This window comes from Arachis ipaensis, chromosome B1, assembly GCF_059453495.1.
Source record: "Arachis ipaensis isolate K30076 ecotype BB chromosome B1, ASM5945349v1, whole genome shotgun sequence".
NCBI classification, from domain to species: Eukaryota; Viridiplantae; Streptophyta; class Magnoliopsida; order Fabales; family Fabaceae; genus Arachis; species Arachis ipaensis.
In genome coordinates, this window is record NC_142436.1 from 96,694,481 (window position 1) to 96,766,569 (window position 72,089).

The 72,089-nt window shown below is 38.7% G+C and overlaps 1 non-coding gene and 1 pseudogene across 1 annotated transcript; one reads left to right on the top strand and one right to left on the bottom strand.

Annotated features, from left to right (window-relative positions):
• The first annotated feature begins 12,526 nt into the window (after positions 1 to 12,526).
• On the top strand, positions 12,527 to 24,609 carry LOC148577570 (uncharacterized; annotated as a pseudogene).
• A 26,071-nt stretch (positions 24,610 to 50,680) lies between these two features.
• Positions 50,681 to 50,788, bottom strand: LOC148577571 (small nucleolar RNA R71). The gene has a single exon (XR_015903550.1). It is a non-coding gene; the product is annotated as a small nucleolar RNA R71 (small nucleolar RNA).
• Between the last annotated feature and the right edge of the window lie 21,301 nt (positions 50,789 to 72,089).

Consider the following 72,089-nt stretch of genomic DNA (forward strand, 5'->3'; position numbering starts at 1 on the left):
TCTTGTTGGTAACTTTGAGGCACAGGAGGAGGACGAGCCAAAGGATTGGCTTTCTCCTTTCCCTTGTGGGCCATACTAAAAAAGACAAAAATAGAATACAACTCAGGAGAAACAGAGAAAAATCACAGAAGGAAGAAGGAAACAGTTAAACAATTCAATTAAGAGCCAGTCAGATAAACAAACACTTAACCAGGGGAAAACATGTATAAAACAGTTGAATGCTCAAAAGAAAATGCACTTTCCCAAAATCAAGCAACCTAAGTTTCATATGCATGAGTGAACAAACAATGAAAGCATATATATATATATATATATATATATATATATGTATGTATGTATTAGGTGCATTATGTAAGTGAATTGAATTCGAAGAAATTGCTTATTGCAATTGTGCCTTGAAGATTGAAAGTGTTTGGAAAAATTGGCATACAGGGCTGACGTTAGGATTTTTGCCAGCAAAGAATGTCATAAAAATAGTCGCGTTGTAGATATAGTCTCTAAACCGACAAAAATCCCTTCGTACAAACGTTTTGGGTGTCATAAGTAACAAACCCCTTTTAAAATTGTTAACCGAGTATTCAAACCTCGGGTCGTCTTCTGAAGGAACTGCGAGGAAGTATGTTCTTATTATTGGTTATAAAGGTTGTAATTGGGGTTTAGAAGGTGAGAGGCAAGTAATTTAAATGACGAGTGAATTAAATGACAATTAAAAATAAATAATAACTATAAAACAACTTTTGGCAAGATAAGGGAAGTTAGAGGTCCAACTTAGTTATCTCTCTCAACTATAATGAAAGTTGAATCTAAACTCCACTTGGTCAACCTTTACTAGGGCAAAGGAAAGTCAATGGACTAATTAATCTGGCCTTTGAATCCTATTTATTTCCTAAGAAAAAGTTGGGATTACTTAAGTTCAGCTCAATTAGCAAGATAATGATTATCAATTATGTTGAGTTTAATAACTGTTGAGTTACTGAATCCTTAACCAGAACCAAAAGGGAAAAAAGTAAAATTGATAGAATAATAAAAATATCCTTGGATGGGAAGCAATGGTAACTTAAATCAAAGAGAACAATCATAAACTGAAAATACCTCAAATATCATTAATTCAAAGAACAATCTGTGACATGGAATAATTCATAAATCAAATTATAATAATCAATTCAAATGTTGGAATAAATAAAACTAAAAATAAAAGAACATTAAACATGGGATCCAGAGTTACTCTTAAAACAAGAAGAAATCCTAAATCGTAAAAGAGGGAGAGAGAAAATCTCCCTCTCAACTAAATCTAAATCATTGAAAACTAAAATATGCGAGCTCTTTTTTGAATGGATGTAAACCCACACTTTATAACCTCTGGTCTATGCTGTCTGTACTTGGATCTGGGCCAAAAAGGGCTTCAGAATTCGCTGGGGGCGTATTCTGTAAATTCTGATACGTGGCCCCTGTCACGCGTCCGTGTGGGTCACGCGGTCGGGTCATTTGGAGCTTTTCCTTATCACGTGGTCGCATCAGTCATGCAACCGCGTCATGTGCATTCTGCTTAAGGCGCGCGGTCGCGTCAGTCATGCGGCCGCGTCGCCGCTGATTCGTGCTTGGCACGCGATCGCGTCATCCATGCGATCGCGTGAATACCAGTTTCCTTCAAAGCTCCGTTTTGCTTTCCCCTTCCATTTTTGCATGTTTCCTTTTCCGTCCTTTAAGTCATGCTGCCTTAGAAAATCTGAAACTACTCAACACACTAATCACGGCATCGAATGGAAATAAAGGTAATTAAATTAATTGATTTTAAAGCTTAGGAAACATGTTTTTCACAATATGACATAATAAGGAAGGGAAAGTAAAACCATGCAATTAATGTGAATAAGTAGGTGAAGAGTTGAATAAATCACTCTAATTAGGCACAAAAGAACTCATGAAATATGGGTTTATCAAGGGCAAAAATCAAAGTCACAGTGAAAGTGTAACAACCCTGATTTTCGAGTACATAAGATCTTTTCTGAAAGTACGGATTTCTCCGGAAGATCAGTAAAGGGAACACCTTTGATATATCATCAAGCATCTCAATCCTCATTGTAATTATGTCATCCTTAATCTAGAACCTCTTCCGAGGCAAGCTCGATAATGCAATTGCGAAGAACCTAGTTTTTGAATAGTATCGGTTGGCAGTTTTGATTCCGATTTTCGTAAATAGTCTCTGTTTGATGAACCGGACTCGATTCATGAGAGGAGAGAGATAATAGTATAATATTATCATTATATTAGTATTATAAAATGCTTGAATGATATTATAAGGTTACCTGGTCTGTTTTAGTTAAAAATAGAAAATCGGTTTAACCGGGTTTACGGTTTACTGGTGCAGCTTAGCACCAGCACTCTCTGATGACTTTAGCAATGCTAAGGCCTCATCATACATGTTTTATTCTCACAATAAATATGTTACTAGTTTCATTTATGCTAGTAGCTCAGAAAATAATTTTTAGAGATGTTTTTATGAGTGTTCCGATACATTTAGTTTTAGTAGTTGTACACCAGAGATATTTTAATATTATTTTAATCCACCTCCAAGCCAACCAATCACAACTCACCTTACACCCCCATGACATCCAAGGCTGTCTCATTTCATCATTTTGGCCGAAAATAACAAGAGAGAAAAGAGAGAAACTTTCATGAACACTTAATCTTCAAAGCTTGATTTCTTCTGAACTAAAACTCAAATCAAAACTCCGATTTCACCAAAATGATCCTCTCTTCTTTCTCTACATAACCATGTAACTTATCAAGGATGGAAATAAGGTGAGATGGCTGTCTACCTCCCTCTTCAATTCGGTTTTCAAGGAAACATGCTTAAACAAGTGTTTTTTTGATGTTCTTCCTTAGATCTCTTGCTTAGATTGACTTGTGGGCCAAAAATATTTGATTTTCTGCACGTTTAAGGTGAGGATAACCTTCCTAAGATGCTGCTGAAGTTCGTTTAGTTGATGGTTTAGAGTTTTAAAGTTGTTCTTGATGTGTTTTAGAAGGAAAAAGTGCTTTAAGAACACCTCAAAGAGTAACCGTATTTGGAGCAGCAAATCAAGGTAGGGTTTGACGAATTTAATCTTGATTGATTGTGTTTGAGTTGTGTGATTACGATATGGTTTGGATGTGCTTGAAATTGATTGTTTGTATGAGTAATTCTTGTTGAAATTTTGGTGAAAATTTGATGAAATTTGATGAAATTCAAGCTATGAATGTGTGTTCTTGTGGCTGCTGGAAAATGAAACCCTAGAGCTTAAATTGAGGTTCAATTTGTGTTGAAATCATGTGGAAAAGATGGGGTTTTAGTGTCTGGGAATTTATTTTGAATTTTGGTAAAAATCGGTTGCTGAAAAGACTGAAAAACGGGTAAAAACAGAGAAAGAATCTGAAGAATATATGAAGAACACGAAGAACACCTTGAGTGTGGTGAAGAACATTGAAGAACACCCTTTAGATCTTAGAAAGGGCAAGGAAGTAAATATTTTGGTGTTTGAGGGATTATTTTGTAATTTCTGAAAGTTAGGGTGGTTAAAGTAGAAATATTAAAAGTTACGGGTGGTAAAAAGTGAATTTATAAAGTAAAAGGTTAAAGGAAGGTAATTTTAGAAAATATATTAATAAAATAATAAATAATAATAAAATATTAAATAATAATATTTAATTAAAAATAATATTTTAATAAAAATAATAAAATAATGCGAAAAAGGCAGTTTTCTGTAAAAGCTTTATAAAGACAACTTTAAGTGCAAAATCTCATAATTACCTTCATAAAACACTTAGGGAGTGGTAATAACATGTTAGTGAGGCAAAGATAAAGAAAAGATAAAAATTAAAAAAAAGATAAAAACCAAAGAAAAAGTCTGTAAAATTTTAACGACAGAAAAACAGACAGAGACTAGTGAACGAACTAGGGCAACTTAGTTAGTACTTGAGTTGCGACTAGGGTTAGGTATTATATGAAAAGTTAAACTGTTTTAGTATAGATTTAATGAACCTATACTTGGGACAAGCTAACTATTCATACCGAAATTTACATAAGCTTTAAATACTAACGTTAAACAGACAAATCAGAGCAGATGACCTATTGAGAGGTCATTTGTTGCCTTAAGGCAACTCTAGAATTATTTGTTTGATGATCTTCTGTGTGAAGGCATTCAGATAGATGGTGATACGACCACAGAACGTTTTCCAGTACTACACAGCTATTGAGAGCTATACCTACAACTGATAACTTGGGATCACTTGCAGAGGAAATTATTTCATACACGGCTGGAATGCCGTCACCTGTAAGGCAGAGTTTGCTTACAGAGGATATGACGCATACATCATTTGGTGAGAACTATACCTATGCTGACTGGAAAACCATACCCGTTTCAGCTGCTTCGGGTTACGTCGGGAGTGGGTAGAAACCGACAAATGAGCTCATTACCTGCGCTAGGGCTAGACATGCATCATACTTGGTTGTGCATTTTCTCTATTATGATTGTTGCATGAATGTATGCTTTCTTTATTTGTATTCTATTCCCTGTGTCTGTGTTCGTGTTATTTTCTTGTATTCTTTTGTTTGTATTCTGCTATATGTATCCTTTTTGTATTCTATTCTCTATTTACTGCGTTTCTGTATTCTGCTATTTATCTGCTAAATAACACAAAATTAATGAACTTAACTAATAACCCCGGCCCTACTAAGAACTCCCCAGTTCTTACCCCTTCTCTCTCCCTTCCCCCTTCAGATGGAAGCAAGAGTTCCTTTCCGTAGTTCACTGACGACCATTTGCAAAAAGGATTCCGCTCTAGGTAGTCTTCTGAGTATAGGGTGAATATCGTTCTCTGTTTATGTATATACTATGAGACCTGTAACGGCCCAACTTCCAGCATGTCATGATCATACTAAAAGTTGAACGTTACCAACTTGTTTCCCCAACTTAAGTAATATTTAATAAATATAAGCCTGTTCGTTGTTAACACCTCACGAGTTTCGAGTAATTTTTTTTAAAACAATAGTAGTTTAGAGTCGCATACATAGAGTATAACAACGAAACATGAGTACACACATTCAAGGAATTGTAGAAGGCAATACATAGAATATCACACAACAATATACATCATAATGCAGAAGCAGCTCAGTTATACTAGTAAGGAATTATAACATAGCATCCTTCAATTAGTGACTCATATAATATATACACATATATACATAAGACGTCCCGGGGCCTGGCCTATTCAAAAGCCTCTAAGCTGGCACCCAGGCTAGGCTAACTCTATGACATGCCTATTCCCTCTGAGCATGCTAGTACAAGTGAGGGAAACACTCAAAGGTAACGTGGTTAGAATGGACGCCTCAAAAGTCTCCTTGTCTCTGATCCAAAAGCGCCTCACAGAAAACCGTTGGGTAGGTGATGATGCCTGCTCGCTGGTGCCCCATCTGGCTCATTACTACTAGAAGAGATATCCTCGATCTCAGGGTCACGTACTATATAATTACGTACACAAGGTGCCGCACAATGGATGTAATACTCGTAGCTGCGCACTGGGTCATCGTGGATGTACGGATGATTAATCTCGTAGGGCAGGACTCCCGTGTCCATCTAAAGAGGTGTAAGGGGTAAGAACTGGGGAGTTCTTAGTAAGGTCGGGGTTCATAGTTAAGTCCATTTATAATGTCCTCTTGCAAGTTTCTAAATCCATTGAAAATTGATGGTTTAACAATCAAATATTCAAAACCTTTTCAAAAGAAATCAGTTAATTAACCATAAATCCAAACTTCTTTTCCAGATATAAGAATCTGAAAAGTTTCCTAATAGTATGAATGACCAACTTGTCCCAAGCATAGGTTCAATTAAGTCTATGCTGTAAGAGTTTGATTTTTCATACTTTACTAGACTATAAACATAAAAGAAGTTATCTACGTGGTATAAATGATCATCTTGTTCCAAGCATAGGTTCATTAAGTCTATGCTGAATCAGTCAGATACTTTATACAAAGCTAGACCTCAAAAAAACCAACCACAGCCTTAGGCCCAAACAACTCAATCAACATCCAATCACCATAATCCAAACAATCAGTTATAAACACAAGTAATGAGGTTCAAACACAATCAAGAGCAGTTACGTCAAGTATAGCAATTAGCAATTAAACAGAGTTGTTCACATAGGCAAACCAATTAAAATATGCACAAACAAGTATGATGCATGTCTGATCCTACTGCAGGTAATGAGCTCATTTTTCGGTTTCGACCCGCACCCGACGCAATCCGACCCTCCAAGTCTGATAAGGCCTTCCCAGAACTTAATCCCAGATTAAGTACCGCATACCCTCTACCAAGTACTCTCGACTTGTAGGGCTGGTATTTGCTCAAATCTCAATATACCGCAGGTATGCGAATCAGGCCTCTACCAAGCATTCAGCTTGCAGGGCTGGTACATCTCTACCGCAGCCTGTCTGGGAAGCAACATCACAATACGGGCGTCCCCGCATAATATTCACAAGCATCGCCCGAAGGCTCATAAGTCACATATAACCACACTTTTCATCACTTAGTAATCATCTTCATCATCTTTCCACAATCATAAATCAAGCATCACAACATCACAGTGAGCTCATTTTACAATTCTCTGCTTACTCTGTAAGGTCAAGCACAATGCTATATAGCTTTTAATTCCTTTTCTTTCCAACATGTATGAAAGTTTCTAAAACCTCTTTCATTATCATACATACCTCAATACTTTCTCTTGAACTCTTCCTTAGGTGTTTAATAAAGAGAATTAAGGAATTCTGGACTCAAAACTGCCTTCCTGAGGCTTTTAGGGAAAACTGTCTTTTTATCAATATTTTATTATTATTAATAAAATAATATTATTAATAAAATAATATTAACAATAAAATAATATTTAATATTTTAATATTAAAATAATAATATTTTATTCAACTTTCAAAAATTGCATTTTGACCCCTGAACTTTTTGGAAATTGCATTTTGACCCCTTAACTTTTAATATTTGCACTTTGGCCCCTTAACTTTTCTTTAATTAACTTTCAACCCCAAACTTTTTAATAATTATAATTTGACCCCAAAATCATCAAAACCAACGTTTTTCTTGTCCTTCAAAGACCAAAAATATTTTTCCAAAAGTTTATCAGATTTCAGCTTGATTTTCAACTAGTTTTTCAATCTTTTCGGTAACCGATTTTTACCTGATTTTGACCAAACCAAAGAGCAACTTTTCAGCCATCAAATACACATCCAAAACAGATCAAATATCATGAATTTCATGGCTGGAAAGCCACATTTTCTAGCAGCAACAACAACAACTTCAGAACCATCAAAAACTTGATTTTCAAGCATTAAACAACAAGATCTCATGATCAAACCATCACACAAACACTCAAAATCAAGCTTCAAGCAACAAGAGCTGATTTAACACTTCAAGAACCAAACCAATCATTGATTAATTTACCAAACCTTACCTCCTTTGCAGCTGCCAAGAATTGAACCAAGAACAAGCTTCCAAAAGCACTTTTACGCCTATTTTAACATCAAAAACAACTTTAGAATCATATGAACCATGAAGGCTGAAGCTTCATGATGGTGAAAAGTAGGTTTTCCTCACCTCAAGGCAGCTAGAAATCACGTTTTCTTACAGCCTGTGGTGATTGAACAAGAGATCTTAAGAGAAAACATGAAGAAAACATCATCAGCTTGAGTTCCCACCATGGATGAAACTTCAAGGAGGAGGAGCAGCCATCATGCCTTGATTTACTCCATAAAAATTGATATAGAAATGAAGAGGAGGAAGAGGTGATCATTTTGGTCGGATTAGATTTTTGATAGGGGTTTCGGTTTGAGAAAGAACGGAGAAAGAAGCTTAGGTGTTCATGGAAGTTTTCATGGAAGTTCTTCCATTTCTCTCTCAAGAATTTCGAATTCTAACTTGTTTAGAAAGTAAAAATGATAGTAATGATGATACATGGGAGAACATGGGATTTGGATAAGCATTATCCTAAATTTTGGTGTAAAAATATCTCAAGAAAGGATAATTACGGAAGCTAGATGTATTAGAACACAAGTATTTCTTACTTTCTCCTTAAGAAAGCTTTGCTTGGAGAGCAAGAAAGGAAACATGTGGTGGCTAACTCTGGGAGAGCCACGTGTCACTGGGTGCTGACTCATCAGAGTTTAATAATAAAATATCATTCTGAAGATAATTACGAAAATTAGATACATCAGATTATACTACTTAAGGATAAGCATGAGCTTTACTAGTATAAATAATACTAGTAACATAATAATCATGAGAATAAAAGATATATGATGAAGCATTAGCATTGCTAAGTTCATCTAAGAATGCCGGTATTATCCATTACCAGTAGATTTCTAGCTCAGTTATTATATTACCAAACATAGATCAACATTAACCACATTAGAGAAAATAATAATATAATATTCCAAATAAAATAATAATATATAAATATTATATTAATATAATTTTTCTCTCAAAATTCGAGACCAGCTCGTCACATAGAGACAAACTACGGAAATCAGAATTTTGAAATTCGGACCCGAAGTGGTTCAAAAACGCAACTTTTTGCGACGTGCCTGCTTAGATTAGGAGAGGTGTCTGGTGCAGTCAAGCTGCTGACTCAGCAGCTTGATGACATAGCACCTGTGTAGTGGAGGTGCTTATATGCACTAAAATTCCTAAAAATTCCATAAAAATTCCGGTTGATCCCGAAAAAACGCCGTTTCTTCGAGGCTAAAGGCTAGGCCGTTACATTCTACCTTCCTAAAAGAAAATTTTGCCCTCAAAATTTTAATTACCTCTAAAGAGAAACAGATATTCTTTCCTCATTTTGTCTTCTAGTTCCCATTTGTAATCTTCAATACTAGTTTGTTCCCACACCACCTTAACCAATGGTACTGTTTTCCTTTTCAGTTGTTTATCATTTCGTTCCACAATTCTGGCTGGTAAAGTTTGATATGTTAAGTCGGCTCGTAGCTGAGCTATCTTTGGTTGTAAAATATGGCTTTTGTAGGGATTATATTTCTTGAATTGTGTAACAGGAAAAATATCGTGAAGGTTTGACAAATAAGAAAGGAGGGATATTTGGTATGCTACTGGATCGACTCTTTTAAGAACTTGAAAAGTACCTAAGTATCGTGGACTCGATTTCTTAGTTCTAAGAGCTCTACCTATCCCAATTGTAGGTGTAACTCTTAATAAAATATGGTCACCGTTACTAAACCCTAAGGGCCTATGCCTAATATCTGCATAGCTCTTCTGTCGACTTTGAGCAGTTTGATTCTCTTCTCGAATGTGCTTAATCCATTCAGCAGTCTCTTGTACTAATTCTGGCCCCAAAATCCTACCTTCATCCTTGTCATATCACCATAATGGTGACTGACACTTTCTTTCATAGAAGGTTTCATACGGTGCCATTTTGATGCTTTGTTGATAACTATTATAATAAGCAAACTCAACCAACAGCAAATATTTGTCCCTGTTACCTTATTGATCTTTCACCCAAGATTTCAACATATCTTCCAAAGTACGACTCGTTCGTTCTATCTACTCATCAGTCTGTATGTGATATGTTGTACTAAAATGCAGCTTTGTCTCTCTTATTCCTAATTTTAAGCTTTCAAAGACTGAGATCATCTCTTCTTCCTTGATCATCATCAGGGATATGCCCAAACTCTTTTGACTCAAAGCATCTGCGGCTACATTTGCCTTTCCAGGATGATAGCTTAACTTAAAGTCATAATCTTTTAGGAATTCGATCCATCGTCTCTGCCTCATGTTAAGGTCTTTATGATCAAAGATATACTTCAAACTCTTATGATCAGAGAAAACTTTCAATTGAGCTCCATGCAAATAGTGTCTCCAGATCTTGAGTGCAAAAACCACTGCCACTAATTCTAGATTATGTGTCGGATAATTCTTTTCATGAGGTCTCAGCTGTCTCAAAGCATATGCCACTATATTCCTATGCTGCATCAATACGCATCCAAATCTCTTAAAAGAATCATTATACTACACCTCAAAAGGTTCCTGTGGATCTGGTAACACCAAAACTGATGCCATCGTCAACTTTTCCTTTAAAGTTTCAAAACTTTCTTCGCACTCTTTTGTCCATTCAAACGGAACTTCCTTCCTTGTGAGGTAAGTCAAGGATAAAGTTATCTGTGAAAAACCTTCAATAAACCACAAATAATATCCTGCTACCCCAAGAAACTACGAACTTTTTTAACTGTTGTAGGTTGTTTCCATTGTATCATTGCATCATTTTTTGAAGGATCTACCATTATACCGTCTTGTGTGATCACATGTCCCATGAATGCCACTTTTTCCAAACAAAGCTCACACTTTAACAGTTTCATATACAGCTTCCATCCTCTTAGTATCTAGTTTGAAAGGCAGTCTTAACCATCCGAGTCCTTCACTCAAATTTGATGGTAACTCGACCGCAAAGAAATCTTAGAGAATACTGTCGCACCTCTCAGCTGGTCCATTAGATCATCTATCCTCAGTAGTGAATACTTATTCTTGATTGTAATCTTGTTCAGTTGTAGATAATCTACACACAATCTCGTCCCACTATCTTTCTTCTATACCAGTAACACTGGAGCTCCCCATAGTGATACACTCAGACGAATAAACTTCATTCTCAATAACTCATCTAACTATTTCTTCCACTCTGCCAGTTTCAATGATGATATCCAATACAATGCTATAAAAATTGGTCTGGTTCCAAGCACCAAGTCAATACTGAATTCTATCTCTCTCTGGGGTGGAAGTTCAGGTATATCATCAGGGAAAACATCAGGAAACTCCTTTACCACTCAAATTTGCTCCAAAGCTTGTTCATCACTCTTTGAGCTAGCAGATAATAAAAGATAACCCTCTAATCCACTACTACCAAAGGTAACTCTTAGGGAATTCGAATAGAACATACAAGACTCAACTCACTCAATATGCATGCCAAATGATTGGGAATATAGCATTTCGTTTAGAACAATCAAGGAAAACATGATGATTAGACAATCAATCTAGACCTAAGATAATATCTATACCACATAAAGGCAAGTCGACCAGGTCATGTATGAAAGTCCTAACCTCAATAACAAAAGGTACCTGTTGACACACTCGTCTAGTCAAGGCATTATGAAATATAGTTGTATGGACAATCAGATCATAATTTAACACAGTAGAATCTAATCCCTACTCATGCGCAACAGTCGCAGAAATAATAGAATGTGACGAACCAGAGTCATACAATACAGTTAAGAGTCGAGATTTGACATAACACTGACCTTGGATTAGGGAGTCTGATTTCATTGCATCATCAGCAATCATGGCAAACACACGTCTCTGCTGTCGCGGCCTATCTATTCCTTGTATTGGCTTCTTCGGACAGTCCTTAGCCATATGTCCAGGTTGACCACAAGAAAAACAGATAATGCCTGCAGGTTGACAAGGTCTACCTCCATGCTCCTTTCCACACTGTCTACACACTGGTCGTACTTGTGCCTGCTGAGATTGCTTACCCATATCCTATCTCATTCTTCCTCCATTACCACTATTACGCTTTCCCTAACGATCAACTGCTGAAGTAGTAGCAGTCGCTGTTTCACGCACAGCCTCAGCCATAGCGTGAATCGTAGAAAATAGGTTATCATCGTTTTGTATGGAATGTTAGCGGTAGTCTCTCCCCAAGCGCTGCGTCTCTGTGAACTCATCCTAATCTTGTTGACACCAAACAATCGATACCAAGGTGATCAGTCTCAATAGCTCAAGTTGGGCGTGAACATTCTCAGAATGAAGGCACAAAGACAATCATGCAACACATATCACATGGATATCCTATAAGCATGAGACGCACAACAGAGCATGCAATGAAACATGATCCAGTCCATTCCTCAGGCTCTAACAGGAAGGACAGCTCTGATACCAAATTGTAACGGCCCAACTTCCAGCATGTCATGATCATACTAAAAGTTGAACGTTACCAACTTGTTTCCCCAACTTAAGTAATATTTAATAAATATAAGCCTGTTTGTTGTTAACACCTCGCGAGTTTCGAGTAATTTTTTTTAAAACAATAGTAGTTTTAGGGTCGCATACATAGAGTATAACAACAAAACATGAGTACACACATTCAAGGAATTGTAGAAGGCAATACATAGAATATCACACCACAATATACATCATAATGCAGAAGCATCTCAGTTATACTAGTAAGGAATTATAACACAACATCCTTCAGTTAGTGACTCATATAATATATACACATATATACATAAGACGTCCCGGGGCCTGGCCTGTCCAAAAGCCCCTAAGCTGGCACCCAGGCTAGGCTAACTCTATGACCTGCCTATTCCCTTTGAGCATGCTAGTACAAGTGAGGGAAACACTCTAAGGTACCGTGGTTAGAATGGACGCCTCAAAAGTCTCCTCGTCTCTGATCCAAAAGCCCCTCACAGAAAACCGTTGGGTAGGTGATGATGCCTGCTCGCTGGTGCCCCATCTGGCTCATTGCTACCAGAAGAGATATCCTCGATCTCAGGGTCACGTACTATATAATTACGTACACAAGGTGCCGCACATCGGATGTAATACTCGTAGCTGTGCACTTGGTCGTCGTGGATGTACGGATGATTAATCTCGTAGGGCAGGACTCCCGTATCCATCTGAAGAGGTGTAAGGGGTAAGAACTGGGGAGTTCTTAGTAAGGTCGGTGTTCATAGTTAAGTCCATTTATAATGTCCGCTTGCAAGTTTCTAAATCCTTTGAAAATTGATGGTTTAACAATCAAATATTCAAAACCTTTTCAAAAGAAATCAGTTAATTAACCATAAATCCAAACTTCTTTTCCAGATATAAGAATCTGAAAAGTTTCCTAATGGTATGAATGACCAACTTGTCCCAAGCATAGGTTCAATTAAGTCTATGCTGTAAGAGTTTGATTTTTCATACTTTACTAGACTATAAACATAAAAGAAGTTACCTACGCGGTATAAATGATCATCTTGTTCCAAGCATTGGTTCATTAAGTCTATGCTGAATCAGTCAGATACTTTATACAAAGCTAGACCTCAAAAAAACCAACCACAGCCTTAGGCCCAAACAACTCAATCAACATCCAATCACCATAATCCAAACAATCAGTTATAAACACAAGTAATGAGGTTCAAACACAATCAAGAGCAGTTACGTCAAGTATAGCAATTAGCAATTAAACAGAGTTGTTCACATAGGCAAACCAATTAAAATATGCACAAACAAGTATGATGCATGTCTGATCCTACTGCAGGTAATGAGCTCATTTTTCGGTTTCGACCCGCACCCGACGCAATCCGACCCTCCAGGTCTGATAAGGCCTTCCCAGAACTTAATCCCAGATTAAGTACCGCATACCCTCTACCAAGTACTCTCGACTTGCAGGGCTGGTATTTGCTCAAATCTCAATATACCGCAGGTATGCGAATTAGGCCTCTACCAAGCATTCAGCTTGCAGGGCTGGTACATCTCTACCGCAGCCTGTCTGGGAAGCAACATCACAATACGGGCGTCCCCGCATAATATTCACAAGCATCGCCCGAAGGCTCATAAGTCACATATAACCACACTTTTCATCACTTAGTAATCATCTTCATCATCTTTCCACAATCATAAATCAAGCATCACAACATCACAGTGAGCTCATTTTACAATTCTCTGCTTACTCTGTAAGGTCAAGCACAATGCTATATAGCTTTTAATTCCTTTTCTTTCCAACATGTATGAAAGTTTCTAAAACCTCTTTCATTATCATACATACCTCAATACTTTCTCTTGAACTCTTCCTTAGGTGTTTAATAAAGAGAATTAAGGAATTCTGGACTCAAAACTGCCTTCCTGAGGCTTTTAGGGAAAACTGTCTTTTTATCAATATTTTATTATTATTAATAAAATAATATTATTAATAAAATAATATTAACAATAAAATAATATTTTAATATTTTAATATTAAAATAATAATATTTTATTCAACTTTCAAAAATTGCATTTTGACCCCTGAACTTTTTGGAAATTGCATTTTGACCCTTTAACTTTTAATATTTGCACTTTGGCCCCTTAACTTTTTTTAATTAACTTTCAACCCCAAACTTTTTAATAATTATAATTTGACCCCGAAATCATCAAAACCAACGTTTTTCTTGTCCTTCAAAGACCAAAAATATTTTTCCAAAAGTTCATCAGATTTCAGCTTGATTTTCAACTAGTTTTTCAATCTTTTCGGTAACCGATTTTTACCTGATTTTGACCAAACCAAAGAGCAACGTTTCAGCCATCAAATACACATCAAAAACACATCAAATTTCATGAATTTAATGGCTGGAAAGCCACATTTTCCAGCAGCAACAACAACAACTTCAGAACCATCAAAAACTTGATTTTCAAGCATTAAACAACAAGATCTCATGATCAAACCATCACACAAACACTCAAAATCAAGCTTCAAGCAACAAGAGCTGATTTAACACTTCAAGAACCAAACCAATCATTGATTAATTTACCAAATCTTACCTCCTTTGCCGCTGCCAAGAATTGAACCAAGAACAAGCTTCCAAAAGCACTTTTACGCCTATTTTCACATCAAAAACAACTTTAGAACCATATGAACCATGAAGGCTGAAGCTTCATGATGGTGAAAAGTAGGTTTTCCTCACCTCAAGGCAGCTAGAAATCACGTTTTCTTAGAGCCTGTGGTGATTGAACAAGAGATCTTAAGAGAAAACATGAAGAAAACATCATCAGCTTGAGTTCCCACCATGGATGAAACTTCAAGGAGGAGGAGCAGCCATCATGCCTTGATTTATTCCATAAAAATTGATATAGAAATGAAGAGGAGGAAGAGGTGATCATTTTGGTTGGATTAGATATTTGATAGGGGTTTCGGTTTGAGAAAGAACAGAGAAAGAAGCTTAGGTGTTCATGGAAGTTTTCATGGAAGTTCTTCCATTTCTCTCTCAAGAATTTCGAATTCTAACTTGTTTAGAAAGTAAAAATGATAGTAATGATGATACATGGGAGAACGTGGGGTTTGGATAAGCATTATCCTAAATTTTGGTGTAAAAATATCTCAAGAAAGGATAATTACGGAAGCTAGATGTATTAGAACACAAGTATTTCTTACTTTCTCCTTAAGAAAGCTTTTCTTGGAGAGCAAGAAAGGAAACATGTGGTGGCTAACTCTGGGAGAGCCACGTGTCACTGGGTGCTGACTCATCAGAGTTTAATAATAAAATATCATTCTGAAGATAATTACGAAAATTAGATACATCAGATTATACTACTTAAGGATAAGCATGAGCTTTACTAGTATAAATAATACTAGTAACATAATAATCATGAGAATAAAAGATATATGATGAAGCATTAGCATTGCTAAGTTCATCTAAGAATGCCGGTATTATCCATTACCGGTAGATTTCTAGCTCAGTTATTATATTACCAAACATAGATCAACATTAACCACATTAGAGAAAATAATAATATAATATTCCAAATAAAATAATAATATATGAATATTATATTATTATAATTTTTCACTCGAAATTCAAGACCGGCTCGTCACATAGAGACAAACTACGGAAATCAGAATTTTGAAATTCAGACCCGAAATGGTTAAAAAATGCAACTTTTTGCGACGTGCCTGCTTAGATTATGAGAGGTGTCTGGTGCAGTCAAGCTGCTGACTCAGCAGCTTGATGACATAGCACCTGTGTAGTGGAGGTGCTTATATGCACTAAAATTCCTAAAAATTCCATAAAAATTCCGGTTGATCCCGAAAAAGCGCCGTTTCTTCGAGGCTAAAGGCTAGGCCGTTACAAGACCAGCCAATGTCTACACCCCATTTGTACGTGAACTTTAATCTAAATCCTGTGTACGAGACTCCTATTGTGTGCCTACTTGATGAGGTACCAGAGAGACATCCTATGCTGAGGAGTAGTAGATGACGTTCTACCTTTTGATGACGTTCCACCTGACTTGAGTTTTGAAGACCTAGAACATACTTTCCCTCGCTTTAGTAGTTTAGAGGGACTAGGTGAGTATAGAGTCTAGGCTAGCCTAGGTGCCAGCTTAGGGACCTCTTGAATAGGTCAGGACCTGGGATGTTGTTTGTATGTATATGTATATAGTTATTATCTAGCTATATCTAGGGGTGTTCTAACTAATGGTCTATACTCTAATAAGGGCTGGATCACTGAATGTTGCTAGTTACTTGCGATGTATTTATGTGTGGTTGCTTATAACTGTTTTATCTGTTATCAGTTGTGAGTTGATTATGAATGATTCCGTCTATTAATCCAAACATTTTAAAAAAATACATCGCAAATTAACTACGCTTTTAACAACGAATCAGGCTCATATGATAAATAATAGATAATAATTAGGAAGACAAATTGGTAGCACTCAGTTTCCGATATGATCTATACATATTGAAAATTGGGTCGTTACAGAAAGCATACGCATATTCATGTTTAGAAGATAAGAAATGATCACATGTACGTAGCTTCTTGCCCAAAGCAATATCCGATTGAGAAACAGATTGCATTGCTCAAAAACATAAAGGAACAAGTTGCTATGTATATGATCATTAATGTTAAAGATACATGAATAAGCATTTGATCAATTCACATAGAGAGCAATATATATGTACTGCTGCCAATGTCACCAAACAGGTTTCAAAATTTTAAGTTTAATTTTAGTTCGGTGTTGGCAGAAAAATCAGTGGGCAGTTCAGCATGCTATGCACTTAAAAGTACCAAATAGAATGATGAGAGCTGTAAATTTCAATCCAATTTGGTTTCAAGAACAAAATCAGCAATGAAGTGCATAGTTGGCAGGTTAATTATCAAAGGATGATATGCACATCAAAAATTGACATCAAACAAGATAATCACAAAGGCAAATTCAAGTTCAGTTTGATGTTTCAACATGAACACAGAGTGCATTAACCAAATCATCCCGGGCAACATTCACATTTAACAGAAAATTGGCACAAGTTCGAAACTGACGATGCAGAATGGAAGGAAAATCAAAAGCTATGATGATCAGACATAGAAGTTAAATAAAAAATTCCTATTCAGGCAACTCATCAGGCAGGTTATGTGCATCAGTGGAATAGCACTCACAGTTCATATATAGCAGCACTCATAGCCCAAACATTGCATCAATTAGTCCAGAAAATAACCTAAAACACTCAACTAGTATCAACATCTACATTAAATCTACTAAAATAGAAATCAACTAACCTATAACCACCTAATGACTAAAACAAAATTAAAAAGTAGAATTGAAAACATGTAAAATAAAATAGTGGAAATGGAACTGGAGCAGGGAAACAGGGGTTGAAACCTGTTATGCGGAAGGAAGAAAGGAAGCAGATGGAGAAGGGGAGGCGGTAAACGTCGTGGCGGCACAAAAGCTCGCTGCCGTTGGTGAGGTTGCCGGACTGAAGGTGCGGCCTAGGGCTGTGACGCGGAAGCAGTGTGCAGGTGGCACAGGGACGAGAGAGAGAGAAAAGGGGAAATGTGGAAGAGAGAGAAGAAGGAAAAAAGGAAGAGAGAGAGAGAGGGGTGACGGCGGCGCGGGGGTCCACTGGCGGTGGTTGGTCGCGGTGGCGGGAGGTGATGGTGTGAAGAGGAGGGGTTGGTTTCTGAGAGAAGAAGAAGAAAGGTTTGGGGTGTTTAGGGAAACTGAGGTGCGACACCCTCTCCTTTCGAATTAACGTTCGAAAAGTGTCCTGTACGCACAAGGCCGTGTGCGAGCGCAGACAGGGAAAAGGAAATAGGGTATGTGATAAACCCCTATTTTATGATTCATCTTGTGCTCAATTGAGTGTTTTTATCAATTCTTCACCCACTTATTCATAATATTTGAAGGAACGCACAAAATGGAAGGAACGCACAAAATGGAGTTTTGAAGAAAATGACAGTGACGCGCACGCATGGACGACGCGTACGCGCGGCAAGGAAAATCTCTAATGACGCGCATGCGTGACCCACGTGCAGGCGTGACGGACGCCACGTCCAGAAAATTACAGAAGTCGCCCCCAGCGATTTCTGGGCACTTTTTCGGCCTGAATCCAAGCCCAGAAACACAGAATAGAGGCTGGAGAATGAAGGAATCAAAGAACAACATTCATAGTTCACAATTTGAGGTTTTAGATGTAGTTTTCTAGAGAGAGAGAGGCTCTCTCCTCTCTTTTAGGATTTTAGAATTAGGATTTCTCTTAGAGTATAGTTATTTCTTCAATCCAGGTTCAATGTTCCTTTAATTTAATTTCTCCTCTACTTTTATTCATTTTATTACTTTAGTTGATTACTTGATGTTGCCAATTTGGTTTATGGATTCCTATGTTTAATTTTATTTTCTATTTAATACAATTCGAGGTATTTCAGATTTATGATATTGTTAGCTTTAATTGATGAAAAGGTATTTTTATTCGAGTAGATTTTTCCTCTTTGCTTTGGTTGAGTAATTGGTGACACTTGAGTTGTCAAACTCAGCTGTTAATTGAAAATTAAAATTTGCTGATTAATTTGGATCCCTCTAAAGCTAGTCTTTCCATAGGAGTTGACTAGGACTTGAGGAATCAAGTTGATTAGTCCACTTGACTTTCCTTTATTTAGTAGGGTTAACTAAGTGGGAGCAATAAACAATTCTCATCACACCTGATAAGGATAACTAGGATGGAATTTCCAATTCTCATACCTTGCCAAGAGTTTTTCTAATTTTTAATTTATTTTTCTTGCCATTTAAATTACTTGTTCCCTATTTCAAAAACCCAAAAAATATATCTTTTTCATAACCAATAATAAATCATACTTCCCTGCAATTCCTTGAGAGACGACCCAAAGTTTAAATACTTCGGTTATAAATTTTATTGGGTTTTGTTACTTGTACGAAGGGATTCTCTGTTGGTTTAGAAACTATACTTACAACGCGATTATTTTTATAAAATTCTTTACTTGCAGAAGTCTTCTCGTCAGTATGCGTGCGCACAAGGTCGTGCGGACGCTGCGGACAGAAGGTGAATCGCAGCCTGTGTGGGTGCACAAGAAGGTGTGTGTTCGCACAGAAAGAGGAAAGAGGTTGGATTCACACGCACAGCCTGTGCGTGCACAGCAACCAGAGGGGTCGCCAAGGTCTATGCGGGTGCACTGAGCTATGCGCGTGCACAGGTGGCCTTCTTTTTTTTGTTTTTTTTTTTGAAAAAGTGAGGTGTGCGGGCGCACGCAGGATGTGCGGATGCACAGCAGGAGAGAAAGGGGTAGTGTTCCCACGCACAAGCTATGCGCGTGCTATGAATAGAGGGAGTGTTTAAGGGTGTGCGTACGCACGCAGCTGTGCGCATACACAGGAACTAAAAAACAGGGGAACTGTGCAGATGCAAAAGGCTATGCGTACACACATGTCTCTGTTCCTGCAACAAAAATTTTGCCTCTAAGGCATCAAACATGACATCCAAAACAGGTTTTCAAGTCCCAAATCATCATAAGACTCCCCAAAACACATTATTCTACTAAAATTACCTAACAAACATCAAAATAAAACCAACTAACCAAGTAAAATAGCCAATTATTTGTGAAACGAAAGGTAAAAGAGAGAAAGTTAGAAGGATATTACCATGATGGGTGATGACAAGTCATCTTAGCCTAGTTTCACTAGCCTTTTTGTTTTGTTTTCAATTGAATTATGCACTTTCTTGAGCCAAAAGCAAGCCAATTGGGTAGATTTTCATGTTTCCTTTGATTTAATCAACCATGTATGAATTCATGCTATTTCATGAGGTTTTATGCTATAATTGTCATATATTATGAAAGAATGAATATCTCATGATTTTGAGCATAGCTTTGATGTGTTTGGTTGATTAATGATAGGTGAAGAAAGCTTGGAGAAAGGTTGATGCAAGAAGGAATGGCTGGGAGGAATGACTTGAGTCTTGGATTAATTATGAACCAGGAAGCAAAAGCTGGAGCAAAAGTTAGCCCCTAACTTTTTGGCTAACTTTTGGGAAAAAGCTGGACCAAAAGTTAGCCCCTAACTTTTTGGCTAACTTTTGGCATGAAAAACACTCCCTGGATGCACCAAAAGTTTGCGCCAACGTTAGCCCCTAACTTTTTGGCTAACGTTGGCGCCTGAAAAACTCCCTGGGCTAGCAAAAGTTTGCGCCAACGTTAGCCCCTAACTTTCTGGCTAATGTTGGCGCCATGAATAACTAAGGGGAGGCCAACGTTGGAGCAAAAGTTAGACCCCTAACTTTCGCCCCAACGTTGGTATCAGCAAAACAAGGGTGCTGATGTGAAAAGTTGGAGCAAAAGTTAGACCCTAACTTTTACTCCAACTTTTACTCAAGCTTTCATGATTCCAACCAGGTTCAATTTGGTTCTTCTCCAAACTCCAAGAGCAATTAACCAAGGCCTCTCTCAACCCAATTCCATCAAGAGCAAAGGCCCAATTGAAGGCTTGAAGACCATTTGAAGAAAGTGTATAAATAGCATAGGATTTAAGTTTTTAGGGAGCTTCCCTTTTAGTTTTTCAGAATAGCTTTCTTTTCGGTTTTGCTTGGAGCTCACTTTTATTTTTCTTAGCATTGTTGTTTTAATTCAAGAGAATTTGGGAGGAGAATTGATCTCTCTTCTTCCTTGTTCTTGCCCAGCACTCTTTACTTTTCTTGTCTTGGATTTTGGGTGGAGAGTTGAAGAAATTCTGTTTCAATCTCACCTTGGGATCTTGTTTAATTTTCTGCTTAATTGAATTTCAGTTTCGGTTACTTGCTTCTTCATCTACTTTTTTTGCAATCTACATTTCCTTTGCAATTGTTCTTGTTGGATCTAGGAAGGCATTGAGATCTAGACTTGGTTTTCTAGTCTCTTGGGTCCTGAGATCCGGATTTCCCATTTCCCATTTCCCATTCCCTGTTTACTGTTTTTATGCTTATTTACATTTCTGTTTTAAGATCCGGTTTGATTCAAGACATCCTTTACTTCTCTGTTTGTTGCAATTTACTTTTCCTTGTTTAATTCCTGCAAATCCAACTCCCAATTCCCTTTACAATTCAAGCCATTTACATTTCTTGCACTTTAATATTCTGCAATTTACATTTCTTGCGTTCTAAGTTTCTGCCATTTAATTTCTTGCTCTTTAAGATTCAGCACTTTAAATTCCAGTTCTTTTTAATTTCATGCAATTCATCCATTTCCTTTACTTTCTATGCAATTTAAATTCTGCAAATCACAAATCTCTCAACCAAATCTTGATTCGCTTGACTAAATCAACCACTAAACTAAAATTGCTCAATCCTTCAATCCCTGTGGGATCGACCTCACTCCCGTGAGTTATTATTACTTGATGCGACCCAGTGCACTTGCCGGTTAAGTTTGGGTGTTTTGGAGAAATTCGTTTCTCCGCTAAAATATCCCATCAAGTTTTTGGCGCCGTTGCTGGGGATTGAATTAGATTGACAATGATTAAGTGAGGTGGTGATCTAGATCTAGCATTTTTATTTTCTGTTCCTTTAATTTTTAATTATCCCACTAACTATTTGAATTTTCGCTTAAGCTAACTAAAACTTCATTCTAGCAATAGATTGAAGTGTCACTGGTTTGTGTGTTTCTTATGTTCTGCTTGTATGTCAGGTACAAGAAGAAATACACCCATCTTTCATGAACAAGACGAAAGAACTCTTAGAAGGTTAAGAAGAGCTGAAATAGGGAAAACTATTATTGGAGAAGAGGAATCAGAAGAAGAATTCCAAGATATGGAGGAACATTCAACCAATCCACCAGGTGGAGCAGACAACAACAATAACAATCCACCCCAGAGGAGAGTTTTAGCTTCCTATACTTTTGCAAATCCTAGACATTGTGGAAGTAGCATCTTAACTCCAAATGTCAATGCAAACAATTTTGAACTAAAGCCACAACTCATCACTTTGGTTCAAAACAATTGCTCTTTTGGTGGAGGACCACTTGAAGATCCGAACCAACACCTATCCACCTTCTTGAGGATTTGTAACACTGTTAAAACTAATGGTGTGCCTCCTGACAGCTACAAGCTATTGCTATTCCCATTTTCTCTCAGAGACAAGGCCACTCAATGGTTGGAATCCTTTCCAAGAGACAACATCAACAATTGGGATGATTTGGTAACCAAGTTCCTTGCCAAATTTTACCCACCTCAAAGGATCATAAGGTTGAAGACTGAGGTACAAACATTTACACAAAAGGAGGCTGAACCCATCCATGAGGCATGGGAGAGATACAAGGCTCTAATCAGGAAATGTCCTCCTGAAATGTTCACTGAGTGGGATAAGCTGCAGAATTTCTATGAGGGCTTAACATTGAAATCTCAAGAAGCTTTGGATCATTCAGCTGGAGGTTCCTTGCAACTCATGAAAACTGCAGAGGAAGCTCAAAATCTCATTGATATGGTGGCTAACAACCAATATTTCTTTGCTCATCAAAGAAACCGCCAACCATCACAAAGAAGAGGAGTAATGGAGCTAGAAGGAGTGGACTCAATCTTGGCTCAAAACAAGATGATGCAGCAGCAAATTCAACAACAATTTGAGCAAATGGCCAAGAGGATTGATAGTCTCCAAGTTGCAGCAGTTAACACTAGCCAACCATCAACCACATGGGGACAGAATGAAGAAACTCAAGAAGAACAACAACAAGAGCAAGTACAGTATATGCACAACCAAGGACCAAATAAAGTGTATGGTGATACATACAATCCATCCTGGAAGAACCACCCAAACCTCAGATGGGGAGATAATCAAATCCAAAACCAACAACCATGGCAGATGAACTCAAACCAAAACAACCCAAGAAGCAACCAAAACCACAACCAGCAGCAGACTAACCAAAACCCATAAAGAAAACCTCAAAACAACTACCCCAACCCCAACCAGTACCAATCTAATAACCAACCCACCAACCAAAATAACTACCATCCACCACCCACATCTCATAACCCACCTCAAGTATCACCTGAAGCCCAAAGAATCACTAACTTGGAGGCCGTGATAGACAAAATGTTGAAACACCAGGAAATGACAACCAAGAATCATGAAGCATCCCTGAAGAGCCTAGAGAGACAGATGGGGCAAATCTCCAAGCAGATTTCTCTTGAGAGACCCTCAAGCTCTCTGTCGAGTGACACAATTCCAAATCCTAAGGAAGAATGCAAGGCGATACAATTAAGGAGTGGGAGAACATTGATGAGCAATAATGACACTACAAAGAAGCAAGCAAAGAGCAGCAAAAGTGCAATAGAAGATGAGGAGCAAACAAAGGCAGATGAAGCCAAGGATCAAGTTGTGATGCCAAACAAGAGAACTGAGAAACTCAAAGAGAAAGACAACCAGCCACACGGTTCAACAGAAGTGACTCAGGTACAGCAGCAAATAGGAAAGAGCATCACACCTCCACTGCCATATCCCCAGAGGCTCAACAAAGAAACCAAGGACCAAGAATTTCATAAGTTCCTTGAGACTTTCAAAAAGCTGGAAATCAATATTCCCTTGGTTGAAGCACTTGAGCAAATGCCTCTGTATGCCAAGTTTTTGAAGAAGCTTATCAACAAGAAAAGAAGTTGGGATGAGAAGGAAACCATACTGCTCACTGAGGAATGCAGGGCTTTGATTGAAAAAGGGTTTCCCCCTAAGCTTGAAGATCCAGGGAGCTTTTGGCTACCTTGCACCATTGGGGAATTAACCATCACTAAAGCAATGTGCGATCTAGGAGCAAGTATCAACTTAATACCATCCTCCTTGATAAAAAAGCTGCATATAGAGGAAGTTAAACCAGTACAGATATCTCTAGAGCTAGTAGATAAGTCAACAGTATACCCCAGGGGTATGATTGAAAACCTGCTGGTCAAGGTGGACAATTTCATATACCCTGCAGATTTTGTGGTTCTAGATTCAGAAGGGGATGATGGTGACTCTATTATTCTGGGAAGGCCATTCTTGGCCACTGCTAGAGCTATCATAGACATAGAGGAAGGAGAATTAACTCTCAGAATGCATGATAAGAGTGTCACTCTGAAGGTGTTACCAAAAGCACAGTTTGGTAATGAGAAGAAAAACTATATGGAACTTGACAAGGAAGGATCTCAGTTAAAGGAAGAAAGCAACAAGGCGATTCATAACAACATCCCAAGGCAAAAGATTGTGCAAACTGATGAAGAAGTCCAAGAGAATATGGGAGTATTAGCCACTGAAGGGATGAAAGATCCCCAAGGTAAGCCTACGGCCAGAAAAGAAAGGTCAATGAAAGAAAGGATGAAACGCAGAAACAAAACAAAAAGGGGTTGGAAGAACAGGAAGATTCCAACAGAGGGGCTTTCCAAAGGTGACAAAGTGCAATTGATATATCAACAACTGGGAGCAAGCCGACAGACTGATGACTATTACAATGTCAGCAACATACTCTCGTTGGAACATGCTGAAATTGAACACCAGAGAACAAAGAGGAGGATCACAGTCAGGGGAGACAAGTTGAGGCACTACAACCCTCAACCACCATAAAAGAAAGCTCCAATGTCAAGCTAGTGACAATAAAAGAGCGCTCCATGGGAGGCAACCCATGATTTAAGATTTATGTCATTTTAAATTCAATAAGCTATGATCATCTGAGCATGAAATTTATTTTCATAGACGTACTCAATGAATGCATGAAATTTTTTTTTTTTCATATGCTAAGACTTCTAAAGTTTGGTGTGCCTTCAAGCATACCAAACCAGTGTTACAAACATTTTCATACTATATGCCTAGCATATGACCAAACACTAAGTTTGGTGTTTCTCTTCTAATGAAAATTAAAAAAATCATGCATCAATGATCATACATTATCTCTTACTGAGACTTTTCAATTAAAAAGAAATCATACTCTGTGATGAAGGCATCAATTGTGATTTACTACTAGCATCTCACATCTACCCCTTAAGCAAGATACAAGTTTGGTGTTCACCAAACTTTGATGCACGGATTTAGGGACACAATTGATCCTTCATGAAAAAAAAAAGAGAGAGAAAAAAAGAAAATTATGATGAAAACATTTCTTATAAACATTTGACCAAGAATGACATTGGGGATTTCAATTTCACTAGTTGGAGGAAAAAACACATATTTTCTACTATATGACCAAACATTAAGTTTGGTGTCCTCCAAGAAAAGTAACGGTTCAAATGGATATAAGGAATGGTTATTCATATAGTGTTAATGAAAAGAAGCACTCTTGCCACAGTTTGATAAAACTAATGCTTGTTGTCTTGTTGTGATGACTAGGTGGTCAAAGGACACTCTATGAAAGAGACAAGACAAGGGAAAGCATAGCATGAGGACAAAATCTCATCACATGCTTCAAAAAGAGAATCTGCCACTCCTTGAGATGATCACGGCAAAGACAATTGAAGAAGCAAGCTTTGTCTTTATTCATCCTTACATGCACACCTTTGATTCACATAGTATCCAATTGCATCCTAGCCCTTCATTGTTCATTTAAATAACATACCACCTCCAAGCCATGCATGTGACCGAACCTTTGCACTCCAACCATTTAAACTTCCCTTCATCATTTCTCATCAAAACAAGCTCGGCCTCAAATTTCATCTTTCTCCAAGACACACATCAAAATCTCTAACAATCTTCACACTCCCTTTAACCTCAAGAGTCTCAAACAACCAAGTGATCATGGCCTCTTCCTCAAGAACCAAACGAAGAAGAGGGAAAGATCCCATGGTGGAGGAGAGCACCCCTGAATATGACCAATGGAGATTCAAATCTCGGTACCATCAGATGCAAATTGAATGGATGAATGAGAAGAAGATATATCCAGAAATTACACTCTTGCTGCCGGACGATGGATGCCAAGAAATGAAGGACAAAATTCGAAAGAGAAGGTGGGAGGAACTCATATCACCAATCACCCGAATCAATGCTAATATCATAAGAGAGTTCTATGCCAATGTCTCAAGGCTTGACATGAGTGAGGCCCCAACATACAAGAGCTATGTGCGGGGAGTGGAAGTAGATTTTAGCTCAGATGCAATCAAGAAAGTCTTGGGACCAAAATTAGTTCGCTTTAGTGAACCGGGATACCACCAAAGGGTAAATGGTGATCCGGATTATGATGGGATTGCTAGAGATATTTGTATGGAGAACTCAGAGTGGGAAGGAGATGACAAGAATAAATACAAGTATTTGAAGAGAGTTAACCTTACCCCGGAAGCAAAGGGATGGTATGAGTTGTTGAAAAGATCAATTCTGGGCACAGTAAACACCTCAGAAGTTAACAAGAATAGAGCTATTATGTTGCATTGCATAATTGTGGGAGGAGAGGTAAAAGTTCATGAAATTCTGGCAAAGGACATTCAAAAGCTTGCTGAGAAGAATTCGGCCGGATCTTGGTTGTACTATCCGAGTACCATTTGGAGGTTGTGTGCAAAGGCTAAAGTGCCAATGGAAGAGGAGAATCCAATGTGATTAAGCCAAGGCATGCCTATAACCATTGAAAGAATGATGATGGCCCCTAAAGCACATCAAGGCCGAAGACCACATGGAAGAAGGGAAAGAGAGGAACCAATGGAGGGAGAAGAATTACAAGAGGAAGAAGAGCCACAAGAGGAGGATGAACAGCAGCACATTCCTCTACATAACAATCTGGACATGACTCAAATGCAGGAAGCAATTGGAAGATTATCACAACAGTACATGAGAATTCAAGAAAGGCAAGAGGAATACCATTCACTATACATGAAAAACCAACAAGCATAAGAAGAACGGGAGCTAAGAATGATGAACAAACAAAGTGAATTCGAGTCAAGATTCCTTGTGATGCAAGAAGAACATGCTTTTCAATCTCATGAATCATTTGGAAAGTTGGAACAAATGCAGGCTGAAAATTTGAGGGCTCTCAAAGAGTTCACAACATTCCAAGATGCAAGATATGAAGTCCAAGCCGACTACAACATAAATAGTCAAATCAAGCTGAACTATATTGGAGAGCATCTGCACAACATAGATCCAGCTTTTCCAACTTTTGATGAATTCTTTAAAAGGAGAAGTGAGATAGAAGTAAGCAATGCAATGAAGCTTGATGATAGAGTAGAGGAAGCAATGAATAGAGCTGGTTTCTGGCGGGATCAACAGACAACAGACATGGACACAGGGAACACCAGCAACCAGGTGTATGAAAGAAGAAAGAAAAAGCATGACAAATAAAAGGTGGACTTGCTCCTTGTTCAGCACTAAGAAAGCATGCATTGTGTCTGTTTTAAGTGGTCCTTGCATCTTTAAGAAGTTGTCAAAATTAATAGTCTTTGCATCTTGTTTGTTTCTCTTAGAATAAGTAAGCTAGTCTATGTATGTGCTTGTGTGTTCACTTTCACTTAACAAAAAGCATGCTTTGTCCCCTGCATTTTCAATTCAATAAAAGAAATGTTTGAATGTGAAGTGAGATAGTTCTCTGTTAGATAGAAGTAAAATAAAAGTAAGTGGTGGTATGTGTGTGATTGTATAATAGCTCACCTTTAATGAATCAGAACACTAGGATTTCTCTTCTTAAGTAGAAAGTAGCTACTGTCTATGAATCTCAATCAAATAAAAATCCTTGGTTAGAAAGAAAAACAAAAAGAAAGAAAAAAAGGGGAGAAAAAGAAATAGCCAAGAAGTGGCAGAACAAAAGAAAAACAAAAAGAAACAAAGCTGGACACCAATAGCTTGAACCTTAGAATATATGCCTGTGGTGTCTTTGTATTAGGATCTGCTTGGATTATTAAGCTCTTTGGAGTGCATCAACACTTGATGACTTGGGTTAACTAACCCGGGATCATCAGCTGAAAGTCCACTATCAAGAGCAACCTAACTACAAGGCATTTAGTAGCCTAAAGAGGTGCTGGGCATCAATGTTCTAAGAAGGAATGTGAGCCAAGTGTCTATAGTGAATAATGTGTCAAGTATAAAGAAAAGGAAATGAACTTGCTACACATGACACTCAAATAAAGCTCATGAACAAGATAATAGCCAAGGATAAAGGAATAATGAGAGGTCATAGCAGTATGTTACTTGAAGCTTGAAAGAGGCTTTCTAGGCTTAAGAGTCAATAAGAGGTGAGTGTGTACATATCCACATAAAACCCCATGAACTATCAATAACACTCTACTAGCATGAACATCCTCTCCCATTTCATTATTTCTTCTCAATAAATCATTTCTTGCTTGGGGACAAGCAATCTTTAAGTTTGGTGTTGTGATGACAAGTCATCTTAGCGTAGTTTCACTAGCCTTTTTCTTTTGTTTTCAATTGAATTATGCACTTTCTTGAGCCAAAAGCAAGCCAATTGGGTAGATTTTCATGTTTCCTTTGATTTAATCAACCATGTATGAATTCATGCTATTTCATGAGGTTTTATGCTATAATTGTCATATATTATGAAAGAATGAATATCTCATGATTTTGAGCATAGCTTTGATGTGTTTGGTTGATTAATGATAGGTGAAGAAAGCTTGGAGAAAGGTTGATGCAAGAAGGAATGGCTAGGAGGAATGACTTGAGTCTTGGATTAATTATGAACCAGGAAGCAAAAGCTGGAGCAAAAGTTAGCCCCTAACTTTTTGGCTAACTTTTGGGCAAAAGCTGGAGCAAAAGTTAGCCCTTAACTTTTTGGCTAACTTTTGGGCAAAAGCTGGACAAAAAGTTAGCCCCTAACTTTTTGGCTAACTTTTGGCATGAAAAACACTCCCTGGATGCACCAAAAGTTTGCGCCAACGTTAGCCCCTAACTTTTTGGCTAACGTTGGCACCTGAAAAACTCCCTGGGCTAGCAAAAGTTTGCGCCAACGTTAGCCCCTAACTTTCTGGCTAACGTTGGCGCCATGAATAACTAAGGGGAGGCCAACGTTGGAGCAAAAGTTAGACCCCTAACTTTTGCCCCAATGTTGGTATCAGCAAAACAAGGGTGCTGATGTGAAAAGTTGGAGCAAAAGTTAGACCCTAACTTTTACTCCAACTTTTACTCAAGCTTTCATGATTCCAACCCGGTTCAATTCGGTTCTTCTCCAAACTCCAAGAGCAATTAACCAAGGCCTCTCTCAACCCAATTCCATCAAGAGCAAAGGCCCAATTGAAGGCTTGAAGACCATTTGAAGAAAGTGTATAAATAGCATAGGATTTAAGTTTTTAGGGAGCTTTCCTTTTAGTTTTTCAGAATAACTTTCTTTTCGGTTTTGCTTGGAGCTCACTTTTATTTTTCTTAGCTTTGTTGTTTTAATTCAAGGGAATTTGGGAGGAGAATTGATCTCTCTTCTTCCTTGTTCTTGCCCAGCACTCTTTACTTTTCTTGTCTTGGATTTTGGGTGGAGAGTTGAAGAAATTCTGTTTCAATCTCACCTTGGGATCTTGTTTAATTTTCTGCTTAATTGAATTTCAGTTTCGGTTACTTGCTTCTTCATCTACTTTCTTTGCAATCTACATTTCCTTTGCAATTGTTCTTGTTGGATCTAGGAAGGCATTGAGATCTAGACTTGGTTTTCTAGTCTCTTGGGTCCTGAGATCCGGATTTCCCATTTCCCATTCCCTGTTTACTGTTTTTATGCTTATTTACATTTCTGTTTTAAGATCCGGTTTGATTCAAGACATCCTTTACTTCTCTGTTTGTTGCAATTTACTTTTCCTTGTTTAACTCCTGCAAATCCAACTCCCAATTCCCTTTACAATTCAAGCCATTTACATTTCTTGCACTTTAAGATTCTGCAATTTACATTTTTTGCGTTCTAAGTTTCTGCCATTTAATTTCTTGCTCTTTAAGATTCAGCACTTTAAATTCCAGTTCTCTTTAATTTCATGCAATTCATCCATTTCCTTTACTTTCTATGCAATTTAAATTCTGCAAATCACAAATCTCTCAACCAAATCTTGATTCGCTTGACTAAATCAACCACTAAACTAAAATTGCTCAATCCTTCAATCCCTGTGGGATCGACCTCACTCCCGTGAGTTATTATTACTTGATGCGACCCGGTGCACTTGCCGGTTAAGTTTGAGTGTTTTGGAGAAATTCGTTTCTCCGCTAAAATATCCCATCAATGGGGTGTCTTCCACCTAGCACTTTGGTTTATAGTCTTAAGTTGGACTTGGCGAGGAGATCCTTGTTAGGGCAGCTTATGCTTCCATTCCTCCTTGAATCTCCAACCAAATTTGCTATTGATTCAACCTCTGGGTTCCCAAATGAATTGCATCAACCTCTTAAGAGACTTCAAACTAGCAACTAGGATCCTTAAGTGTTGATCCTTGAAATTAATGCCTGGCTCCCATACTTGAGTTCCTCTATCACTATTAACATGCTCGTGTACTCCCCAGAATCCAATACATTGACTCTTGCACCAAAATTGAGCTCCAAATGTTGGATTGGCTCCTTTGATGAACATTCTGTTTCCTTGCCAATTAACATTCTTCTCTTCACCATCCACTACTCCAAGAAAGGTTCGAAGTTGACCATCCATTTCTAAAACGGCATATTGATGTGGGCCTAGAAATCTTGTTAGAGAAATCTTCATCCGCTCAATTCGTTCTTGCACAACTATCTTCACTTCTTGGCAAACAGAATCTTTCTCAACCTCTTTTGAATATTCTTCATCATCACTCAAGTAAAAAATCGGAGGTTGTGTGAAGTCCACATCAACATCTCCTTCCAAATCTAATAATGGAGGTCCATGAAGGTCATAGAAGGAATTACCCAAGTTGGACAGAAAATCTTAAATGATGGAATCCTCTTGATCAATTCCTACCCACTCTTCATTTATCTCTCTTTGCACTTCATGTTGTGACTTGATGTCTTCTTTTTGATTTTGCAATTCTTCTTTCACTCCACACTTTTTACTTGGTCCCACACATTCATCCACTAGAATTTCTTGCTTGTGGCATGAACGCAATAAAGCTAAATGACCCAAAGCTTTTGCTACGGTAGACATGACTTGCTCTTGCTTCTTTCGGAACTCTTGTTATTCTTGAATGAGCATGAAAAGTACTTCTTGTGTGGCTTGATCCATATATGAAGATGAAAATTAAGGTGATGAAGGTTGACAATCAAACTCATGAGGGTAAGGGTTTTGGTTTTGTATGTAGTGAGGGGATGGTGTATAAGATTGGTGACTATAAAGGTAAGTGTTTGGGTTCCATTGGGGTGCATTGTGGTGATGGTACGAAAAAGTCATCAAGAGAATATAAACAAAATCCTACTAAGAAAAACAACCAAACAACCAAAAAGAGCTATTTACACTATTAACATATTGATGCCAGGGCATCTTGGCCAGTTTCACTGACCCTTTTCTTTATTATTTTAGGGTAGTTTCATGTATTTTCTTAGTAAATAAGCTAGTTTTGGGTGAATATACACTTACATCTTGATTTAAGCAACCATTGTGAACTTTACATGATTTTATGAGAATTATACATAAATAGAATGATAAAATGGATGATGCTTGATCTCATGACTTGAGACAAAGCTTTGGTTCACCTTGTTTGTTTGATTTCAGGACAAAGGAAGAAAAGAAGAGCCACGTTAGCAGCCATGTTAGTCTCACTAACGTGACCACTAACGTGGAAAGGGAGCAAGCTTGCAACGTTAGTGGTAAAGTTACCACTAATAACGCTTTCGAAAGCCATCATGACCCACGTTAGTTGCTATGTTAGTTACATTAGCGTGGGAACTAACGTGGAAGGAAAGAGAAGCTCCAACGTTAGTGGTAAAAATGAACACCACTAACGTTCCAAAAGGTCACACATAGCCACGTTAAGAGTCACGTTAATCCAATTAACATCAACTCTAACATGGAAAAAGAAAGAGATGGCCAACGTTAGTGACACTCACCTTTGTCACTAACGCTGGAGCAGGCCAAGATTGCCCATGTTAGTGGTCATGTTAAGACCACTAACGTGAAGGGTAACATGGAGCAAGGGATGATATGCCAACGTTAGTGACACTAACCTTTGTCACTAACGTTGGAGATGGCAAGCACACCCACGTTAGTGGTCACGTTAATGCCATTAACGTGAAGCACTAACGTAGAAGGAAGGGGCGTTTTGAAGCGTTAGTGACAAAAGTAAGTGTCACTAACGCTCTCGAGCCTTGGCATGCCAACGTTAAGGGCCACGTTAGTTACACTAACGTAGATCATTAACGTGGAAGAGAGGGACAAGGAGCAATGTTATTGGTAAAAGTAAGTGCTAATAACACTTGCGAAGGGCAAAGAGGCTACTTTAGTGGTCACGTTAGTACCACTAACGTTGAAGTTAACGTGGATCAACTAGTTTGGAACGTTAGTGACAAAGTTATCGTCACTTACGCTCTCAAACCCATGTTTACACTTAACGTTAACGCCACTAACGTCCTAACTAACTTCCCATCATGCCTAACTCACATTCTTTCTGCAAGCAAAGCTGAGCCCACAAAAGACTGTAACTGCTTCAACCAAAGATCAAGGGCCCATATCCAAGACTTGAAGATCTAACTAGAAGATCAGAGGAGTAGTATATATAGGGATAGTTTTGAATTAAAAAGGGATCTGGAACTTGAGAACTACACTTTGTATATTTTACTTTCTCTATAACTTCTAGTTTAATTTCAGAATGCACTATTCTCTATCATCTTCCATTTCCAGAGCTATGAACAACTAAACCCCTTTTCATTGGGTTAGGGAGCTCTGTTGCAATTTGATGGATCAATTATAGTTTTCATTCTTCTTCTTCTTTCTTTTCTCTTGATTTTACTAGAAAGCTTTCAATCTTAATCCAATTTATTAGTTGTCTTGGAAAAGAAACTCTCCATAATTGGATCTCTTCTGAGCCTTGGAAAAGGGATAAGGAGATCATGCTAGAATTGCTTTCTCATGTTGGACCAAATTGGGGTTTGGATGGATATAGTGACATATAATCCAACCAACACTTTGATTTGGAAATACGTGTGGTATAATCAGTGACCATACTTCATCTCTTCCCATAAGCAATTAAATCAAGGAATTGGGCAATTGTTCAAGCTTAGAGAGATTGGGTTGCCAAGGAATTGGGATCCAATCACTTAAGATTGCCAAGGAGATCAATGAATGCATTGATTGAGGAAGAGATGAGAATGAACTTGATCCGGAGAATGCAACATCTCCTAAGCCCAATGAATCCCCCATTTCTGATCTTACTCATTCTCTTTACCTTCTATCATTTACTTTTATGCTCATCTCCCCAAATCCCCATTTATGATTCTGCAATTTACTTTCTGCAATTTACATTCCGCCATTTAGTTCGGGCATTTACATTTTCTGTTATTTACTTTCCCGCCATTTAATTTTCTATAATTCCCCAACTCAATTTCTGCTTAGCTCAACTAGAACATTCCTCTAATTAAAGTTGCTTGACCAATCAATCCCTATGGGATTTGACCTCACTCTATTGTGAGTTTTTACTTGACGACAATTCGGTATACTTGCTGAGGGAAATTTGTTGAGAGATGATGGGATATTCTAGCGGAAAAACGAATTTCTCCAAAACACCCAAAACTAACCGGCAAGTGCACCGGGTCGCATCAAGTAATAATAACTCACGGGAGTGAGGTCGATCCCACAGGGATTGAAGGATTGAGCAATTTTAGTTTAGTGGTTGATTTAGTCAAGCGAATCAAGATTTGGTTGAGTGATTTGTGATTTGCAGAATTTAAATTGCATGGAAAGTAAAGGGAATGGGTAATTGACATGAAATTAAAGAGAACAGGAATTTAAATGCTGAATCTTAAAGAACAAGAAATTAAATGGCAGAAACTTAGAACGCAAGAAATGTAAATTGCAGAATCTTAAAGTGCAAGAAATGTAAATAGCTTGAATTGTAAAGGGAATTGGGAGTTGGATTTGTAGAAATTAAACGAGGGAAAGTAAATTGCAACCAACAGAGAAGTAAAAGAACACTTGGATTGAACCAGATCTAAAAACAGAATTGTAAATAAGCATGAAAACAATAAACAGGGAATGGGAAATGGGGAATCCGGATCTCAGGACCCAAGAGACCAGATAACCAAGTCTAGATCTCAATGCCTTCCTAGATCCAACAAGAACAATTGCAAAGGAATTGTAAATTGCAAAGAAAGTAGATGAAGAACAATTAACAGAAATTAAATTCCATAAGCAGTAGAAGAAACAGAGAGATCTTCGGATGAGATTGAAACAGAATTCCTTCAATTCTCCAACCCAAGATCCAAGACAATTGCAATTGAAATTGAAAGCAATAAAACTAAGAGGAAGAGAGTGGAATTCTCCTTCCCCGAAACTAAGAAATTAAAGATCACTCAATATCCAAAGCTCTCCGAAAACTATTATGAAAACTCAAAAGGAAAGCTCCCTTAAGAACTTGAATTCTATCCTATTTATACACTTTCTTCAAATGATCTTAAGCCTTGAGTTGGGCCTTTGCTCTTGGTGGAGTTGGGTTGAGAGAGGCCTTGGTTGATTGCTCTTGGAGTTTGGAGAGGAACCAAAGTGAACCAAGTGAACCGGGTTGGAGTTTTGCAAAAGTTTGAGTAAAAGTTTGAGTAAAAGTTTGAGGCAAACTTTTGGTCCAACTTTTCATATCAGCCCCCATGTTTTGCTGATACCCACGTTGGTGCAAAAGTTAGGGCTCTAACTTTTGCTCCAACGTTGGCCTTCTTTAGTGCACTTATGGCGCCAACGTTAGCCCAAAAGTTAGGGGCTAATGTTGGCGCAAACTTTTGCTCCCCCTTTGTGTTTTTCATGTGCCAACATTAGCCCAAAAGTTAGAGGCTAACGTTAGCGCAAACTTTTGGTGGCCAAGGGGTGTTTTTCTCATGCCAACGTTAGCCACAAAGTTAGGGGCTAACGTTGGCGCAAACTTTTGGTGCCCAGGGAGTGTTTTTCTCATGTCAACGTTAGCCACAAAGTTAGGGGCTAACATTGGCGCAAACTTTTGGTGCCCAGGGAGTGTTTTTCTCATGCCAACGTTAGCCACAAAGTTAGGGATTAACGTTGGCGCAAACTTTTGGTGCCCAGGGAGTAACTTTCATATGCCAACGTTAGCCCAAAAGTTAGGGGCTAACGTTGGGGCTAACTTTTCACCCAAAAGTTCGTGCAAAAGTTTGAGGCTAACTTTTGGTCCAGCTTTTTGCTTCCTGGTTCATTTTCACTTATTCCATTGTCCTCTCTTTACTCCTAGCCATTCCTTCTTGCTTCAACCTTTCTCCAACCTTTCTTCACCTATAATTAATCAACCAAACACATCAAAGCTATGCTTAAAATCATGAGATATTCATTTTATCATAATATGTGACAATTATAGCCTAAAACCTCATGAAATAGCATGAATTCATACATGGTTGATTCAATCAAAGGAAGCATGAAAATCTACCCAAATTAGCTTACTTGTAGCTCAAGAAAGTGCACAATTCAAGTGAAAACAAAAGAAAAAGACTAGTGAAACTAGGCTAAGATGACTTGTCATCACAACACCAAACTTAAAGCTTGCTTGTCCCCAAGCAAGAAAAAAAAATTTATTGAGAAGAAAGGATGAAATGGAAGAGGATGTTCATGCTAGCAGAGTATTATTGATAGTTCATGGGATTTTGTGTGGATATGTAAATACTCACTTCTTATTGACTCCTAGGCCTAGAAAGTCTCCTTCAAGCTTCAAGCAACATACTGCTATGACCTCTCATTATTCCTTTATCCTTGGCTATTACTTTGTTTATAAGCTTTAATTGAGTGTCATGTGTAGCAAGTTCATTTCCTTTTCTTTATACTTGACACATTATTCACTATAGACACTTGGCTCACTTTCCTTCTTAGAACATTGATGCCCAGCACCTCTTTGGGCTGCTAAATGCCTTATAGTTAGGTTGCTCTTGATAGTGGATTTTCAGCTGATGATCCCAGGTTAGTTAACCCAAGTCACCGAGTGTTGATGCACTCCAAAGAGCTTAATAATCCAAGCAGATCCTAATACAAAGACACCACAGGCATATATTCTAAGGTTCAAGCTATTGGTGTCCAGCTTTGTTTCTTTTTGTTTTTCTTTTGTTCTGCCACTTCTTTTTTTCTTTTTTTTTGTTTTTCTTTCTAACCAAGGATTTTTATTTGATTGAGATTCATAGACAGTAGGCCACTCTATACTTAGAAGGAGATATCCTGGCTCTTTATTCACTAAAAGTGAGCTATTGTACAATCACACACATACAACCACTTACTTTTATTCTACTTCTATCTAACAGAGACCATCTTACTTCACATTCAAATATTTCTTTTATTGAACTTAAAGATGCAGGGGACAAAACATGCTTTTTGCTAAGTGAAAGTAAACACACAAGCACACACATAGACTAGCTTACTTATTCTAAGATTGATTCTACTTGTATTAGATGAACACTTTAACAAAACACAAGTCAAAGCATTTTTCAACAGCAAGAGTTAAGTGTAAATACAACCTATTGGTTTGCAGTTCCTTTGTCCTTCCTTCTGTTGTGCCCTTTTGAGTTATGATGCATAGTGTCTTTAACTGGTGGTGAATTCCCTGCATAATTCTCAACAGTTGCTTGCTTCTCAAGCCCTTAGATGACCAGTTAGTATGCATGAGTTGAGTGTGGCTTGTGGATTTAATTTGGTGTGGGGACACCAAACTTAAGCTCTTGCCACTTCTCTGGATACAGCAGGTTAACTCTAGGCAAAATCTTGTATCCTTGCTAAAGGTAATGAAGTTAAGACTAAAAAGCAGTTAAGTGGTTGAATAATCTGTTCGATTGCTTGGAGCTAACAATGTGCAGGAGATTAGAATGTGCTTTTGAATGAGGTTTTGGTGGAACACCAAACTTAGAATCCTCCATTCTCCTTTAAGTTGTTTTTGGTGTGCAACACCGAACTTAGCTCCTTGCAATACATATCAATTATTCAACATTTTTATTGAAAAGGCTATGAAAAGGAAACTACCTCAGGTTGGGTTGCCTCCCAACAAGCGCTCTTTTATTGTCATTAGATTGACATCCTTCAATTCCTTTCAAGAAGGCTGTAGGTTCTGGACCTCTTTTTCCTTATCCCATTGTCCTCCCAAGTACAGCTTTGCTCTGTGACCATTTGCTGTGAATTGATTCTTTGTTGCTTCATCTAGCAGCTCAATGCTCCCATAAGGAAAAACCTTTGTCACCAAGTATGGACCAGTCCACTTTGACTTCAGTTTGCCAGGGAAAATATTAAGCCTTGAATTATACAGGAGCACTTGCTGTCCTGGCTTGAATTCCTTCTTTGTGATTTTTTTGTCATGCCACCTCTTAGCTCTTTCCTTGTATATCTTAGCGCTCTCATAAGCTTCTATCCTAAATTCATCTAACTCATTTAGTTGCAACAACCTTTTTTCTCCTGCAGCTTGGGAATCAAGGTTGAGGAGTTTAGTGGCCCAAAAAGCTCTGTGTTCAAGCTCTACAGGGAGGTGGCAAGATTTGCCATACAATAGCTGAAAGGGTGACTTGCCAATAGGAGTTTTGAAAGCTGTCCTGTATGCCCATAATGCTTCTTCTAGCTTCCTAGCCCAATCTTTTCTTGTGCTTCCCACTGTTTTCTCTAGGATCTTCTTTAACTCCCTATTTGCTAGTTCAGCCTGGCCATTAGTCTGAGGGTGGTAAGGTGTAGCCACTTTATGGATTACTCCATATTTGTGGAGGAGCTTCTCCATCTGTTTGTTGCAAAAGTGACTTCCACCATCACTGATAAGACTCTTGGGCACTCCATATCTTGTGAAAATGTGCTTTTTAAGGAATTGGAGGACAATCTGTGCATCACAAGTGGTCGTAGCTATGGCTTCCACCCACTTTGAGACATATTCCACTGCGACTAAGATATATCTGAAAGAATAGGAAGGGGGAAAGGGCCCCATGAAATCAATTCCCCATAGATCAAATAATTCCAGTTCCAAGATGAAATTTTGAGGCATCTCATTCCTTCTTGTTAATCCTCCTGTTTTCTGGCATTCATTACATTGGTGGACATATTCTCTGGCATCCTTGAAAATAGTTGGCCAATAGAAGCCGCTCTGCAATATCTTTGCAGCTGTCTTCTCTGGGCCAAAGTGTCCACCATAAGCTGAACCATGACAGTGCCACAGGATATCCCTCATTTCACTCTCAGGGACACACCTTCTAATTACTCCATCATAACATCTCTTGAACAGGAAGAGTTCATCCCATAAGAATTTCTTTCCCTCATTGATTAACTTCTTCACTTGTTGCTTAGAAAAGTCTTGAGGTATCTTTCTTCCCACTTTGTAGTTTGCTATGTCAGCAAACCAGGGTGCTTGCTGGATCTGCAAAAGGTGCTCATCTGGGAAGCTTTCGTTCATGGGCTGAGATGCTTGTTGAATTGTTTCATGTGGTAGCCTCGACAAATGGTCAGCAACCCGGTTTTTAGTGCCCTTCCTGTCTCTTACCTCAATGTCAAACTCTTGTAAGAGCAATATCCACCTGATAAATCTTGGTTTAGCATCCTGTTTTGACATCAAATACTTAAGTGCAGCATGGTCAGTATAAACCACAACTTTGGATCCTATTAAGTATGATCTAAACTTATCAAAAGCATAAACTACAGCTAGCAACTCCTTCTCCGTTGTGGTGTAATTTCTTTGGGCCTCATTCAACACTTTACTTGCATAATATATGACATGATGTAAGTTGCCCTTCTTTTGCCCAAGTACAGCACCAATTGCAAGGTCACTTGCATCACACATGAGTTCAAAGGGTAACTCCCAATCCGGAGGTGTGATGATTGGTGCTGTTGTGAGTTTGTTTTTTAAAGTTTCAAAGGCTTGCTGGCAGTTTTCATAAAAAATAAAAGGGTTATCAAGCATTAGTAGATTACTCAAAGGTTTAGCTATTTTTGAAAAATCCTTGATAAACCTTCTGTAGAATCCGGCATGCCCCAAGAAACTTCTAACAGATTTCACATTAATTGGTGGAGGGAGTTTTTCTATGACTTCAACCTTTGCCTTATCAACCTCTATCCCTTTTCTTGAAACTTTATGGCCAAGAACAATCCCTTCGGGTACCATGAAGTGGCATTTCTCCCAGTTCAAAACTAAATTAGTTTCTTGGCACCATTTTAGGACAAGGGTTAAATGGTTTAGGCAAGCATTGAAATTATCACCAAAAACAGAGAAGTCATCCATGAAGACTTCTAAAAACTTTTCGACCATATCAGAGAAAATGGAGAGCATACACCTTTGAAATGTGGCAGGGGCGTTGCAGAGCCCAAAGGGCATCCTCTGGTATGCAAAGACTCCGAATGGACATGTAAAGGCAGTTTTCTCTTGGTCCTTGGGGTCCACCACGATTTGATTATACCCAGAATATCCGTCCAAAAAGCAATAATAGGCATGGTCGGCCAACCTTTCCAGCATCTGATCAATGAATGGGAGAGGGAAATGATCCTTCCTGGTGGCATCATTCAATCTTCTATAGTCTATGCACATCCTCCACCCAGTCACTGTTCTAGTGGGGATCAACTCATTCTTCTCATTAGTGATGACCATCATTCCTCCTTTCTTTGGTACAACTTGAACCGGGCTTACCCATGGGCTATCAGATATTGGGAAGATTATCCCTGCATTCCACAACTTCATTACTTCCTTCTGGACAACTTCCTTCATTGTGGGATTTAGCCTTCTTTGTGGTTGAACCATTGGTTTGGAATTATCTTCCAAGAGGATCTTATGCATACATACTGCAGGGCTGATTCCCTTCAGGTCATCAATGGTCCATCCTAAAGCATCTTTGTGAGCTTTGAGTACATCAAGAAGTTCTCCTTCTTCCTTCTTTGTCAGGGATGAATTAATGATTACTGGGAAGCTCTCCGATGTACCAAGGAATGCATATTTGAGATGGGTGGGTAATGGTTTCAGTTCTTGTTTTCGTACTTCTTCCTTCTTGACTTGTTTTTCATCTTGCTCACTGGAAGTCTCAGCTACTTGTTCCTTTGTTGCCCCTTGATTTCCTTCTTGCTCTTGAGGACTTTCTTCCAACATTTCTTCCACCAAACTCTCTATCATGTCCACTCTCATATAATCCTCTTGCTCAGGAATGTGTTGCATTGACTTGAAGACGTTTATGACCATTTGTTCATTGTGGACCCTGAAGATCATTTCTCCTTTTTCTACATCAATAGTGGCTCTTGCTGTGGCTAGAAATGGCCTTCCTAAAATGATTGAATTGTTTCCTTCCTCTTCAGTATCCAAAATCACAAAATCTGCTGGGAAAATAAACTCCCCAACCTTTACCAACAGATTTTCCACAATTCCAGTGGGTGTTTTGATTGATCTGTCAGCCATGACCAATGACATCCTGGTGGGTTTAAGCTCTTCTATAGCAAGTTTTCTCATCATTGAGAGAGGCATTAAGTTGATGCTGGCACCAAGGTCACATAGAGCTTTGTTGAGAATTATTCTGCCAATGGTGCATGAGACTACAAAGCTTCCTGGATCCTTGAGTTTTGGTGGAATGCCCCTTTGAATCAAAGCACTGCATTCCTCGGTGAGTAACACGGTTTCCTTCTCAAGCCAACTTCTTTTCTTGTTGATAAGCTCCTTCAAAAACTTGGCATACAGAGGCATTTGCTCAAGTGCTTCAGCAAAAGGAATATTGATTTCCAGCTTTTTGAAGGTTTCAAGGAATTTGTGAAAATGCTGGTCCTTGGTTTCTTTGTTGAACCTCTGGGGATATGGCAGTGGAGGTACAAAGGTTTTCTCTACTTGTTGCTTTTGATTCTTGGTTGGCTTTTCAACTGCTTCATTCCCTTTTTTTGGAATTTTTGGTTGTTCCCCCTTTGCTTGAGTTTTCTTTGAGGCTTCCTTGCTTGCCATTGCATCATCATCATTGGCTTCCTCTGTGTGTGTTGGTTGTTCCTCTTCTATTGGTCTTTTGCTACTTTCTACTTGCTTCTTAGTAGTGGCATTGTTGCTCATCAATGTTCTCCCACTCCTTAATTGTATTGCCTTGCATTCTTCCTTAGGATTTGGGATTGTGTCACTCGGCAGTGAGCTTGAAGGTCTCTCAAGAGAAATCTGCTTGGAGATTTGCCCCATCTGTCTCTCTAGGCTTTTCAGGGATGCTTCCTGATTCTTGGTTATCATTTCCTGGTGTTTCAACATTTTGTCTATCACGGCCTCCAAGTTAGTGATTCTCTGGGCTTCAGGTGATACTTGAGGTGGGTTATGAGATGTGGGTGGTGGATGATAGGCATTTTGGTTGGTGGGTTGGTTATTGGATTGGTACTGGTTGGGGTTGGGGTAGTTGTTTTGAGGTTTTCTATAGGGGTTTTGGTTGGTCTGCTGCTGGTTGTGGTTTTGGTTGCTTCTTGGGTTATTTTGGTTTGAGTTCCTCTGCCATGGTTGTTGGTTTTGGGTATGATTATCTCCCCATCTGAGGTTTGGGTGGTTCTTCCAGGATGGATTGTATGTATCACCATATACTTCATTTGGTCCTTGGTTGTGCATATACTGTACTTGCTCTTGTTGTTGTTCTTCTTGAGTTTCTTCACTCTGTCCCCATGTGGTTGATGGTTGGCTAGTGTTAACTGCTGCAACTTGGAGACTATCAATCCTCTTGGCCATTTGCTCAAATTGTTGTTGAATTTGCTGCTGCATCATCTTGTTTTGAGCCAAGATTGAGTCCACTCCTTCTAGCTCCATTACTCCTCTTCTTTATGATGGTTGGCGGTTTCTTTGATGAGCAAAGAAATATTGGTTGTTAGCCACCATATCAATGAGATTTTGAGCTTCCTCTGCAGTTTTCATGAGTTGCAAGGAACCTCCAGCTGAGTGATCAAGTGATTCTTGAGCCTTTAGGGTGAGTCCTTCATAGAAGTTCTGTAGCTTGTCCCACTCAGTGAACATTTCTGGTGGACATTTCCTCAGCAGAGCCTTGTATCTCTCCCATGCTTCATACAGATTTTCAGCATCCGATTGTGTGAATGTTTGTACCTCGGTTTTCAGCCTGTTAACCCTTTGAGGTGGATAGAATTTGGCTAGAAATTTAGTCACCAAATCATCCCAGCTAGTGATGCTTCCTTGAGGAAAAGTTTCAAGCCATTGTGCGGCCTTGTCCCTTAATGAGAACGGGAACAGCAGAAGCTTGTAGGTCTCAGGATTCACGCCATTGGACTTGACAGTGTCACAAATCCTTAAGATGGTAGACAGATGTTGATTTGGATCCTCCAATGGTCCTCCCCCAAACGAGCAGTTGTTTTGGACCAATGTAATGAGTTGTGGCTTTAATTCAAAGTTATTTGCATTGACATTAGGGGTGAGAATGCTGCTTCCACAATGTCTAGCATTTGCAAAGGTATAGGAGGCCAGAACTCTCCTTTGGGGTAGATTGTTATTGTTGTTGTCTGCTCCACCTGGTGGATTGGTTGAATGTTCCTCCATATCTTGGAATTCTTCTTCTGATTCCTCTTCTCCAACAATATTTTTCCCTCTTTCCACTCTTCTTAACCTTCTAAGAGTTCGTTCGTCTTGTTCATGAAAGATGGGTGTATTTCTTCTTGTACCTGACATACAAGCAGAACATAAGAAACACACAAACCAGTGACACTTCAATCTATTGCTAGAATGAAGTTTTAGTTAGCTTAAGCAAAAATTCAAACAGTTAGTGGGTTAATTGAAAATTAAAAAAACAGAAAATAAAAAAAAATGCTAGATCTAGATCACCACCTCACTTAATCATTGTCAATCTAATCAATCCCCGGCAACGGCGCCAAAAACTTGATGGGATATTTTAGCGGAAAAACGAATTTCTCCAAAACACCCAAAACTAACCGGCAAGTGCACCGGGTCGCATCAAGTAATAATAACTCACGGGAGTGAGGTCGATCCCACAGGGATTGAAGGATTGAGCAATTTTAGTTTAGTGGTTGATTTAGTCAAGCGAATCAAGATTTGGTTGAGTGATTTGTGATTTGCAGAATTTAAATTGCATGGAAAGTAAAGGGAATGGGTAATTGACATGAAATTAAAGAGAACAGGAATTTAAATGCTGAATCTTAAAGAACAAGAAATTAAATGGCAGAAACTTAGAACGCAAGAAATGTAAATTGCAGAATCTTAAAGTGCAAGAAATGTAAATAGCTTGAATTGTAAAGGGAATCGGAAGTTGGATTTGCAGAAATTAAACGAGGGAAAGTAAATTGCAACCAACAGAGAAGTAAAAGAACACTTGGATTGAACCGGATCTAAAAACAGAATTGTAAATAAGCATGAAAACAGTAAACAGGGAATGGGAAATGGGGAATCCAGATCTCAGGACCCAAGAGACTAGATAACCAAGTCTAGATCTCAATGCCTTCCTAGATCCAACAAGAACAATTGCAAAGGAATTGTAAATTGCAAAGAAAGTAGATGAAGAACAATTAACAGAAATTAAATTCAATAAGAAGTAGAAGAAACAGAGAGATCTTCGGATGAGATTGAAACAGAATTCCTTCAATTCTCCAACCCAAGATCCAAGACAATTGCAATTGAAATTGAAAGCAATAAAACTAAGAGGAAGAGAGTGGAATTCTCCTTCCCCGAAACTAAGAAATTAAAGATCACTCAATATCCAAAGCTCTCCGAAAACTATTATGAAAACTCAAAAGGAAAGCTCCCTTAAGAACTTGAATTCTATCCTATTTATACACTTTCTTCAAATGATCTTAAGCCTTGAGTTGGGCCTTTGCTCTTGGTGGAGTTGGGTTGAGAGAGGCCTTGGTTGATTTCTCTTGGAGTTTGGAGAGGAACCAAAGTGAACCAAGTGAACCGGGGTGGAGTTTTGCAAAAGTTTGAGTAAAAGTTTGAGTAAAAGTTTGAGGCAAACTTTTAGTCCAACTTTTCATATCAGCCCCCATGTTTTGCTGATACCCACGTTGGTGCAAAAGTTAGGGGTCTAACTGTTGCTCCAACGTTGGCCTTCCTTAGTGCACTTATGGCGCCAACGTTAGCCCAAAAGTTAGGGGCTAACGTTGGCGCAAACTTTTGCTCCCCCTTTGTGTTTTTCATGTGCCAACGTTAGCCCAAAAGTTAGAGGCTAACGTTGGCGCAAACTTTTGGTGGCCAGGGGGTGTTTTTCTCATGCCAACGTTAGTCACAAAGTTAGGGGCTAACGTTGGCGCAAACTTTTGGTGCCCAGGGAGTGTTTTTCTCATGCCAACGTTAGCCACAAAGTTAGGGGCTAACGTTGGCGCAAACTTTTGGTGCCCAGGGAGTGTTTTTCTCATGCCAACGTTAGCCACAAAGTTAGGGGCTAACGTTGGCGCAAACTTTTGGTGCCCAGGGAGTAACTTTCATGTGCCAATGTTAGCCCAAAAGTTAGGGGCTAACGTTGGGGCTAACTTTTCACCCAAAAGTTTGTGCAAAAGTTTGAGGCTAACTTTTGGTCCAGCTTTTTGCTTCCTGGTTCATTTTCACTTATTCCATTGTCCTCTCTTTACTCCTAGCCATTCCTTCTTGCTTCAACCTTTCTCCAAGCTTTCTTCACCTATCATTAATCAACCAAACACATCAAAGCTATGCTTAAAATCATGAGATATTCATTTTATCATAATATGTGACAATTATAGCCTAAAACCTCATGAAATAGCATGAATTCATACATGGTTGATTCAATCAAAGGAAGCATGAAAATCTACCCAAATTAGCTTACTTGTAGCTCAAGAAAGTGCACAATTCAAGTGAAAACAAAAGAAAAAGACTAGTGAAACTAGGCTAAGATGACTTGTCATCAAGAGACAAGTTTCCGTGCATCAACTTTATGGCGCCGTTGCCGGGGATTGATTTTGTATCTACAATGATTATGTTGGAAGATAACTAGATTGAGCAATTTTTTTTTGTTTTGTTTAATTCCATCTGAGTGATTTACTTTCAGTTTTAGCTATTTTCTTCCCTTTTTCCCTTGCCCATTTGTTGTGTTTTCTTCATTGTTTACAATTTAGTTCACTAATCCACTAACTGTTTGATACATTGTACCACTCACACTAACAGCCATTCTAACAAGAGTAATTTCTACATTCATTTTCTTTCTTGCCTTTTTGCCTTGATTGTATGACAGGTAGAAGATGCTGGGCTTCAACTTCCTTTGATTCTGAACCTCAGAGGACCTTCTTTAGATTAAGGAGGGAAGCAAGAGGGAAGAGAGTCGTTGGTGTTGAGGAAGAGGAAGAGTATTTTAAAACAGACATGGAGATGAATATGGAGAATCACCATGAAGAAGAAGCTCACAACCATGCCAGAAAAGGCCCAGTAAATCATGCTGGGCAAGAAAGAAGAGTTCTAGGCTCTTGCATCAATCCAAACCCAGGAAATTGTGGAAGTAGCATCCAAAAGCCAACCATACATGCCAATAACTTTGAACTAAAGCCCTAGCTCATCACCCTTGTTCAGAACAACTGTGCATTCGAAGGAAGTGCCCAAGAAGACCCCAATCAACATCTAACCACCTTCCTAAGGATATGTGATACTGTGAAGTCTAATGGTGTTCATCCTGACACTTATAGACTGCTTCTGTTCCCCCTTTCACTCAAGGATAAAGCATCTAAATGGCTGGAATCCTTCCCAAAGGAGAGTTTAACAACGTAGGAAGATGTGGTGAACAAATTCTTGGCGAGATTATACCCTCCCAAAGAATCAACAGGTTGAGAGCTGAGGTACAAACCTTCAGGCAACAAGATAGTGAAACTCTCTATGAAGCATGGGAGAGGTTTAAGGACTTAACAAGAAGGTGTCCGCCAGACATGTTCAATGAATGGATGCAGTTACACATTTTCTATGAGGGTCTTTCTTATGAATCAAAGAAGGCAGTAGACCACTCATCTGGGGGATCTCTAAACAAGAAGAAGACTATTGAAAAAGCAATAGATGTCATCGAGACTGTAGCTGAGAATGACTACTTCTTTGCTTCTGAAAGGAGCAACACTCGAGGAGTGATGGAGCTAAATAACATGGACGCTCTGCTGGCTCAAAACAAGATGATCACCAAGCAGCTGGCCGACATTACTAAGAAGATGGAAAGAAACCAAGTTGCAGCAGTCACCACCTCATTAGCAGCTCAAGAAGGAGTAAATACAGAGGAAGAAGGTGACTGGGAACAAGCCAACTATATTGGGAACTCACCTAACCAAACCCATGATCCATACCCCAAAACTTATAATCCTGGTTGGAAGAACCACCCAAACTTTGGGTGGGGAAATCAACAAGATCAAGGCCAAGATTAGAGATGTCACAAGCCCAACAACAATGCAATTCACCAACATTCCACACAGAGATCATATCAACACCCACCCAACAATACCTCTTGATGAGCGGATAATTTATACGCTTTTTGACATTGTTTTTAGTATGTTTTTAGTAGGATCTAGTTACTTTTAGGGATGTTTTCATTAGTTTTTATGTTAAATTCACATTTCTGGACTTTACTATGAGTTTGTGTGTTTTTCTGTGATTTCAGGTATTTTCTGGCTGAAATTGAGGGACTTGAGCAAAAATCAGATTCAGAGGTTGAAGAAGGACTGCTGATGCTGTTGGATTCTGACCTCCCTGCACTCAAAGTGGATTTTCTGGATCTACAAAACTCTAAATGGCGCGCTTCCAATTGCGTTGGAAAGTAGACATCCAGGGCTTTCCAGAAATATATAATAGTCCATACTTTGGCCAAGTTTAGATGACGCAAACTGGCGTTCAACGCCAGTTCTCTGCCCAATTCTGGCGTCCAGCGCCAGAAAAGGATCCAAAACCAGAGTTGAACGCCCAAACTGGCACAAAAGCTGGCGTTCAACTCCAAGGAAGACCTCTACACGTGCAACACTCAAAGCTCAGCCCAAGCACACACCAAGTGGGTCCCGGAAGTGGATTTATGCATCAATTACTTACTTTTGTAAATCCTAGTAGCTAGTTTATTATAAATAGGACATTTCACTATTGTATTTGACATCTTTGGATTATCTTTTGATCCTTTGATCATCTTTGGACGCCTGGTTCTTAGATCAGAGGGGCTGGCCATTCGGCCATGCCTGGACCTTTCACTTATGTATTTTTAACGGTAGAGTTTCTACACTCCATAGATTAAGGTGTGGAGCTTTGTTGTTCCTCAAAGATTAATGCAAAGTACTACTATTTTCTATTCAATTCATCTTATTTCGCTTCTAAGATATTCATTCGCACTTCAACCTGAATGTGATGAACGTGACAATCGTCATCATTCCCTATGAACGCGTGCCTGACAACCACTTCCGTTCTACATCAGATTGAATGAGTATCTCTTAGATCTCTTAATCGGAATCTTCGTGGTGTAAGCTAGAATGATGGCGGCATTCAAGAGAATCCGGAAGGTCTAAACCTTGTCTGTGGTATTCCGAGTAGGATTCAATGATTGAATGACTGTGACGAGCTTCAAACTCACGATTGCCGGGCATAGTGACAGACGAAAAAGGATAGTAAATCCTATTCCAGCAGGATCGAGAACCGACAGATGAATAGCCGTGCCGTGACAGGGTGCGTTGACCATTTTCACTGAGAGGATAAGATGAAACCATTGACAAGGGTGATGCCTCCAGACGATTAGCCGTGCCGTGACAGGGCATTTGAATCATTTTCCCGAGAGAAGACCGAAAGTAGCCATTGACAATGGTGATGTATCACATAAAGCCAGCCATGGAAAGGAGTAAGACTGATTGGATGAAGATAGCAGGAAAGCAGAGGTTCAGAGGAACGAAAGCATCTCTATTCGCTTATCTGAAATTCTCACCAATGATTTACATAAGTATTTCTATCCCTATTTTATTAATTAATTTCGAAAACCCAATTATTATTTTATATCCACCTGACTGAGATTTAGAAGGTGACCATAGCTTGCTTCATACCAACAATCTCCGTGGGATTCGACCCTTACTCACGTAAGGTATTACTTGGACGACCCAGTGCACTTGCTGGTTAGTTGTGCGAAGTTGTGAACCATGGTATTGGCATCATGTTTTTGGCGCCATTACCAGGGAAAGAAAGAGCGATAAATTTTACATAATCAAAGTGTAATCACTATTTCTGCGCACCAAGTTTTTGGCGCCGTTGCCGGGGATTGTTTGAGTTTTCGGCAAGCTTTTGGTCCGGTAACATCAGTGCCAATTTTGGATCTGGCAACAACACCAAGTTTTTGGCGCCGTTGCCAGGGATTGTTCGAGTTTGAACAACTAACGGTTCATCTTGTTGCTCAGATTAGGTAATTTTCTTTTTGTTTTATTTTCAAAAATTTTTCAAAATTCTTTCAAAAATTTTTTCTTGTGTTTTCGAAAAAATTTTAGATTCAAAATTTTTAAGAATGAATTCTAGTGTTTCATGAAGCATGTGAAGCCTGGCTGGCTGTAAAGCCATGTCTAAATTCATTTGGACTGAGGCTTCCAAACCATCAGCATAAAGGCAAGTTACATATTTGATAAGTAATGAGCAGTATATTCTGATATCTTTCTGAAGCTTGGTTGGCCATTGGCCATGTCTAGTGTTTTGGACTGGAGCTTTCTTTGAAAGCTTGGCTGGCTAGTGAGCCATGTCTAATTCCTGGACTGAAACTTTGGACTAATATGGCAAGATTCCTGGAATTCACATTAAAAATTTTAGAATCCTTATTTTTCTTTTTCAATTAGTTTTTTGAAAAATCCAAAAAAAATTAGAAAATCATAAAAATCAAAAATATTTCTCTGTTTCTTGTTTGAGTCTTGAGTCATGTTATAAGTTTGGTGTCAATTGCATGTGCATCTTGCATTTTTCAAAAATTTTCATGCATTCATAGTGTTCTTCATGATCTTCAAGTTGTTCTTGGTAAGTCTTCTTATTTGATCTTTGCATTTGCATGTTTTGTGTCTTTTCTTGTTTTTCATATGCATTCTTGACTTCTTAGTGCCTAAGCATTAAAGAATTCTAAGTTTGGTGTCTTGCATGTTTTCTTTGCATTAAAAATTTTTTAAAAACATGTTCTTGGTGTTCATCTTGACATTCATAGCATTCTTGCATGCATTCATTGTTTTGATCTAAAAATTTCATGCATTGCATCATTTTACTTGTTTTTCTCTCTCATTATTAAAAATTTAAAAATAAAAAAAAATATCTTTCCCTTTTTCTCTCTTAAAATTTCGAAAATTAGATTTGACTTTTTCAAATATTTTTAAAAATCTAGTTGTTTTTATGAGTCAAATCAAATTTTCAATTTAAAAATCTCATCTTTTTCAAAATCTTTTTCAAAAATCAAATCTTTTTCAAATTTCTTAGTTATTTTCGAAAATTCCAAAAATCTTTTTCAAAAATCTTTTTCCTATTTTTATTTCAAATTTTCGAAAATAACAATAACAATTAATGTTTTGATTCAAAAATTTCAAGTTTGTTACTTACTTGTTAAGAAAGATGCAAACTTAAGTTCTAGAATCATATCTTGTGATTTCTTGTGAATCAAGTCATTAATTGTGATTTTAAAAATTCAAATCTTTTTCAAAAACTAATTTCTATCATATCTTTTCAAAAATATCTTCTTATCTTATCTTTTTCAAAAATATGATTTCAAAATATCTTTTCTAACTTCCTAACTTCTTATCTTTTCAAAATTTGTTTCAACTAACTAACTAACTTTTTGTTTGTTTCTTATCTTTTTCAAAACCACCTAACTAACTCTCTCTCTCTCATTTTCGAAAATATCTTCCCCCTTTTTCAAAATTTCTTTTTAATTTATTAATTATTTTAATTTTTAAATCTTAATTTTCGAAAATTTCTAACATTTTTCAAAAACTATTTTCAAAAATCACTAACTCTTTTCCAAAAATTATTTTCGAAATTTTCCCTCACCCATCTCATTCTATTTATTTATTCGTTTACTAACATCTCATCTCACATCTCTGCCCTCCTCACAGTTGTGTTTCTTTCTTTACATCACATTCTTTGTCTCCCTCTTTTCTTCCACTCACAAAAGGATCCCTATACTGTGGTATAAAGGATCCATATTATTATTATTATTTTCTCTGTACCCTCTTCTTTGTCATATGAGCAGGAGCAAGGACAAGAACATTCTTGTTGAAGCAGATCCAGAACCTGAAAGGACTCTGAAGAAAAAATTAAGAGAAGCTAAATTACAACAATCCAGAGATAACCTCTCAGAAATTTTCGAACAGGAAGATGAGATGGCAGCCGAAAATAATAATAATGCAAGGAGGATGCTTGGTGACTTTACTGCACCTAATTCCAATTTACATGGAAGAAGCATCTCCATTCCTGCCATTGGAGCAAACAACTTTGAGCTGAAACCTCAATTAGTTTCTCTGATGCAGCAGAACTGCAAGTTTCATGGACTTCCATCTGAAGATCCTTTTCAGTTCTTAACTGAATTCTTGTAGATATGTGATACTGTTAAGACTAATGGAGTAGATCCTGAAGTCCACAGGCTCATGCTTTTCCCTTTTGCTGTAAGAGACAGAGCTAAAATATGGTTGGACTCTCAACCCAAGGACAGCCTGAACTCTTGGGATAAGCTGGTCATGGCTTTCTTAGCCAAGTTTTTTCCTCCTCAAAAGCTGAGCAAGCTTAGAGTGGATGTTCAAACCTTCAAACAGAAGGAAGGTGAATCCCTCTATGAAGCTTGGGAAAGATACAAACAGCTGACCAAAAAATGTCCTTCTGACATGCTTTCAGAATGGACCATCCTGGATATATTCTATGATGGTTTATCTGAGTTATCAAAGATGTCATTAGATACTTCTGCAGGTGGATCCATTCACCTAAAGAAAATGCCTTCAGAAGCTCAAGAACTCATTGACATGGTTGCTAATAACCAGTTCATGTACACTTCTGAGAGGAATCCTGTGAGTAATGGGACGCCTATGAAGAAGGGAGTTCTTGAAGTTGATACTCTGAATGCCATATTGGCTCAGAACAAAATATTGACTCAGCAAGTCAATATGATCTCTCAGAGTCTGAATGGAATGCAAGCTGCATCCGACAGTACTCAAGAGGCTTCTTATGAAGAAGAAGCTTATGATCCTGAGAACACTGCAATAGCAGAGGTGAATTACTTAGGTGAACCTTATGGAAACACCTATAACTCATCATGGAGAAATCATCCAAATTTCTCATGGAAGGATCAAAAGCCTCAACAAGGCTTTAATAATGGTGGAAGAAACAGGTTTAACAATAATAAACCTTTTCCATCACCCACTCAGTAACAGATAGAGAACTCTGAACAAAATACTTCTAATTTGGCAAACTTAGTCTCTGATCTGTCCAAGGCCACTATGAGTTTCATGAATGAAACAAGGTCTTCCATTAGAAATTTGGAAACACAAGTGGGCCAGCTGAGTAAGAGGATCACTGAAATCCCTCCTAGTACTCTCCCAAGCAATACAGAAGAGAATCCAAAAGGAGAGTGCAAGGCCATTGACATAACCAAAATGGCCGAACCCAATGAAGGAGAGGAGGACGTGAATCCCAAGGAGGAAGACCTCCTGGGACGATCAGTGATCAATAAGGAGCTTCCCTCTGAGGAACCAAAGGACTCTGAGGCTCATCTAGAGACCATAGAGATCCCATTAAACCTCCTTATGCCATTCATGAGCTCTGATGAGTATTCGTCTTCTGAAGAGAATGAGGATGTTACTAAAGAACAAACAGCCAAGTTTCTTGGTGCAATCATGAAGCTGAATGCCAAATTATTTGGCATTGATACTTGGGAAGTTGAACCTCCCTTGTTCATCAATGAACTAAGTGATCTGGATCAACTGATATTGCCTCAGAAGAGACAGGATCCTGGAAAGTTCATAATACCTTGTACTATAGGCACCATAATTTTTAAGGCTCTGTGTGACCTTGGTTCAGGGATAAACCTCATGCCCCTCTCTGTAATAGAGAAACTGGGAATCTATGGGGTGCAAGCTGCTAAAATCTCATTAGAGATGGCAGACAATTCAAGAAAACAGGCATATGAACAAGTAGAGGACGTGTTAGTAAAGGTTGAAGGCCTTTACATCCCTGCTGATTTCATAGTCCTGGATACTGGAAAGGAAGAGGATGAATCCATCATCCTAGGAAGACCTTTCCTGGCCACAGCAAGAGCTGTGATTGATGTTAACAGAGGTGAACTAGTCTTTCAATGGAATGAGGACTCCCTTGTGTTTAAAACTCAAGGATCTCCCTCTGCAACCATGGAGAGGAAGCATGAAAAGCTTCTCTCAAAGAAGAGTCAACCCAAGCCCCCACAGTCAAACTCTAAGTTTGGTGTTGGGAGGCCACAACCAAAGTCTAAGCTTGGTGTTGAACTCCCATATCCAAACTCTAAGTTTGGTGTTGGAGAGTTTCAACAATGCTCTGAACATCTGTGAGGCTCCATGAGAGCCCACTGTCAAGCTATTGACATTAAAGAAGCGCTTGTTGGGAGGCAACCCAATGTTTATTTATCTAATTTTGTTTTTGTTTTTCATGTTTTATTAGGTTCATGATCATGTGGAGTCACAAAATAAATATAACAATTGAAAACAGAATCAAAAACAGCAGAAGAAAAATCACACCCTGGAGGAGCATCTGCCTGGCGTTCAACGCCAGAACAGAGCATGGTTCTGGCGCTGAACGCCCAAAATGGGCAGCATCCTGGTGCTGAACGCCCAGAACAAGCATGGTTCTGGCGTTCAACGCCAGAAATGGCTAGTAAATGGGCGTTGAACGCCCAAAATGGGCACCAACCTGGCGCTGAACGCCCAGAGTTGTGTGCAAGGGCATTTTACATGCCTAATGTGGTGCAAGGTTGTAAATCCTTAGACACCTCAGGATCTGTGGACCCTACAGGATCACCTCAGGATCTGTGGACCCCACAGGATCCCCACCTACCTCCACTCACTTCTTCTCACCCCTCTTTCACACAACCCTATAAACACTCTTCCCCAAAACTCTTCACCAATCACCTCAATCTCTCTTCCCCATCACCTCTTCACCACTCACATCCATCCACTCTTCCCCATAAACCTACCTCATAAACCCCACCTACCTTCAAAATTCAAAACCAATTTCCCACCCAAACCCACCCATATGGCCGAAACCTTACCCCCCTCCCTTCCCTATATAAATCCCTCCATTCTTCATCAAATTCACAAAACACACCCCTCTACACCCTTCTTGGCCGAAACACTTCCCACTCTCCCTCTCTTCCATTTCTTCTTCTTCTTCATCTATTCTTTCTTTTATTGCTCGAGGGCGAGCAAAATTCTAAGTTTGGTGTGGTAAAAGCATAAGCTTTTTGTTTTTCCATTACCATTGACGGCACCTAAGACCGGAGAATCCTCTAGAAAGGGGAAAGGGAAGACAAAAGCTTCCACATCCAAGTCATGGGAGATGGAAAAATTCATCTCCAAAGCCCATCAAGACCACTTCTATGATGTTCTGGCCGAGAAGAAAGTGATCCCTGAGGTCCCTTTTAAACTCAAAAGAAATGAGTATCCGGAGATCCGACATGAAATTCAAAGAAGAGGTTTGGAAGTTCTAACAAATCCTATCCAACAAGTCGGCATCCTAATGGTTCAAGAGTTCTATGCAAATGCATGGATCACCAAGAACCATGATCAAAGTAAGAACCCGGATCCAAAGAACTATGTTACAATGGTTCGGGGGAAATACTTGGATTTTAGTCCGGAAAATGTGAGGTTGGCGTTCAACTTGCCAAACATGAAAGAGAACGCACGCCCCTACACAAGGAGAGTCAACTTTGATCAAAGGTTGGACCAAGTCCTTATGGACATATGTGTAGAAGGAGCTCAATGGAAGATTGACTCCAAAGGCAAGCCGGTTCAACTAAGAAGATTGGACCTCAAGCTTGTAGCTAGAGGATGGTTGGAGTTCATTCAATGCTCAATCATTCCCACTAGCAACTGGTCTGAAGTTACTATAGACCGGGCCATCATGATCCATAGCATCATGATTGGAGAAGAGGTGGAAGTTCATGAGATTATACCTCAAGAACTCTACAAGGTGGCTGACAAGTCTTCCACTATGGCAAGGATAGCCTTTCCTCACCTCATTTGCCACCTATGCAATTCAGCTGGGATTGACATAGAGGGAGATATCCTCATTAAAGAGGACAAGCCCATCACTAAGAAAAAGATGGAGCAAGCAAGAGAGCCCATTCATAGAGCTCAAGAGGCGTATGAAGCTCATCACCATGAGATCCCGGAGATGCCTCAAATGCACTTTCCTCCACAAAACAATTGGGAGCAAATCAACACCTCCCTAGGAGAATTGAGTTCCAATATGGGACAACTAAGGGTGGAACATCAAGAGCACTCCATCATGCTTCATGAAATAAGAGAAGATCAAAAAGCAATGAGGGAGGAGCAACAAAGACAAGGAAGAGACATAGAAGAGCTCAAGGACATCATTGGTTCCTCAAGAAGGAAACGCCACCATCACTAAGGTGGATTCATTCCTTGTTCTTATTTCTTCTGTTTTTCGTTTTCTATGTTATGTGCTTATCTATGAATGTCCTATGAATCCATCACCTCTCTTAAATGAAAAATGTTTTAATTCAAAAGAACAAGAAGTACATGAGTTTCGAATTTATCCTTGAACTTAGTTTAATTATATTCATGTGGTGACAATGCTTCTTGTTTTCTGAATGTACGCTTGAACAGTGCATATGTCTTTTGAAGTTGTTGTTTAAGAATGTTAAATATGTTGGCTCTTGAAAGAATGATGACTAGGAGAAATGTTATTTGATAATCTGAAAAATCATAAAAATGATTTTTGAAGCAAGAAAAAGCAGCAAAGAACAAAGCTTGCAGAAAAAAAAATAGGTGAAAAAAAAATAGAAACAAAAATAGAAAGAAAAAGCAAGCAGAAAAAGCCAAAAGCTCTTAAAACCAAGAGGCAAGATCAAAAAGCCAATAACCCTTAAAACCAAAAGGCAAGGGCAAATAAAAAGGATCCCAAGGCTTTGAGCATCAGTGGATAGGAGGGCCTAAAGGAATAAAATCCTGGTCTAAGCGGCTAAACCAAGCTGTCCCTAACCATGTGTTTGTGGCGTGTAGGTGTCAAGTGAAAACTTGAGACTGAGCGGTTAAAGTCAAGGTCCAAAGCAAAAAAAGAGTGTGCTTAAGAACCCTGGACACCTCTAATTGGGGACTTTAGTAAAGCTGAGTCACAATCTGAAAAGGTTCACCCAATTATGTGTCTGTGGCATTTATGTATCCGGTGGTAATACTGGAAAACAAAATGCTTAGGGCCACGGCCAAGACTCATAAAATAGCTGTGTTCAAGAATCATCATACTGAACTAGGAGAGTCAATAACACTATCTAAACTCTGAGTTCCTATAGATGCCAATCATTCTGAACTTCAATGGATAAAGTGAGATGCCAAAACTATTCAAGAGGCAAAAAGCTATAAGTCCCGCTCATATGATTGAAGCTCTGTTTCATTGATAGTTTGGAATTTATAGTATATTCTCTTCTTTTTATCCTATTTGATTTTCAGTTGCTTGGGGACAAGCAACAATTTAAGTTTGGTGTTGTGATGAGCGGATAATTTATACGCTTTTTGGCATTATTTTTAGTATGTTTTTAGTAGGATCTAGTTACTTTTAGGGATATTTTCATTAGTTTTTATGTTAAATTCACATTTCTGGATTTTACTATGAGTTTGTATGTTTTTCTGTGATTTCAGGTATTTTCTGGCTGAAATTGAGGGACTTGAGCAAAATTCAGATTCAGAGGTTGAAGAAGGACTACTGATGCTGTTGGATTCTGACCTCCCTGCACTCAAAGTAGATTTTCTGGAGCTACAGAACTCGAAATGGTGCGCTTCCAATTGCGTTGGAAAGTCGACATCCAGGGCTTTCCAGCAATATATAATAGTCCATACTTTGGCCAAGTTTAAATGACGCAAACTGGCGTTCAACGCCAGTTCTCTGCCCAATTCTGGCGTCCAGCGCCAGAAAAGGATCCAAAACCAGAGTTGAACGCCCAAACTGGCACAAAATCTGGTGTTCAACTCCAAGGAGGACCTCTACACGTGCAACACTCAAAGCTCAGCCCAAGCACACACCAAGTGGGCCCCGGAAGTGGATTTATGCATCAATTACTTACTTCTGTAAACCCTAGTAGCTAGTTTATTATAAATAGGACATTTCACTATTGTATTTGACATCTTTGGATTATCTTTTGATCCTTTGATCATCTTTGGACGCCTGGTTCTTAGATCAGAGGAGCTGGCCATTCGGCCATGCCTGGACCTTTCACTTATGTATTTTTAACGGTAGAGTTTCTACACTCCATAGATTAAGGTATGGAGCTCTGTTGTTCCTCAAAGATTAATGCAAAGTAATACTATTTTCTATTCAATTCATCTTATTTCGCTTCTAAGATATTCATTCGCACTTTAACCTGAATGTGATGAACGTGACAATCATCATCATTCCTTATGAACCCATGCCTGACAACCACTTCCGTTCTACATCAGATTGAATGAGTATCTCTTAGATCTCTTAATCGGAATCTTCGTGGTGTAAGCTAGAATGATGGCGGCATTCAAGAGAATCCGGAAGGTCTAAACCTTGTCTGTGGTATTCCGAGTAGGATTCAATGATTGAATGACTGTGACGAGCTTCAAACTCGCGATTGCCGGGCGTAGTGACAGACGCAAAAGGATAGTAAATCCTATTCCAGCAGGATCGAGAACCGACAGATGAATAGCCGTGCTGTGACAGGGTGCGTTGACCATTTTCACTGAGAGAATAAGATGAAACCATTGACAAGGGTGATGCCTCCAGACGATTAGCCATGCCGTGACAGGGCATTTGGATCATTTTCCCGAGAGAAGACCAAAAGTAGCCATTGACAATGGTGATGTATCACATAAAGCCAGCCATGGAAAGGAGTAAGACTGATTGGATGAAAATAGCAGGAAAGCAGAGGTTCAGAGGAATGAAAGCATCTCTATTCGCTTATCTGAAATTCTCACCAATGATTTACATAAGTATTTCTATCCCTATTTTATTAATTAATTTCGAAAACCCCATTATTATTTTATATTGGCCTGACTGAGATTTACAAGGTGACCATAGCTTGCTTCATACCAACAATCTCCGTGGGATTCGACCCTTACTCACGTAAGGTATTACTTGGACGACCCAGTGCACTTGCTGGTTAGTTGTGCGAAGTTGTGAACCATGGTATTGGCATCATGTTTTTGGCGCCATTACCAGGGAAAGAAAGAGCGATAATTTTTACATAATCAAAGTGTAATCACAATTTCTGCGCCCCACCTCTCAACATCCATATCAAAACCAAAATAGGCCTTCTCACCCCTCCAACCTCAACCCACCATCACCATCCGAAGATAGGCTCTCCAGAATTGAGACTTTACTTGAAGGTATATGCAAGGAAGTCCAAGACAACAGAGTGTTCAAGGATGAAGTGCGAGCTAATATCAAAAACCAGGGAGACACCATCAAGAGGCTGGAGTCTCAAGTGGGATATCTCTCTCAGCATATTCCCAAGCCTACTGATAGCTTCCCAAGTAACATAGAGAAAAACCCGAGAGGTGAAGCAAGGAAAGTAAGATAGGAAGAATGCAAGATGGTCGCTATAAGTGATGAGGGGAGTGTGGAAGAACTGAACAAACCATTAGAACACTCTCGAGATATTCCATTAGAGAAGCAAGAAGAGAGTGACTAAGAAACCAAACCCACACAGAAGGAGGAGTTAAGGGAGAAGGAAATTCTAAACCCATATGCACCATTTCCCCAAAGACTCAAGGGGGGTGTAGAAAGGAAAGTATACTCAAAGTTCCTCGACATGTTTGCATCTCTCCATGTAAACATACTATTCATCAAAGCTCTCCAACAAATGCCCTCATATATTAAGTGTATGAAAGAGCTGCTGACCAAGAAAAATTCACTAAAGGGATGACAAATAATATTGATGAATAAGGAGTGCAGTGCTCTCATTCAAACAGAGTTGCCTACAAAAAGGAAAGATCCAGGGAGTTTTCACATCCCTTGTGCTATAGGAGAAACAGTGATTGATAAGGGACTCTGTTACCTGGGAGCAAGCATCAACTTAATGCCTTGGTCCCTCATGAAGAAGCTTCAAATCAATGAGCTAATGCCCACAGATGTAATCATCAAGTTGGCTGACAAAACTCAAAAACAAGCAATAGGAGTGGTTGAAAACGTGTTGGTTAAGGTTGGGAACTACTTCCTTCCCACAGACTTTGTTATCTTGGAGATGGAAGAGAGTCACCTCCATCCAATCATATTGGGAAGACCACTCCTAGCCACAGCCAGAGCACTTATAGATGTGGAGCGAGGAGAGATGATACTGAGGATACATGATGAACAACTTACCTTCAATGTCTTCAAACCCTCACAAGAAGCAGATCAAGAAAACAATGAATCACGGGAAGATCACAATAAGGTACTGGTGGAAGAAACAAGCACTGAAGCACAAACAATACACCTGGAAATCCCTTTGATTGACAAATAATATAGTCAGAAGACACAATAGCTAAAGGAAACCCAAGAGGATCTAAACCCACCAGAGTCATATGAGACCAGCAACAAAATTTCCCTGGAAAAAGAGGCCACAAGGAGCAGGATAGCATTAAAAGAAACAAGGAAGAAGGCGCCAAGGGGATGGAGGAACAAGAAGATCCCTACAGAGGATTTCTCTCCAGCAGATAAAGTAATCTCTGCTCATTTCCCAGCTATTCCACCTCATCTCCCCACCATTCCATCTCAGCTGCCTAAAGTTTACACCATCAGCAGAATTCTCTCCTTGGAACATGTGGAGATTCTTAATGAAGCCAACAGAGATAGATTCACTGCGAGAGGGGAAGATTTGAGGCATTACCAACCACCCTGACTAAGGCTAATTGTCGAGCTAGCGACGCTAAAAGAGCACTTCGTTGGGAGGCAACCCAACCAAAGGTAGTTTTCTTTTTATGATTATCTCAATAAAGGTTACAAGTAGTTTTCCATGTATTGTGAGGAGTTAAGTTTGGTGTTGCACACCAAAACAATCCAAGGGTGAATGTGTAATTCTAAGTTTGGTATTCCACCAAAGATTTCATTTAGAATCACACTACACCCCTTCAATGACAAGCTACTAGCTCCAACCAATCAGGGAAACTACTTAAGAATAGCTTAGTTTCTAGTTCATAGTCGTTTTCTTAATAAAAGCACATGAGGTTCTCTGCATGTATTCGATCTGTTGCATTAGGCAAGGAACTAAGTTTGGTGTTCACACACCAAATTAAGTTCAAAAATTCACAAGCATACATGCATGCTAACTATTTCTCAAGTGCTTTGGAAACAAGCAACTTCCAATAACTTTACAGGAATTCAATCAATCTCTTGGAAAAATGATGCACCATCATCCAAGGAGACGAAGAAGGATGCAAAGGCTATGGATGATGACAACAAAGGGAGAGCTAGAAGTCACCACCAAGAGGTTGTGTTGTTACTTAATTCCATCTGCTTTGGAATGTTTAAATTCGAAGTTTGAATGTGCCCCTATTGATTCTTTAGTTTAAGTCAATATAATTTAGTGTTTGTTTTCTTTGATTTTGTCATATGTGTACTGGTCTAAGTTCCCTGTTTTCATTTTCATCCTGCTTAAATGTATGCTTGTCCTTTAAGCTAAATAAAAGAAAATTTTATGAAAAACCAGAGTGGGGTTCATCTTGTAAAGTAAGTTCTCAATGTTTATGGTGTGCTGATTGGTTAGCTAAGTTGGTTCACCAACAAGGTATACAGGCAACTATATGTTCTGAATCATATGCTTGAAGCACATTCTATAAGAAAAAGGGAAAGAACAGTGAGAGTTTGAAAAAGAAAGAAGAAGAATAAGAAATAAGGCTAGGCACCAAGGGGTTTAAATCTTGAGGGATGTGTCTGTGGTGTTCCTGTGCAAAGGATCAGCTTGGATGAATAAGTTCTTAGGAGTGCCTCATCACTTGGTAACTTGGGTTAACTAACCCGGGATTATCCACTGAAAATCCACTATCAAGAGCAACCTTGCTACAGAACACTTAGTAACCCAAAGAGGTGCTGGACACCAAGGCCTCAAGGAAAGAAAATAACAAACCATATGCCTGTGGTGTGCATGTATGGGGGATAGAGACTTGAGGGAATAGGTCTTTAGGGGTGTTTCAACACCTAGCACCTTGAACCAACTGGTTCAGGAGTGTTGGCTGAAAGCTTATTTTAAAGAGTCGCCCCCTCACAAAGCACTTAGCCTAAGAATGCAATAAACCCTGAAAAGAAGGCGGAGATCAAGGAATAAGGATCTCATAGGATGCAATCAAGCAACTATTCAAGAGCATGATAAGGACCTGAAAACCAGTAAAGGAATGATCCTAAGTTGCTATGCATGAAACCCCATAGACCAAGAACTTGACTTCTATAATAAGAACTTATTCTCTTGTTCTTTCATTCATCATTCTTATGTTTCAGTACTTGCTTAGGGACAAGCAAGCTTTAAGTTTGGTGTTGTGATGCCAGGGCATCTTGGCCAGTTTCACTGACCTTTTCCTTTACTATTTTAGGGTAGTTTCATGCATTTTCTTAGCAAATAAGCAGGTTTTGGGTGAATATACACTTACATCTTGATTCAAGCAACCATTATGAACTTTACATAATTTCATGAGAATTATGCATGAATAGAATGATAAAATGGATGATGCATGATCTCATGAATTGAGACAAAGCTTTGATGCACCTTGTTTGTTTGATTTCAGGACAAAGGAAGCAAAGAGGAGCCACGTTTGCAGCCACGTTAGTCTCACTAATGTGACCACTAACGTGGAAAGGGAGTAAGCTTGCAATGTTAGTGGTAAAGTTACCACCAATAACGCTTTTGAAAGCCATCATGACCCACATTAGTTGCTATGTTAGTTACATTAACGTGGAAACTAACGTGGAAGGAAAGAGAAGCTCCAACGTTAGTGGTAAAAGTGAACACCACTAACGTTCCAAAAGGCCACACATAGCCACGTTAAGAGTCACGTTAATCCAATTAACGTGAACTCTAACGTGGAAAAAGAAAGAGATCGCCAACGTTAGTGACACTCACCTTTGTCACTAACGCTAGAGCAGGCCAAGATTGCCCACGTTAGTGGTCACGTTAAGACCACTAACGTGAAGGGTAACGTGGAGCAAGGGATGATATGCCAACATTAGTGACACTAACCTTTGTCACTAACATTGGAGATGGCAAGCACACCCACGTTAGTGGTCACGTTAATGGCATTAACGTGAAGCACTAACATGGAAGGAAGGGGCGTTTTGAAGCGTTAGTGACAAAGGTAAGTGTCACTAATGCTCTCGAGCCTTGGGATGCCCACGTTAAGGGCCACGTTATTTACACTAACGTGGATCATTAACGTGGAAGAGTGGGACAAGGAGCAACGTTATTGGTAAAAGTAAGTGCCAATAACACTTACGAAGGGCTAAGAGGCTACGTTAGTGGTCACGTTAGTACCACTAATGTTGAAGTTAACGTGGATCAACTAGTTTGGAACGTTAGTGATAAAGTTATCGTCACTAACGCTCTCGAACTTAAGTTTACACTTAACGTTAAAGCCACTAACGTCCTAACTAACTTTCCATCATGCCTAACTGATGAGTATTTTGGTGGAAAAATGAATTTCTCCCAAAACACACAAATCTAACCGGCAAGTGTACCGGGTCGCATCAAGTAATAAAAACTCACGGGAGTGAGGTCGATCCCACAGGGATTGAAGGATTGAGCAATTTTAGCTTAGTGGTTAATTTAGTCAAGCGAATCAGGATTTGGTTGAGTGTTTTGTGATTTTCAGAAATTAAATTGCATGGAATTAAAGAGAACAGGGAATTAAAGTGCTGAATCTTAAAGAACAAGAAATTAAATGGCAGAAACTTAGAATGCAAGAAATGTAAATTGCGGAATCTTAAAGTGCAAGAAATGTAAATGACTTGAATTGTAAAGGGGATTGGGACTTGGATTTGCAGAAAATAAACAAGGAAAAGTAAATTTGCATCAAGCAGAGAAGTAGAAGAAGGTTTGGGTTAGATCGGATATTGAAGCAGAAAAGCAAATGAACATGAAAACAGTAAACAGAGAAGTAGAAATTGAAAGTTTAGATCTCAGGACCCAGAGACTAGAAAACCGAGTCTAGATCTCAATGCCTTCCTAGATCCAACAAGAACAATTGCAAGGGAATTGTAAATTGCAAGGAAAGTAGATGAAGAGCAATTAACAGAAATTAAATTCAATCAAGCAGTAAATAAAACAGAGAGATCCAAGGATGAGATTGAAACAGAATTTCTTCAATTCTCCAACCCAAGATCCAAGACAATTGTAATTGAAACTGAAAGCAATAAAACTAAGAGGAAGAGAAGTGAATTCTCCTTCCCCAAGACTAAGAAATTAAAGATCACTCAATATCCAAAGCTCTCCGAAAACTATTATGAAAATTCCAATGGAAAGCTCCCCGAAGAACTTGAATTCTATCCTATTTATACACTTTCTTCAAATGATCTTCAAGCCTTGAGTTGGGCCTTTGCTCTTGGTGGAATTGGGTTGAAAGAGGCCTTGGTTGATTGCTCTTGAAGTTTGGAGAAGAACCAAAGTGAACCAATTGAACCGGGTTGGAGTTTTGCAAAAGTTGGACCAAAAGTTGGAGCAAAAGTTAGGGTCTAACTTTTGGTCCAACTTTTCATATCAGCCAACATAACTTGCTGATACTCACGTTGGTGCAAAAGTTAGGGGTCTAACTTTTGCACCAACGTTGGCCTTCCTTGGTGCACTTGAGGCGCCAACGTTAGCCCAAAAGTTAGGGGCTAACGTTGGCGCAAACTTTTGCTCCTCCCCTTGTAGTTTTCATGTGCCAACGTTAGCCTCAAAGTTAGGGGCTAACGTTGGCGCAAACTTTTGGTGCCCAGGGAGTGTTTTTCTCATGCCAACGTTAGCCTCAAATTTAGGGGCTAACGTTGGCGCAAACTTTTGGTACCCAGGGAGTGATTTTCAAGTTCCAACGTTAGCCCAAAAGTTAGGGGCTAACGTTGGGGCTAACTTTTCACCCAAAAGTTTGTGCAAAAGTTTGAGGCTAACTTTAGGTCCAGCTTTTTGCTTCCTGGTTCAATTTCACTTATTCCATTGTCTTCTCTTTACTCCTAGCTATTCCTTCTTGCTTCAACCTTTCTCCAAGCTTTCTTCACCTATCATTAATCAACCGAACACATCAAAGCTATGCTTAAAATCATGAGATATTCATTCTTTCATAATATGTGACAATTATAGTATAAAACCTCGTGAAATAGCATGAATTCATACATGGTTGATTAAATCAAAGGAAACATGAAAATCTACCTAATTGGCTTGCTTGTAGCTCAAGAAAGTGCATAATTCTAATGAAAACAAAAGAAAAAGACTAGTTAAAATAGGCTAAGATGACTTGTCATCACAACACCAAACTTAAAGCTTGCTTGTCCTCAAGCAAGAAATAAATTTATGCTCCAAGGTTCTTTCAATTGAGATGGATTGAAGAATAACTTGTAAAGTCCAGTGAGTGAAGTGATCAGGTACAGTGGGGTAAATTCTAAATCATATGCTCATGCAAGGGCTTCAGTGCTTACTAGTCCTCACATATTGGGAGTCTTAGGTCTTAGGATTTTCATCCAAATGGTGTCATGGAGATCTCTTTATATGTAGTCACCTTGAAGCAGCTTAGAGTTTCTTTGCTTTGGCCTTGACTCTAAGTGTCATGTCTCAAAGCGGCTCTTTAAATAAGCTTTCAATCAATACTCCTAAACCAGTTGGTTTTAAGGTATTAGGTGTTGAAGCACCCCTAAGGATTTACTTGCTCAAGCCTCTTTCCTTGACACAGCTCAACCACAAGCATTTACTAGGCTAACAACTCTTTGAGTTTTGTTTCTTCTTTCTTTTTCTACCTAGTAATTGATGCTCAGAGCCTTGGGCCATGTTCTTTTTGCTTTTGTTTTTTCTTTATTTTCTTTTGTTTTGTTTGCTGCTTCTTGGATCAATAGATTTTTGAGAATCTCCACAATACTTCTTTGAACTTCATGTCCTGCCTATGAGCTCCCATGCAAGTTTTCACAAGCATGCAACCTCAATACATAATCATACAACTAGAACCACCACTTCTCCCAATCTTTTGCTTGCCTCAAAACTGATTGATTCCTCAATCCTTCTTTTCAATGAACTTTCATGTGATGCATTTCTTGAAAATTGAGTGCAAACAAGTTTTGAAGATAAGAATGTTGTGAATGATCAAGCATCTTGCTTATTGAATTATAAAGAAAGACTATGCTATGCAGGCAGGCAGGGGTAAAAAAAACTATACTATGCAGACAAGCAGGGCAGACAAGGATACAATCCAACTTTCAATTACAGCAATATTTGATGTAAAACAATCTCTTGACAATACAACCTGTTGAAGTTTACTTGCTTTCCTTCTTCTCATCATCATCATTGCTGACCTTCATGTTCATCTTTCACTTCTTTGATTGATGATGCTAAACATCTCCAAAAGCTTGTATGATACTCTGCAGTGATATTGAAAGTTGCTTGTTCCCCAAGCACTTGGAAACAATGGTTAATTTTCATGATTTATTTGTGGGATTTTTGAACTTACTTTGGTGTGGGAACACCAAACTTAGTACCTTGCCAATGGTTAACCATTTGTGATAATTTCTTTTTCTTTTTCAAAAATGACAGAACTGAAAAATAAGAAAAACAGTAAAATGGCTAACTAGTTCATCCAGTATGCTTGAAGCCTACATTATGCAGAAAGTGAGAATGTGTGTTACAATGGGGTTTTGGTGGACACCAAACTTAGAATTCTTCATTCTCCTTTATATTGTTTTGGTTTGTACACCAAACTTAGCTTCTTGCAATCTAGATAAAACTAATTAACCTTTTTATTGAAATAGATATGAAAAGATAGTTACCTCCGGTTGGGTTGCCTCCCAACAAGCGCTCTTTTATTGTCACTAGCTTGACATCCTTCACTCTGTTCTCATGGAAGTTGAGGCTTCTGTTGCCTTAGGTTTCCTCCTCTTGCTATGGGCTTCCTTCCCTCTGTTTCTCTTTCCATAGCCCTCTTACTTTCCTCCATGACTCCCTTCTCTTTCAACACAGCATCCTTTTCATGGCTCTTTGGGTTCAGAGTCCCCTCCTTCTCACTTAATTCAGCAAGGTTTTGAACTAGTTGTTCCATTTGCCTTTCAAGTCTTCTGAGTGAAGCCTCCTGGTTCTTGCTTATCATCTCTTGATGTTTCTTTATTTCTTCCCGCTCTATTACCATCATTTCTTGAATTTTTATGGACCTCTCCATCAGCATTTCTAGAATATAGGTTCTTTGAAAGGTTGGAAGTGGTTGTGGCTGTGTCAATTGTGGTGGTTGATGAAGGTCATTTTGAGCGAATGGTGAGGTAGGACGGGGTTGGAAGTGTGTGTGATTGTTGTTGTGGGGGTGTGTTTTAAGATGGTTTTTGAACCTGGGATTGTTGCAGTTGACGTCCCTTGGTTTTTGGTTTTGGTTCTCAACCCCCCTCCCATTAGAATGAGTTCTCCAAGGTGGATTGTACACATCATTCTGAGGCCTGTGTTGGAGCATGCTAGAGTGATTGCTTGGAGATTGTAGTTGCTCATAATTCTGTTGCTCATGGTTAATGACCCCAAAACTGTGTTCAGCTTGATTACTCCCATATGAGCTTTGAGTTAGGTTGTATGTATGTATTACAGCATGTCTCAACTCAGTGATTTTCCTAGCCATCATGTCCAGTTGTTGTAGAGTCTGCTGATGTATCTGCTTGTTTTGGCTTATTACTGCACGAGCACCTTCAATTTCTTTCTCTTGTGTGAATGGATGCACTTCTGCCTCTGGCTTAACAATTCTCTGTGATGGGTTCAATTTGACTAGGAGTCCATTCATCAGTTCTTCCCATCCGATAATGCTTCCTTGTGGAAAAGCTTCAAACCATTGGGCAACATCATTCATGGCTATGGATAGTTGCTTCGAACTATGGGTTACATTATCATCCAAGGTGGGGATATTACTCTCATGATTGCTAGAATTTGTTGAGTTCCCCTCCATGATCTGCACAGTCACAAAAATTCAAGTGATGATTGAATATTTTCAAGCTCATAATGTGATTTAGAAGGTTAGCTGGCACAAAATATCAAACAGCTGATGGACTTGGGAGATTAGTGGCAGAAATTGCTTCTCTTGTGTAAGCAAGAGCATTGCATAGAGCCAGAAATTTCCAGGAAAACTTCACTTTGTTGCTAAAGCGAAGTTTCAGTTATCTCAGGCAAAAATTCAAACAGTTAGTGGGTTAATTGAAAATTAAAGGACAGAAAAGAAAAATTGCTTGATCTAGATCACCACCTCACTTAATTATTGTCAATCTAATCAATCCCCGGCAACAGCGCCAAAAACTTGATGAGTATTTTGGTGGAAAAATGAATTTCTCCCAAAACACACAAATCTAACCGGCAAGTGTACCGGGTCGCATCAAGTAATAAAAACTCACGGGAGTGAGGTCGATCCCACAGGGATTGAAGGATTGAGCAATTTTAGCTTAGTGGTTAATTTAGTCAAGCGAATCAGGATTTGGTTGAGTGTTTTGTGATTTTCAGAAATTAAATTGCATGGAATTAAAGAGAACAGGGAATTAAAGTGCTGAATCTTAAAGAACAAGAAATTAAATGGCAGAAACTTAGAATGCAAGAAATGTAAATTGCGGAATCTTAAAGTACAAGAAATGTAAATGACTTGAATTGTAAAGGGGATTGGGACTTGGATTTGCAGAAATTAAACAAGGAAAAGTAAATTTGCATCAAGCAGAGAAGTAGAAGAAGGTTTGGGTTAGATCGGATCTTGAAGCAGAAAAGCAAATGAACATGAAAACAGTAAACAGAGAAGTAGAAATTGAAAGTTTAGATCTCAGGACCCAGAGACTAGAAAACCGAGTCTAGATCTCAATGCCTTCCTAGATCCAACAAGAACAATTGCAAGGGAATTGTAAATTGCAAGGAAAGTAGATGAAGAGCAATTAACAGAAATTAAATTCAATCAAGCAGTAAATAAAACAGAGAGATCCAAGGATGAGATTGAAACAGAATTTCTTCAATTCTCCAACCCAAGATCCAAGACAATTGTAATTGAAATTGAATGCAATAAAACTAAGAGGAAGAGAAGTGAATTCTCTTTCCCCAAGACTAAGAAATTAAAGATCACTCAATATCCAAAGCTCTCCGAAAACTATTATGAAAATTCCAAAGGAAAGCTCCCCGAAGAACTTGAATTCTATCCTATTTATACACTTTCTTCAAATGATCTTCAAGCCTTGAGTTGGGCCTTTGCTCTTGGTGGAATTGGGTTGAAAGAGGCCTTGGTTGATTGCTCTTGAAGTTTGGAGAAGAACCAAAGTGAACCAATTGAACCGGGTTGGAGTTTTGCAAAAGTTGGACCAAAAGTTGGAGCAAAAGTTAGGGTCTAACTTTTGGTCCAACTTTTCATATCAGCCAACATAACTTGCTGATACTCACGTTGGTGCAAAAGTTAGGGGTCTAACTTTTGCACCAACGTTGGCCTTCCTTGGTGCACTTGAGGCAACGTTAGCCCAAAAGTTAGGGGCTAACGTTGGCGCAAACTTTTGCTCCTCCCCTTGTAGTTTTCATGTGCCAACGTTAGCCTCAAAGTTAGGGGCTAACGTTGGCGCAAACTTTTGGTGCCCAGGGAGTGTTTTTCTCATGCCAACGTTAGCCTCAAAGTTAGGGGCTAACGTTGGCGCAAACTTTTGGTACCCAGGGAGTGATTTTCAAGTTCCAACGTTAGCCCAAAAGTTAGGGGCTAACGTTGGGGCTAACTTTTCACCCAAAAGTTTATGCAAAAGTTTGAGGCTAACTTTAGGTCCAGCTTTTTGCTTCCTGGTTCAATTTCACTTATTCCATTGTCTTCTCTTTACTCCTAGCTATTCCTTCTTGCTTCAACCTTTCTCCAAGCTTTCTTCACCTATCATTAATCAACCGAACACATCAAAGCTATGCTTAAAATCATGAGATATTCATTCTTTCATAATATGTGACAATTATAGTATAAAACCTCATGAAATAGCATGAATTCATACATGGTTGATTAAATCAAAGGAAACATGAAAATCTACCTAATTGGCTTGCTTGTAGCTCAAGAAAGTGCATAATTCTAATGAAAACAAAAGAAAAAGACTAGTTAAAATAGGCTAAGATGACTTGTCATCACTAACTCACATTCTTTCTGCAAGCAAAGCTGAGCCCACTAAAGACTGTAACTGCTTCGACCAAAGATCAAGGGCCCATATCCAAGACTTGAAGAGCTAACTAGAAGATCAGAGGAGTAGTATATATAGGGATAGTTTTGAATTAAAAAGGGATCTGGAACTTGAGAACTACACTTTGTATATTTTACTTTCTCTGTAACTTCTAGTTTAATTTCAGAATGCACTCTTCTCTATCATCTTCCATTTCCAGAGCTATGAACAACTAAACCCCTTTTCATTGGGTTAGGAAGCTCTGTTGCAATTTGATGGATCAATTATAGTTTTCATTCTTCTTCGTCTTTCTTTTCTCTTGATTTTACTAGAAAGCTTTCGATCTTAATCCCATTGGTTAGTTGTCTTGGAAAAGAAACTCTCCATAATTGGATCTCCTCTGAGCCTTTGAAAAGGGATAAGGAGATCATGCTAGAATTGCTTTATCATATTGGACCAAATTGGGGTTTGGATGGATATAGTGACATATAATCCTACCAACACTTTGATTTGGAAATACATGTGGTATAATCAGTGACCATACTTCATCTTTTCCCATGAGCAATTAAATCAAGGAATTGGGCAATTGTTCAAGCTTAGAGAGATTGGGTTGCCAAGGAATTGGGATCCAATCACTTAAGATTGCCAAGGAGATCAATGAATGCGTTGATTGAGGAAGAGATGAGAATGAACTTGATCCGGAGAATGCAACATCTCCTAAGCCTAATGAATCCCCTATTTCTGATCTTACCCATTCTCTTTACCTTCTGTCATTTACTTTTATGCTCATCTCCCCAAATCCCCATTTAAGATTCTGAAATTTACTTTCTGCAATTTACATTCCGCCATTTAGTTCCGGCATTTACATTTTCTGTTATTTACTTTACCGCCATTTAATTTTCTGCAATTCCCCAACTCAACTTCTGCTTAGCTCAACTAGAATATTCCTCTAATTAAAGTTGCTTGACCAATCAATCCCTGTGGGATTCGACCTCACTCTATTGTGAGTTTTTACTTGACGACAATTCGGTATACTTACCGAGGAAAATTTGTTGAGAGACAAGTTTCCGTGCATCACATATTCACAACAACCAAAAGATATAACACCATTTGCATCCCCGGCAACGGCGCCAAAAACTTGATGCGAGCAAAACCGTCGGTTAAGAATTCCTTCTCGGTAAAGGAGAAACAACCTCGTTGCAAGTATAGTTCTCAACCAACAAGTAATGCTCGATCAAAGTTTACAATTTCTAATCCAATTTAACCAAGAGTAATGAAATCTCGGGTCGTTCTCCCTAGGAATGCAAATGAAATGTTACGCTTTCAGTTGTTAAGGGGACAAAAGGGGTTTTGCAATCAAAGAACAAAAGATTAAAAGAACTAAGCAATGAAACAACTAAGGAATGATCAAATTTGCAATTAATGCAAGTAAAGAGAAAATAAGATCAAAACTAGTGAAATTGCAAGGAATTCTATAAAGAGCCTTGACTTGGGAATGAGGATCCAAGGAATCCTATCATCGCCATAACCACAACTATGGTAATTATGATGAGTCAATCTTGCCTAGTCAACCCCAACCATCGAGGAGTAAGTCAAGCAAGCATAATTGACCTTAATCCATAAGTCCCAACCAACTTACCAAACTAGTTGATAAAAGCCTAGCGTCAATGGAAACAAGAGTCAACTAACTACCCAAGAATTACCACTAAATGTCAGACATTATGACTCTAGTATCTTAGGAACTCAAATCACAAGCCAAGGTGGGAAAATCTACTCAAAATCTAGAGTTAGCATTTTCACAAACACCTTCTGTGCATAAAAGTAAAACATGGAAAATTGCAAAGTAAAAGGGAAGACTATAACCAACTATTAATAAAACTAAACATAAACAAGCAATCAAACATAAAGAAAGCATGAAACATAAAATTCATTAATCAAAACTTCAAGAAACACAAAATTGCAATATGAACAAAGTAACTTGAACCAAAAGAAAATGAAAGTAAAAGTGCTTTAATTAAAGAGGAAATTGAGAGTACTTACAATTGAAGAAGTAAATATCCAAAATCAAAGCTGGCTATAAAATGCTACAATGGAAATTGATAAACCCTAGGAGAGCTCTCTACTCTACACTACTCCTACTCTTATTACTATAAAAAAACTATGTAAAATTGTGCTTCAATGCCCCCCTCTTGATAAGTGTTGAATTCTCCTTTATATAGCACTCCAAAACAACATTTCAGCCTTCCAAAAATGAGCCAAGGGCCTCCAAATTCGTGCAGCACGTGTTTCATTAATGCAATTATGTGCAGGGACCTGTGCGGATGCACAGACATGTGCGTCCGCACACTCGACTGAAAATTGACCTGTGCGTACGCGCAGGTGCTTGTGCGCACGCACACGTGGAAATCCTCACTTGTGCGCACGCACACTTCACTGTGTGTGCTTTTTCCTTGTTTTCTTCATGTTTTCTCCCTTGTACATGCTTTCTTCCACTTTTAGCCATCCATTCTTGCCTCTAAGGCTTGAAATCACTCATAAACCATATCACGGCATCGAATGACATAAAAGTGGAATTAAAAATCACTAATCTAAACATTAAAATGCATGTTTTCATATTTAGAATCAAATTAGGGATTAAACACAAAAGTATGCTATTTGGTGCTTAAGTGCGAGTTCATGTGCTAGAATCTATCCAAATTGAGTCAAAATATACCATCAAATATGGACTCATCAACCACCACTTACTGTTATTTCACTTCTTGCCATAAGGAACTATTCCACTCTTGTTAAATCATGTTTGGATAAGCCAACCTGGCTTCTTTAGAATTTTTGTTAGCAATTTTGTAGAGTTCAGCTGAGATCAGCTGATGAACTTCCACTTCTTTTCCCATCATGATGCAATGGATCATCACTGCTCTTTTAACTGTGACTTCAGAACGGTTGCTAGTAGGCAACAGAGAATGCCCAATGAAGTCCAGCCATCCTCTGGCGACTGGTTTGAGATCTTCTCTCTTGAGTTGATTTGGGACACCCTTTGTGTTGGTGGTCCACCTGGCTCCAGGGATACATATGTCCTCTAGAATCTTATCCAGGCCCTTGTCTGTTCTCATCATTCTCCTATTGAAGGAGTCTGGATCATCTTTCAGCTGAGCTAGCTTTAAGATCTCTCTGATCTTGTTAGGGGTGGTATGAACAATCTTTCCTCTGACCATGGTCCGATATTCATAGAAAGTAGTTCCAGATAGTTTTTGCTTGTCAGTCTGCCACATATTAGCATAGAACTCCTGGACCATATTCCTTCCCAGTTTCGTTTCAGGATTAGCTAGGACTTCCCAGTTCCTGATTCGAATTTGCTCCTGGATCTCCGGATATTCATCTTCTTTCAGATCGAATCTAACTTCCGGGATCACTGATCTCAGACCCATTATTTTGTTATAATGGTCTGAATGTTCTTTAGATAAGAACTTCCCTTGATTCCAAAGTGGTTTGGGAATGCTCTCTTTCTTGCCTCTTGGAGTGGGTTGTTTTCCTTTAGGAGCCATGATCTTAGTGATCGTGGATAAACACACCAAACTTAGAAGTTTTCTTGTCCTCAAGCAAAAGAAAAGAAAGGAAAGGGATAGAAGGAGAGCTAGGTGCAATTGTTGATGGAAGGGG